This window comes from Cupressus sempervirens, chromosome 10 (assembly GCF_028749045.1).
Source record: "Cupressus sempervirens isolate cs-2001-9-10 chromosome 10, ASM2874904v1, whole genome shotgun sequence".
Lineage (NCBI taxonomy): Eukaryota > Viridiplantae > Streptophyta > Pinopsida > Cupressales > Cupressaceae > Cupressus > Cupressus sempervirens.
The window spans coordinates 871546752-871618840 of NC_143127.1; positions in this window are offsets into that span (position 1 = coordinate 871546752).

A 72089-nucleotide genomic window follows, 5' to 3' on the forward strand; every position below is an offset into this window, starting at 1 on the left:
GGTTTGACCTAGTTGGTTGAACTTATACAAGTGAAGGTTTGATCTGGTTGGTTGATCTTATCAGAGCATAGTTGTTCCTGAGCATGTTAATAGATTGCAAAAGCTAAGGAAATTTTCACTAGGACCTTGGGTTGCAAGAAGTTGATCTAAGAAAAGATCTTGATCTGGTGGCAATTGTGGAGGATTGATTGCTTCAGAGTCCTAGTTTTTAATTCTTGGTGTGGGGTAGTAGATTGTGATCTAATCTACACTTGTAGAGGACTTGCAAATGGATCAATGGATACAAAGATGGAAGATTGATCTTGTTGAGGCATAATGAGAGAGAATTTTTGTGATGTGGATTATAGATCTGTGTTCATAGACTTATGATTTGGTTCCTAGTTGTTCATGCGAGGTGGTAGGTTGTGATCTAACTTGCAAAAAATTCAAGGTTTTCAAAAGGAGCATGGGAAGGATTTTTTGCAGAGGGGTTGTGAAGATCTTAGAAGATGGCTCTAAGAGGATTGGACTCTGACATGATTGTGAATCTTTGTGATATAGTGGAGAGGAGGATTAATGAGATAATAGCTTGGGCGGATGCTATTGTGGATGCTACTTTTTCTAAAAGAGTTGAAGAACCTAAGAAGAAGGAATTTATGTGATACTAGAGTTGAGTCTACCAATCTAAAAGAAAGTTATTTGGCTAGTTAGAAGACTTGTTTGAGAGAGAAGATGGCATAGCAAGGTCATGGAGGAAGAAGTTAGTTTTGTTGATTAATTTGTGGAGTCTAATGTGAACTTTGTAGAACAAATTGAGGCTATTGCTAAGGATATTCCTAACCTTATTGATTTTGGGATGGAGATTTTTTTTCATGATCAATTGGTTGAGTCTAAAATGGAAATTTAAAAGCACTTGGTCATGGTTAATTAGGTTGTTGTTGGTGATGAGTTATATGTTGTAAAACATCTTGTTGTGAGCAATGAGATTTATGAGATTGCTGATTATAAGGATTTACATATGGATAAGGATTTGCATATGGTTATTGATATGAATCTAAATTATTATGTTGTTACTGAGTTGATTGAGGATATGGATGTTCTTGTTGATGTGGAGTTTGATGTTGTTGGTGTTGATTCACTAGTTGCTGATTTGGTTTTGGATCTACATGATACTGTAGATCTATATGTTCCTAATTTGTCTATGGTTGAAATGGCTAAGGATTTACATTTTATTCTTATTGGGGATTTGATATTACATGTTTTTGACTTGGTTTTGGAGTTACATGATGTTTCTAACATGGAGTACATGTTTGAGGATATTAGTGTTGCTAGTTGTGATCAGTTACAAAGATTCTTGGTGAAGCATTATATTCAGTTTGTTCCCAGGAGTGAGCATGCTGATCGAGTTAATCAGATTAATTTAATTCTAATGTTTTAGTGGATGAGGCATAAATGTTTGTTTTTTAGATTTTTTCCATTGACTTTGATGAAGTGGATGAATTTAGTAAAGATGAAGGTTGTTGTAGATCTTTATTTGGGCATCAAAGTATTGGACACACTTTTCTATTTACATGTGGAGTTTGAGACATGATCATCAAGCTTGGATTTTGGTGGAGTTATGATTTTCATGGTTAGGGATGTGTTGGAGAAACATTAGGGAACCTTTCCTCATAATTGCATAGAGATTGGAGTTATCATATTGAAGTTAAAGCAGTTTTACCTTACTATTGGAGTTGTATTTTCTGTATTCTGTGTGCATGTTGCGGGCGATGTAACTTGTTGGAAATATAAGAGGATTAAATAAGAGGGGAGGGTTCAATTAGGTACTACAAAAAAAATCCCAGATCCCTTAGATGTCAGTACAAAATAAACTCTAAAAACTGAACTCTGTTGATGCTTGATAAACACACTGAGAATGTTGTAACTTGGTAAATATTAAGATTGCTTGGGAAATAATTAACATGAAAATCTTAAAATGTTATTTGTGATTAATTATTACTTTAATTTCATTTCAAATACATAAAAGAAATAACATGAACATATTTGACACCAAGATTTAACATGGAAACCCAATTTAAGAAAAACCACCAATTGCAACTAGTTACTGTTTCTCACTTTTTTGAAGTGAGCCTTGTTAGGAGCCAACCTTGTTAAAGGTTAAAAAACAAACTATTAGGTGTGACCTTGTTAGAGGATTTAATCACCCTATTAAAAGTGGCCTTGTTAGAGGTCTTTATACACTTCAATAGAAATACCACCTTGTTAGAGGATTTACAAACAATTGTTAAGCCAACTCCATTAAGAGATTTAGCTCACTACTACAATGGTTAGAGAGGTAACAATGACATGACCTGATTTGGATGCAACTAAATTGATAATTAAAATCTCAATTCTATCTTTTACTTGATCTTTCCTGATTGAATATATATTTTTAGCTTCTCAAAGATATTCTGCTTATCCTTCTTGATTTGCTTCCTCTTAGCATCATTCAATCTTCAATTATCTTCTATGCCTTTAACACTTTATTAACCCTCAACTTGACCTTTTATTTATATCTTTCATATTGTAAAGTTGGCTCAAATACAACTTAGAATAATTATTATTCATCTTGTTAGTTAGCTAGAACCAACAAATAAATCAATTGAACTGAATATGCCAAAACAAGAAAATCCTTCGTTAGCTGACCCTGCTCTATAGACATTAACTTAGAAATGATTTTCCTATGTTAACCAAGTGATCTTGGTTAACATTGCATATTCACATAGTTCCTTTGGTAACTAGTGAGCTTGGTTAACACTTGTTCCATCCAATAATTCCTTCATTAATCAAGTGAGCTTGGTTAACACTCTTTTTCCATTGACTTTCCTTTCACAACCAAGTGAACTCCGTAGACTCTGTCTTTTGAACTAGGCAAACTCTGGAATGCTTGGTAGACACAAAAATCTATCTTCAATTCCAGAGTGAGCTTTACATACACTAAGTGATAATGATATGAAATTTTGTGTAACATCAAAGATAATACACAATTAATCAATTGTTTCAACAATATCCCTCTTTCGAAATGAGGGAAACACATGTCATAACACAATGAAATTTTGGAGCAAGAATAAAGTAAGGAACATATCCTTAGTTTCATTTTGATTCTCATGAATGAGAACTCCATCTATTAGTGTGAACTCTTTTTGTCTTCAGTTCATCCCTTTGTCAGAAAGCTTCTGTCTGCTAAAACTTCTGCCAAGTTCATTCTCCCTCTTTGAAAAATCTTTCTATGACAAAAAACTTCTCCACAAAATTTCTATGAGATATGACAGAAAACTTCTCCCTCTTTGACATCTCATGCCAAAGACAATAATTGGTTAATATCAATGTACCTCAAGTACTGATTCATTTGCAATATACCCTTGTCAATATTGTACCAACTGATTGATCTTCAATAATGCTTTGGTTGATGCATCACTAAACTTAATTTAGTGAGCTTTAGATAGGGGAATGACCCCTTGCTTACCTCTTAGATATAAAAATGCATCCTTAGGTAATGGCTTGGTGAATATGTCTATAATTTGGTCTTTGTATTTACATATTCCAATCTCACTTCTTTATCTTGTACCAATTCTCTGAAGAAATAATATTTTATAGCAATGTGCTTTGTTTTGGTATGCATCAATGGATTCTTTGATATATTTATTGCACTAGTGTTATCACACTATATAACTACCAGATTCTTGATCTCTATCCTCATACCTACCATCAGTTGTTTGAACCAAACAATGTTAGAACAATTGACTGTCGTTGCCACATATTTTGCCTCTACTGTGGACTGAGAGATACAATTTTGTTTCTTGCGTGTCCAAGAAACTAGTCTTTTTCCAAGAAAGAATTTTCCACCACTAGTGCCTTTTCTATCATCAATACTTCCTAATTGATTGGCCTTTGATTTCTTACTCTTTTTGTTGAGTGAGAGTTTGGCTTCAAATGCAGACTCAATACCTTTGGAACTAGGAACATAGTTATCATAGTTATCCAAGTCAAAAGCTATCAATATTCTAACTAGAGCATCTAAAGATATTTTATTATTTGGATCACATATAATTTCTTGAATAGTAGACACTCTAATTGCATAGATAGGAAGAAGGGTTCTGAGTACCTTGCTTACAACTATTTTGTCATCAATGTCTCCTCCCAATGCGTTGATTGCACTTAGACTTGCTTTGATTCATTCCACATATTTTGCAATTTTTTCATCTTCTCTCATTTTCATCTGATCAAATTGACCTCTAAGACTTTCTACTCTAGCTCTTCTTACATTGTCATCTTCTCCATAAATGTCTTTCATTTTGATCCACATTTCATGAGCTATTTTGCAGTCTTTTACTTCCTCAAATTCAACATAACTAAGAGCAGATACAATATCAATCATCATGAGTTTATGATTCTTCTTTTTAACAATGTCTTCAATTGATAATGTTCTAGAATGAGTCTTGTATTCAGAATCAAGATACTTATATCCTGAATCACTGATGGTTGCCATATGTAATCTCATAAATCCTTACCATTTTGCAAAGTTGTCTTGGTTCAACTTGGAAATCTCTCTTTTTTAAGGCATCCTGGTCTTTAGCTTAGGTCCTTGAAACCTTCTTTGCAAGCACCAAGAGCTCTGATACCAATTGCTGGAAATATAAGAGGAGTAACTAAGAGGGGAGGAGTGAAGCAATTCCTACAAAAATAAATCCCAAATCCCTTAGATGTTAGTAAAACAGAAACTCTAAAAAGAAAACACTACTAATGCTTGGTAAATACATTGCAAATGTTGCAACTCGGTAAATACTAAGATTTCTTGGAAAATACTTAATATAAAAATATTAAGATGTTATTTGTGATTACTTAATACTTTAATTTAGTTTCAAACACATAAAATAAATAAAATGAACACATTTGATACCAAGATTTAATGTGGAAATCCAATTTGGAAAAAACCACCAATTGTAACTGGTTACTATTTTTCACTCTTCTGAAGTAAGCATTTGTTAGGAGCCAACCCTATTAAAGGTTAAAAAATATACTATTAGGTATAAACTTGTTAGAGGATTTAATCACCCTATTAGGAGTGGCCTTGTTAGAGGTCTTTAAACACTTCAATAGAAATGCTACCTTGTTAGAGGATTTACAAATAGCTGTTAAGCCAACTCTGTTAATAGATTTAGATCACTACAATGGTTAGAGAGTATCAATGACATCACCTAATTTGGATGCAATTGAATTTTTGATTATAGATCTTGATTCTAGCTTGTACTTGATCTTTCCTAATTGAATATATCTTTTCAACTTCTCAAGGATATTCTTCTTATCCTTCTTGATTCGCTTCCTCTTAGCATCATTAAATATTCAATTATCTTCCATGCCTTTCACACTTTATTAACCCTTAACTTGAATTTTTATTTATATCTTTTATATTGTCAAGTCAACTTAAATATAACTTATAATAATTAATATTCATCTTCTCAGTCGGCTAGAACCAACAAATAAATCAATTGAACTCAATACGCCAAAATAAGAAAATTCTTCATTAACCAACCCTACTTAGTAGATACCAACTTATAAATGATTTTCCTGTGTTAAAAAAGTGAGCTTTGTTAACACTGCATATTCATATAGTTGCTTTGGCAACCAAGTGAAATCGATTAATACTGGTTCCATCCAATATTTCCTTCATTAACCGAGTGAGCTTGGTTAACACTATTTTATCATAGGCTTTCCTTTGGTACCTGAGTGAACTTGGTAGACTTTTTCTTCTAAACTAGGAAAACTTTGGAATGCTCGGTAGACACAAAAAATTGTCTTCAATGCTCAAGTGAGCTTGACATACATTAACTAATAATGATATAACATTTTATGTAACACAAAAATTAATACACAATTAATCAATTGTTTCAACAATAAATAATTACATGTAATGATTCAAAGGCTAAAAATCTCAGAGATCGAAGATGGCATAGAGTACTATCTATGGTCCAAGATGAAAGTATTAACTTATTATGATTTGGGAGATATGCAAATTATCCTAGAGTATCAATTTCTATCAGTTTTCATGATGGGTTTCTATGTGTGACTTTTGGGATGGATGTCATGTTATCCTTAATGAATAAGACTTTTTGAACTTAAGGGGTTGTAAAGGACCTAAGTTACTACCTTCATTTAAGAGCACAAGTCTTGATTCAATTAGAGTGACGAAATATCATAAATTTTCTCGGGTATCAATTTTCAGCCAATTTTCATGGAAACATGTGGAGTTTTCATCTTGCACAATTTTGTATGAGGAAATGAGATCTTGTTAAGATAGGGACATGTTATTGGGTCATGTTTGGACCTACATATAACTTTTTATTTAGTTTTGTTCATGTTTGTTATAGTTTACTCTTCCAAGGTGGACGTATATTGTAATTAAATGCTTGATTAGCTGACCTATGGCTTAGCTAGCTATATAAGGAGCTTGTGTTGATGTAGAAATAATTATGGGATTATTATGGATCATTGGAGGATTCTATATCATCATTAGAGGAATAGTTGAGATAGAAAATTTGGAGAAGAGCTAGTGGTTACAATTTAGGAACAAGGAAGTTGCTTGGTGGCTTGTGAGCATAAGTTGAGATCTTGGAGGTTTCTACTAGAATGTTGTTGTGTTATAGATCTGGGCTAGATAGGATTTGAGTTAGATCTTGGAGAACTATTATAATTTCTTTGTATTTGTCCATAATTGAGAAGTCCTTATAGCTTGACACATTGACTGCAATCAGTTATTTTATGAATAAAGAATTGTGAACTGGTATCAGATCTTGTGTTATTGTTTATATTCCCCTATGCGGCTATTTTATAGGGGTTAGGACATCTCCATTGGGGATTCTCTTGCCTTGAATTGCATCATTATTTAAGTTGTACATATAGACCTTGAGTAACTGATTCACCCCCCCAGTTATTCTAAACATTTCTAACAACATTAGAGCCATCACATTTTTTAATAGCTTCATTGTTTAGTTCAAAATATTGTGAGAGTAATATGAAAAATAACTATAAGAAAAATATGTGTATTACAAAAGATTTCCAAAATCTCACCACAAAAATAGTGTGGTGGAAAGATGATGCATAATGGGTTTGTTAGCATGAATGATGATGATATTTGTATTAGGGAGTATCATAGGACTCCTACAATATTAGAGAGATTGACAACATGTGTAGTGCCTCTCCCATTTGACTTTTGTAAGTCATCCTGATAGATGCAACTTTGTTGATCTCTCCTTGAGATGGGATCATGATTGGGATCATGAGTGGTCTACACCATTGAGGTGATTGGATTTATGTTGTCGTATCAGTTGCTTTGATTATGCTTACGACTTATTTATGAGATTATGATGTGATTTATGATTCACTAAGGTTTGTGCCAGTGGTTACTAGGATCAATGTGGTATCATGATGTTGTTCTATGATTTCCTTGAGATGTATGTAAAGATTACACTATGTACTATTACCGTGCTACATTGGACTAGGTTCCTATAGTAGTGGTTAGTCATGTTTGTGATTGCATTCACTTATGTGTTTTAAGTGACTTTTCATGTTGTCTATACAATCATTATTAAATGTTTAAATAATTAAAAATGGATTGTCCATGCTGGATTCAATGGTTATGTGTTGTAGATATTTACCTTGTTATATTTTGGTCTAAGAGATACTTGATACTCATGTTATGTCTTACATTTGAGATGACCTGAGGGTTAGATGTTATACTTTGATTTTAGTATCATAGATGTTAGACTACTATGTAGTTCAACTGATCATATTGCATGATGATGCCATTTTGACATGATAGTGTGTTCTATGATGATATATAGTTATACGGTATTTGGACATATCCTTGATCATGTTATGTGATGGATTTAATGCTATGGTTATTCACTTCATTCTTGCTTTATTATGCTATATGTGAATGTGAGTGATGTCAATGGACTATTTTTGTATAATTGAATAAATGGTTAAATTAGTCATTTAATACATTTATTGCTTTGGCTATTTTATTATATGTAATTGCACTTGATCGTATTGTTTAGTGTGCATGATTTATATCCCTAGTAGTGGCACATGTTGTTAGTGATTCAACTATTCATATTTTACCAATATCATCCCTGCATGGTTGACATATCTTTATTTTAATTATTTTAAATTAAACCTTTCAGAAATTATTAAATCTAAACTCATTTGTATCATGTGATTAGACTAGTGAGCGTGTCTATGCATTTAGAGGTTTGCATTGTTGCAAATGTTGTTAAGGAAATTCTATGATTTTGGTTTCTTTAGGCTTTATTCTATTTTATTTTAATTTCTAGTAGCTTTGCCATAGATGAATTCCTATTACTAGAAATATCCTATTTTTTTTGGGGTTGATTTGGGGTTTAACTAGGTTGGCTAGTTATTTTTCCTAATCGATTATTCACTCAAAAAGTGAATAAGTATCCAAATAGGAATTTAATTCGTCACCTCTCACTTTTGAATTAGAAAGTTTGAGAGTAAAACCCAAAATTCTCTTCATGAGAAAATACTATTTTGTTCATTGTGGAAGCTACAAGCGTAGGATCATCGTGAGGTTAGTCTCATTGGATCTAGCCTGAGGAGACCTTGGATTGCTATGATTTTTGGAAACTTTTGCAGGGTTTTTATTTTATGGTTGAAATTCCTATTTTTCTCTTTCGGTTGCAAGGTAGGGCTCTCCCATTTTATTATTTTTTCTCTGTTTCAGCTTCTATTTTTTGCAGCCATTTGTTAGGAGGCTGAGAACTAGTGTTCCCCTCTATTTTTATTTGCTGGTTCTACCTAGTTGGTCAGGTATGAACATTTTCCCTATTTGCAAGATGGGGGTTTGGGGTTTCATGCCATTAGTTTGGCCATTTTTGCATATGGTTCCAAACCCAAATTTTATTAGATTTTTGGGGTTTTTGTGCACAAAGGCCAAATGGGTTTTAATTTTAAAGTTTTTCAATTTTTTGGGTTTTTACCTCATTTTATTTGTCACCCTATTTTATTAGGTTTTCTTGGCATGAGTTTGGTCATAGACCTAGATCATCTATTTGGATGATAGTTAGACCATTGTTGTGATTTTATGTTTGCATTGGGATGCATGCCACATTTTGTACTCTCGACATTGGTTTAGTTGAGTGATTTTATATCCAGTATTATTGTTTCTTTTGGACCTTTTCTTTGGTTTTGTGATAGTAGGATTCATGTAGAATTGATAATCCTAGATTGAAGTTGGTTGAGTGAGTTCATGATATTTGGTCTTGTTGCATCATTGGGATTTGTGAAGAAACCATACTCTTGAATTGAAGCCGGTTGAGTGACTTCCTGATGCATGGTTTTATTTTCTTTGGGATTCATGTAAGATCTATCCTCTTGAGTTTGCTTTTAGGTGAGTGATATTTTTCTTGTGTTCTCGTCCAATCCTTGTGTTATGATCTTTGTGATAATGGTGTGCCACACACAAGTACATGTGGGTACACTTGTCAGGTGACTTGCGAGGCCCAATCTTCTATGGTATATCTAGAAGTTACAATCATTTGGGTTGGGTTGGGAATATACATGCCTATGGGCACTCATCATTGGATGAACATGGGTAGGGGAGGGTAGCATATGAAGGGGCTTCTATCTCCGTAGCTTGGTGTCTATTTCCTGAGGGTTGGTGTGTAGAAGATTTGTAATCAAGTGATAACTAAATAAAATGTGTGAGTGATAATAAAACTTAAAGATAATAAAAAAGGATTCAGGATGTGCTCCTTCCATTGGGAAGTGGAGACCTTCCAGTACCAACTTGGGCTTGTTGATGCCAAGCGACTCTCCATGATGTTGTTACTATAAATAATTAATTATTATTTAACCTTTACTTAAGTTTACTTAGATAAATGTATTATTTTATTATTTATTAGGTAGAAACCTAGGAGTATGCATACTCATATGAGTTGTCATGTTGAAAACACAAGAGTTAGAAACTAATTTTAGCACATGGTGTCTACAACACAAGATTTTGCATATTCAACTGAGTTGTCATGTAGAAAACATAGTTGTTCACACTCTAATTAAGCACATGGTGTCTACAACATCTTATTACATGACAAACCTATGTTAGCTTATCCTCTCATCATTGCACTAACTTCTGTGCTCAATGGAGGATAATCCACGCTTGGTGGACATGTGCTTAGTTGTGAGGCTTATCATTTTGCTAGCTCCTAGTCATTCTAGAGGCCTTTATATATAGGAACTTCTAGTGTATATGTACATTAATTCATTCTCATATTGTTATTATGATCATACATAATTTGATCCATATTGTTCTTTTTTCTTGAGCTTCTTGATCTTGTTGTCATTTTTCCCTAAGGCAAATTCTTACAAATGTCAGCCCCTATTTAGTAGCCCATTGAGTGTCTGATCAAGACCTGTAGTTTATGTATTATCTATATTCTTGGTTTTAGTTATCATATTATCTGGCGTGAGTGTTAGCCATGGATTTTTTTTATGTGTGTTTGTGGTTGGTTCATTATCTCCATCAGCATAGTGGGAGTTGACCTATAGATGCCATGTGGTTGGTAGGCATAACTACCTATACCACTGTCAAGGGCTGGTGTATAGAGACAATCTTTTATTCTAGTGCAACCATTGCTAGATGTTTTCACTTGGTACTTTAGGTTCTAGAGTATGCTTTCTTGTGATTTATGCTTTCATTGGAATGCTTGTATATTATGTTTATATGATGCTAGTTTATTTGACACATTCCCTTATTATGATGATTAGCATATGATAGATGATGCTATATGTTTTGTAAGATTATCTTATGCTTTACTTCTAGCATGTTAGATTTCTTTATTCTTATGTTGTAGCACATTTTTGTAGAGATGTCCTCATAAGATCGCACTATAGATCTAGTTAGTAGTTTGGACTATTATGTGTGGAGGATGACTAGGACCCATGATGGTCTTATGACATTATTAACAATTGGGAGGAATCATGTACTTAGTTTGGTTGTTCAATTATTGCGATGTTATTTTGTACATTGCAATGTAGCTTTTGTATATAGTGATGTTGCTTTTAGTATGTCCTTTTTACTACTGTGGTTTAGATGGATAGATGTTCCTCTTTCTTGTTTCATGTCTTCTTGTTGTTTATGCACTCACGTGTTTGTTCCTTGATCTATGTGGATTTGGTACTCCCTAGAGTGGAGGTTCTAAACTTTGTTTTACTCTTTAGTTTGTCCTTGGAGTGTTTTATACATTTCTTGGGTGACCATGTGTTAGCATGGGGTGATACTATAAAGTGTCACATGCCCAAAGGATTTCTATGATGCGATACTGGAAAGTATTGAACCTCTTAGGAAGAAATGTTGTACGATACTGAAAAGTATCACACCCCCTTTGAAGATGTGTCATATGATACTTGTAAAGTATGACATGAGCTCTTGAGATGTGTCACCCAAACCCTAAAAGTGTAACACCCCTTATTGATCTGGGGGATACTTTTGACAAAATTGAAGTATCTCCAAAACTCCAACAATCAGCATCAGATTAAACTCCTTGAAATTTTGGACCCAACACAATTTGAACGGGCGAGAAAGGAGTCCGTACACAAAAGTTACGACCAGTCAAAGGTTGGTCAAATTCAGGTATAGAGGCTATTAAAAAGGCAAAAAAAATCAAACTCTCCAAATTTGGTCAAATTCAACATCAAATCGAAGGTCTCGTCAAGAGCTCTCCAACAACATTCGTTTTGTCAAAAATGGAGATTGTATGTGAAAATGGCGCCCGATTGAAGTCTAAGGTGGTGTGGCATTAAATATATATATTTAAAATTTTTTTAAAAAATGCCATTCAAAAATATAGCTGATGGTCGGGAGGGTCAAACCCGTGACCTCCTGGCACTAAGACTCTGTCGATGATCGTTGGAGCATTCGTTGCTTTTGAAATATATGAGGCGCAGTTTGTATATAACCCCTTCCCGCCAAAAATTGAAGAGAAAGGAAGCCACCGGCGGGGTTGGAACCCCCGACCGATGCCTCTTCTAAAATACTCAACTGCCAATGCGCTATTTTGGTGCTTTAAGATATATTTAGCGCAGTTTTATTTTATCCTTTAAACCAACGGCCTAACCTTAGTAAAATAAGGTTATTATCTATTTTGACCCCAAAATTAACATAAGCCAAATCATTCAAAAATGGCTAAAGGTTAATTCAAAGGGAGGAATTAATTGAAGGGTCTAATATTACATCATTTTGTTATAGCCTTATTTTGGCTAATTTCATGTATAAAAAGGGGGTTTAGGAGACTCTTGGGGCATTCAAAAAAAGGAGAGAACGTCGAAGTGCTGAGAGTAAGGAAGATTTTTGAAGTGTTTATTCCTGTACTTTGAAAAAATGTGATGTTTATGTACCTCAAAGGAATGACTTTGTAAACATTTGTACCTAATTTTTGGAGATAATCGGATCGGTCCCCCTATTGGAGCTAGACTCGAAGATGTAGTCCATACGGATGAACTTCGAGATCAAATTGTTTGTGTCTTCTTTCTCTCATTGTCTCTTTTATCAGCTTAATCTTGTTGTTCTCTTATTTCATTTATGTTAATTTGATTCGTTAAAACTTTTAAATTAATTCTATGTAATAAATTAGCATTCCTCTGTAATAGTCCTAGATCCTAATCAGATCACTTATTGAAAGGTTGTATGATATTGGAAAGTATTGTACTGTGATGATTTAATGTATCACCTAGGTTTTGGAAAAACCTATTTGGGCAGATAGTGGGCACTTTTTAGTTTGTCTGAAAGTTTTTCTAAGGTGTTTTGGATATCCTTTATGGTGATCTTGAATACATTCAAATTGCATTTCAAATTTTTCATGTTATGAGATTTGTATTTGTTTGTGTCCTTCCATGGTTTTGTTGTTATGTTTGGTAGTGGCATTTGGAGATTTGTTGGTTGCTTGGATTGTTGGTGAAGTCTTTTGTTGCAATCTTTGTGATCCCTAAATGATATTTTCATGCACATTCATACTTTAAAAAAAAAAAAATATCTTGGGTTGAATTAAATCCTTGTTCCAAGGATCTCTGGGTGGGGCATTACATCATGACTATGTGTTGCATTTATGACTATGTTTGTCATTGATGTGAACATATAGAGAAGATGGGTATAGTAGTAGATAAAGATAGAGATTGTCCAAATTGAGATTGACTATGAGGTCAAGAGAAGTTTAGGAAATAATCTATAGAGTATTTTGATGATGTGGCTAAGAGTGCATTTAGAAATTCAAAGACTTGTAGTAGTTATTTGTTATTTATAGAAGATCATTTGCACATAGAGTTTTTGAGAAGTGGTTTCTAGTAATTGGATTATATCTCCTAACAAGGATATAATTTGGTTAAGTACAATTAGATAGAGATAGAAGATAAAATGATGTTGATATCAGCAAGTGTATAGAGTTCAAGGTTGCATGTGTGAGAAGTTGTAAAGACTCTAAGCTGACAGTATTTTGTAACAATTAAAAGATATATGTAGTGTGTATTTTAATGAGGTCCTATTACAATTGTAATTGGGAAACCTTCAAGGCCAACTCAATGAATTATTTTGAGGACTTAGTATAAAGGAAAGTTATTTTCCTTTTGATTAAGTGTGTAATAAATGCAAGTGATTTGTGAATGTGATAAGTGAAGTATATTGGTAAATGCAAGTAAAAAAAAAAATGATGGTTATGTAAGTTTGTGGAGCTGGTATTGTGATTTGAGAAGTGTTTGGTGCAAAAGAGGGATGGTAAGAGGACATAGAAAGAGTTTGAGTTTCTAAATACTATTCGTATTTCTATTATTTTGAAACAAATAGTAAAAAGGCTAGTTGGATAGTAAGTTGGGCAGTCTTTCCCCTAAATTTGTCTGGATAGTGGATCCATCTACCTTCTACAAATCCTGACTAGGTTGGTGCAACTCCTAATAGGGTTGGAATATCCTTACAAGGATTCAAAGTCTCCTAACATGAATTGATATGTACTAAATGTATTTCATTGGCTCCTAGTAGAGTCCATCTCATTAAAAGGAACTTATATATTAGTACATCATTTTGTGGGTACTATCCCCATTAGGGTTTTCCCTCTAATTAAGGATTTAACTAGTTAACATTTTTGATGTTATTTTGTATGTTTATCTTCTTATGGTTGTTATTTAAATTTATCACATGTTTAAGAATTACTAAGGTTGATAAAATTTGTATTGATCTTGTTAGAAATGGAAAAAAAAAAATATAAATAAGCAAAACCAGGAAAGAATCTAAGTGAGTAAATGCATGATAAGATATTACCATAAAATAGGAGAGAGAAAGCTTCAAGCTCCAACACCATGAGAGAAGATATTTGGAAAGGGGAAAGCAAAGAAAACCCCTTGTGACATTATGAATGAGGCATGAAAAGCCTAAGAAGGAAGTGAGAGAGAGAGAGAGAGAGAGAGAGCAATGGCTCATACAATAATTGAGAAGAGGAAGAAACCTCATTGTAAATGAGAGAGGAGGGTCATCTCTTAAATAGAGATGAGAGAGAGGAGTTAGAATGTACCTCCCATGTCTATGAATGTCACCATTCATAAGTGTGTGAGGCCAAGTGTGAGATTCCTATTAAGGAGGAATAATCTAAATTACAAATTACAATAAATATTTGTCCTCACATATTCCACTAGAGGACAAAATAAGATGTAGTGGAAAAAGGACAAAAAAGAAATATATTAGGATACCTTGGCTTATATCCTAATATATTATAACAATAAAGAAAGAAGGTCTAACCTTGGTTTATAAACACACCAAGGAAAGATTACAATTGCTAACAGATCTGATAACTGACTCACCCCCCTCTCAGTTATATTGGTAGACTTTACTTTCTAACAATTGGTATTAGAGCCAGGTTCATGAAGGAAACTCTTGAAAGCTTAAGGAGATAAATGGTGGGTCATTTCATAAAATAAAATCTTCAATTTGATGGAGTCAACTATGACAACTAGAAAGAGAAGACGAAGACACATATGTTGGGCATGGGTCTAGGATATTGGTTCACCACAAAGAGTGGGAAGACCATAGTGGAAGAAAGAAAAATTAAAAAATGCACATAAAATGAAAGAGATTTGTTTATGTGTAACATGATTATTAGAGAAGAAATTTTGTCAGCTCTTCTAGAAAATGAGTACAGTCTGGTAATATATTTGGGATTATCTAGTGAAATTTGGAAAACTTTAGAATATACCTATGAAGGTGATAGACATGCTAAAAAGGTTAGATTAAAAAATTGGATATTTTTAATTCAAGAAGCTAGGGTGATAGAAGATTAATTTGTAAGAATCTATATTGGTTGAATATCATAAATTATTGTAGGAATCAAGGCTTGTGAAGGAACTAAAGAAGAAGAAGAGATCATATGGAAGATCTTAAAATCTTTGACACCACCATTTAAATAGACAACATAGATGATAAAGTAAATGATATGGGTATGTGTAGGATCATGGTGGGCCAAAATGTAGTGCCTCTCATGGTTGCAGTCTATACCTTATTTTATTTTGATTCAAGAAATATGTATTACTCATGTTATTATTACTTTTGAGATGTCTTGATGGTCAGATGGTATACTTTGATTTCAAGTATCATTTATGCTGGACTACTATGCTGTTCAATTGATCATATTTGCATGGCATGCCTTTTGAGATGATAGTATGTTTTATGATGATATCTGGTTATCCATTATTTGGACATATATCAAATTATGTTATATATTGGATTTAATGCTATGGTAATTTACTTCATTCTTTCTTTGTCATGCTTTATGTGAAGGTGAGTGATGTAAATGGATAAATTCAATATAATTAAATAAATGGTTAAATTAAGTTATTTAATGCATTTATTACTTTGACTATGTTATTATATGCAATTGCACTTGATCATGTGTTTTAGTGTGCAAGATTTATATCCTTAGCAATGGCACATGGAGTTAGTGATTCAACTATTCATATCTAGCCAATGCAATCCCTGTATGGTTGACATATCTTGTTTTATTATTTAAATTGAATCTTTTGGTGATCTAATAAATTCAGACTTATTTTTATTATGTGATTGGACCTGTGAACGTGTCTATGCATTTGGAGGTTCACATATGTCATGAAAGTTTTATGATATTATGTGATTTTGGTTTAAGGATTTTTGGGCCTTGTTTTAATTTATTTTAATTCCCAACAACTTTGCCATAGATGAATTCCAATTACTTGGAATAGCCTATTTTTTTTTTGGGTTTATTTGGGGTTTAACTAAGTTTTCTTATTATTTAACCTAATCAATTATTCACTTGGAAAGTGGATAAATATCCAAAGAGGAATTTTATTCCTCACTTCTCACTTTTTGGAAATTAGAAAATTGAGAGATTTTTCCAAATCCTCTTCTAGAGGATTGCATTTCTATTTTTTGTATGAGATACAGGCATGGGATCTTTGTGAGATTGGTCTTGTTGGATCCAACTCGGGGAGAACTTTGTTTTTTGCAACTCTTAGTAGCTTCCGAGGGATGTTTATTTTGTCTAACTGATTCTTGTTTTAGTCCTTTTTGCTGTCAGGTATGCCTTTCCCATTTTTATGTTTTAGCTCCATTTCTACTTCCATTTTTTTTAGCTGTATGTTAGGAGGCCAAGAATTAGTGTTCCCCTTCATTTCTAATTGCTAGTTCTGCCCGGTTGGTTGGGTATGAACATTTCCCCAATTTTTGGGATGAGGGTTTGGGGTTTCGCACCATTATGCTAGCCTTTTTTGTATACAATGTCTAAAGACAATTTATATTAGATTTTTGTGACTTTTGTGCCCCAATACCAAATGGGTTTTAATTTTAATATTTTTGAGTTTTGAGGTTTTTACCTTGATTTGCATACCACCCAGTTTTCCTTGGTTTTCTTGAAATGATGTTGGTCATGGAATTGGATTATCTATAAGATGTTATTTAGGCCACTGTTGCACTTTTATGTTGCATTTGGATGAATGTTGCATCTGTTCTCCTGATGTTGTTTTCAGTTGAGTGTTATTTTTCTTGTGTTTTCATCCAACCCTTCTTTTAAGATCTTTGTGATGGTGGCACACTACACATGAGCATTTGCACATTCATTTATTGGGTGACTTGCAAGGCTTGAACTCCTAGTTGTATGTTAGAGGAGTTATGTTTTTTTGGGGTTGGGTTGGGAATATACATGCCTACAGGAACTCATCATTGAATGAGTATGGGTAGGGTAGGGTAGCACCATGGAGGGGCTTCTACTGAAACCTTGGTGACTATTTCCTAGGTTGACATGAAGAAGGCTTAATTAAGTGATAACTAAATAAATTACTAGGTAGTAAATTAATAAAATAAAATGCTATGAGAACCTGATTTATTTTAAGGATATAGTGTGAGGGCCTTCTATTGGGGAGTTGAGTCTGCATGATACTAGCTTGGGCTACCCAATGCCAAGTGATTTACCCTCCAGCAAGTGCCTGCATAGTTGACCCATTAAGTGTCCAACTAGGACCTATTGTACTTGTATTTTCTTAGATCTTGGTTGCAGTCCTCTTTCCTATCTAGTGTGAATTTTAGACATGGTGTTTTCTTTATGAGTGTTTGTGGTTGGGTCATTATCTCCATCAACATGATGGGAGTGGACCTATAGTTTTCATGTGGTTGGGAGGTGTAGCTACCTATACCATTACTGGGGATCAATGTACATAGATGGTCTATCATTCCATTGTGACCGATGCTTGATGTTTCTCTTGGTTCTTTAGTTTCCAGAGTATGTTATCTTGTGATTTATGCTTTTCTTGGGATCCTTGGATATCATGTTTAGATGATGTTAGTTTCTTTACATATTCCTTTATTATGATGTTAGCATATGGTTAGATGATATGATTTACTCATTGAGAATATCAACTACTTTATTGTTGTAGCATGATTAGAAGTTCTTGTTCTTATGATGTTATTTCATTTAGTAGTGGCACCCTCATAAGACAACTCTGACTATCTAGTTGGTAGTTTGGGTTGTTATGCATAGGGGATGGCTAGGGCTTTCGAGGTCTCATGATGCTATTATGGTTGGGAGAAACTACACAAGAGTTTAGTTTCTTTTGTACATTGTGATGTTGCTTTCAGTATGTTTGCTTATACAACTTTGTGTTAGAAGGTTAGTTGTGTTTCCATCTTGCTGCTCTTGTGTTCAAATATCCAAGCCTCGACTTGTGGATCTAAAACTCCCTAGTGTGGAAATTCTAACTCTATTTTCTTTGCCTAGATATTTGTTAGAATATTTATTACATTCCTTGGGTGATAGTGTTCCAGAATTGGATGACACTTATAAAGTGTCGTATGCCCAAGGAAGAAATATTGTGCGATACTAGAAAGTATCTCATGCCCATTGGAAAATTTTTGTATGAAACTGTAAGAGTATCACATGAATTTAGAAATAGAATCACCCAGGCCCTAAAAGTATCATACACCCATTGTAGAAAGGTCATATGATATTGGTAAATTATCACCCTTTGCTATTTGGAAATATTGCCTAGGTCTATGAGAAAACTAGCTCAGGTGATTAGTAAGAACTTTTTGACTTGATTGAAAGGTTTTGAGAGGTGATTGGGAAACCCTTTATGGAGTTCTCATACCCTAATGTTTGAGCTTTCAAATTTAGGATGTTTTAGATTCGAATGCAATTTGTGACTTCCATAGTTTTTCAATTTTGGTCAGTAGTGGCATTTGGAGATCCATTGGTGTTTGGATGTTTTCTTAGTCTTCCATTGCAATCTTTGTGATCCTTGTATGTTGATTGTCATGTACATCCATACTTTTAAATTTTTTTTTTAATCTATGCTTATATTTATCCTTGTTCCAAGGATCTCTAGGCAGGGAATTACACAAAAAATGGTGATGTGAAAAATACCTAGTTCAAAAGTGTCCAAAAGAGATTTAAAATTCTCTCTGATAATTTTTCCCCAATCCTAATACCAATGCTAAAAAAATTACCTTGGTATATTAGATATTTGATATATCGAAATCCTGATACCTGTGCTTAAGTTTTTTTAAAAATTGAACACTTTTTTTTATCATTTTCCTTCAACATAAGCACCTATGATATCAAGTATAGGTTAAAAATTGGGTATATGATAATATCTTTCCATTTTAGCACTCTACCTTGCATCCAACCACAAATAGGTTCAAATTTTATTCTTTTTGAATTGATTTTTATTTATTTTAAATTTACGTTTTTGTAACTAAAATAGAAGTTTTTAGTTTGATTTATAAATTGTTCATTCAAATTATAATTCTATGTTTATTTTCATTATAGACAAGCATGGAAGAATCTAACCAAACTACAAACAATCCCCTGTCAAATGATGATCCTCAAAATAATGTAGAACCACCACTACCCTATCAAAACCTTTCTTGAATTCAAGACCTAATTGAAGAAAATCTAAATCAATTAAGGGTTGTGCAAAAAACATATAACACTATCTTGCACTTATCACCCATTCAATCCACCCTTAATACTATTGTGGGTAAAATTCATACCCTTATTGAGCAATATGATGTAACTCTTTGGTGGTGTGATGAGATGCACTGCTAGTTTGATGATGACTTGAATTATGATGCGTTTGGGGCCCTTAATATTAGTAGAAAGGAACTAACCAACCTAATTTCCAACCCCAAAACTAGTAAAATAGTTGACCCTAAAAAACCAAAATTTTCAATCAAATGGTGCACTAATGAGTCCATTAGAACTCATTTTTAGAATTATTGGTGGATGGTTTTTGAAAAACCACCACAAAAAAAATTCGAGGTGCCCATATATTTCTTGGGAAAATTATATGCTGATTTTATCAAAGGAAATAAAGTTAATTATTGGAGCATGAGACTGAATATGGGCATAGGAGGTGGAGCTCCAAAAGATAGATTTGAGGTGAAGTGGAGGAAGGTCACCACATTTACCACCCTGATATCCCTACCCCTCCTCAAGTGTAGCATCCTGATGTTAATTTTTGAGGCTAGTGCAACATCTATTAGAGCCATTCATCATTTGAGTAGTGTACTAGTTACCTAGACTAGGTCATTGTTGCCTCCTCATGTTGATGCTATTGGCACTAGTACATCTAGAAATTATTCACATGTCTGCATGAAACACACTTGCATTATGTGAAATTGCCTTTGTTTAGGTCCTATTACTAGTTTTGAGTTTTAGTTTGAGGTTGGGGATGATGACACAACAAACATAGCTACAGAGACACACACAACTCCTATGAGAGAGAAGGAGGGGTGGGCATAGACATTGACTCCTTCTATTATGGTAAGTCTATACATTTTATTCCTTTTAAGAATATATGTTTGTAACCATGTTTTAGCAATAACAACTCAACCAGTAGGATATGATAATCCATCATAATCTATAATTAGTTTTTCACAATTTCATTTCCCTCTTACACAACATACTAACCAATATTCATATTTCTCATCATTCCCTTGTAGTGAAACCAATGCAAAGACCTATCTTAGCTGAAGAAGATCTAATAGATGGTTATCGTCAATTGAACTTTCCATTTCATCATTTTTAATAGAGGACATGATAGATAATGGAGTAAGATGACATGGAAACCATTGATACATGAGAATCCTAGGTGTAAGAGCAATCTTGCATCACCCAAAAATATTTCCTTCTAGTTGTTTCAATAAGGGTTGTCTTAATGTAGAGTTGTTTGTGGAGGCTTGTTACTTAGTAAGTTAGTCATATGAGCTCAAAACGTTCTAATTTTAGAGGTGAAGGTTCATTTTAGTTATATCAGTTTGTTAGTGAAGTTTCATGGCCAAATTATATGTATATGTGAAGTAATTATAGATTTTTGTTGTGTAATTTTGGTATAAAAACTTCAGGCTCAATTTTGAAGGCCTTAAAAGCCTTAGATGAGGCATGAAAACTTGACGAATGGGCACTTTCTTGGATTTGAGCCTATAGATTAGCAACCAATGTTATGAAAAGTGGTTACAATAAACAATCTAAGCAATGGTTCAAGAGTTATGGCCTTCCAAAGTTGGGCTACCCAAAATTTCTAAAAAAAATGTCAAAAGTGTATTTGGCCAACTTTATAGGTATTATTAGGGTCTATTGGCCCTAGGTATAAAGTTTGAGTGTCTAAAACTTTCATGGGTGACATAAAATTGCTTATTTAAGAAAGGCCTGAACACTATTTAGGAAGACTCTAGGTGATAGTTCACATCTTTTTCTTGCAGATTATTGTAATGAAGGCACCCATGTGGGTTAGCATATTGTAATTTTGCATTTGCGGTGATAATAAGAATCCCATATTTTGTTCTCACAAATTTTTGTTGTTTCTTTTTTTGTACTATGTGTTTATGGTATTAAGGAGAGCACCCTTCATCAAGTTGTATTAGAGATCGAGCTCTTGAGTGTATGGATAGACTGTCGATTGTGAGGAAGTTCACACCAAGATCATGATTTGGGTTGTGCATGTAAGTAGATCGCTGACTATGAGGTAGTTTGCACTCAGGTTTAGTAGAAGCACAAAAATACCTCCACAAAGAGAGTGTGGTGGAAGAGTCAAAGGTGTTACACCCAATGATTTTAGAACCCTCTAGAGGCAAATTCAAGCATTGGAAGAAAGATGCACGAAGAAATGAATCTTTCTATAGGAGATGATGAAAGTGAGGATGAAAGAGAAGAAGAAAGAAATATGAACCAAGCCATAGTAGAGGAAGTTCTAAACCCAGAGGAGGTGAAGCTTTTTAAGGCCATTTCTAGTATTAGAAAAACATCTAAGTTTGATGTTCTCACATGTTTGAGAAATCTCAACCCAGAGGAATTGATTGTTTGGATCAATAAATTGGAAGAGTACTTTGAATATGAAGATATTGAAGATCCATATAGGGTCATGTTTGTGAAGGCCAAACTGAAGGGTCATACATAGATCTGGTGGTAGGAGATTCAATTGGATTGAAATAAAAAAGGAAAGGACTAAGTCAACAAATGGGATTGGATGGTAGCTAAAATAAAGTGACAGTTCATTCTTGTGGATTATGAACTTGATCTATTGAAGAAAATTCAAGGGTTGAAGCAAGAAGGAAAATCTATTCAAGAGTATACCAAATATTTCTTCTAAATTCTCATTAGAATTGACCATGCAGAAGTTGATAAGGAGAAAGTGGCCCATTATCTTAATGGGTTAAGGTCAAACATTCAAGAGGAGCTGAGTCTTTTTTGAGTGACCAATATTGAGGAGGAGTAGCAATTTTACCTAAGAATTGAGGAGAAGATAAGGAAAAATTTTGATAACAAAAATAGTAGTAGAGGTCGTGGTGGAAGACCCAGTAGATGGTCTTATGCAGTCTAAAATGATGATCGGATGAAAAAGTATGAGGCTAGAAGTAGTAGTTAGAACTAGAGGGGAAATAATTCCACTCATTTCCATGATCAAAACAATACAGATCAGAGAAGAAGAGGAAGAGGAAAAGGATCTAGAAGAGGAGGATTCCATGGGAAATGTTTTCACCATGGAGAAGTACATAGAGCATTTGAATGTTCTTAGCACTAAGGAAGGATAGATTGAAGAGTAGAAGGCAATGCTAGAGTTGTAGATGTTGATGAAGATGCTAGACCATCACATTTAGAAGATTTTGAAAAAGGAGAAGTCGTAGTTAACAAAAGAGTCCTACTGAGTGGTGAGAATGAACCTGATCAAAGAAGGAGCTTGTTTCACACAAGGTGAAAATATGAAGATAAATATTGTGATGTGATCATTGATGGTGGAAGTACTGATAATATGGTGTCAGAAATGATGGTCACAAAGTTGAAGTTGAAGAGACAAAAACACCCATGTCCATACCATATTTCTTGGGTGCAAGATGACCATAAGATCATGGTCAATGAGCAATGCCTAATGAAGTTATAGATTGAGAACTACTAGGATGAGGTTCTTTGTGATATCATACTGATGGACATATGTCATATGTTGCTAGGTAGGCCATTTTAGTTTGATAGACATGTTGTACATGATGGATGAGGAAATACCTACACTCTGACAAAGGATGGAGTGAAACATAAGTTGAAGCCATTGAAGGAGAAAGAAGAAAAGGTATGTAGTGCTGCCATAATATGTTTTGTTGATGGAAAGGAGTTTCTCCAAGGTATGAAGCATGAGCATATTTCTTTTTTTGTAATCCCCAAAAATGGTAAAGAAGAAGTAGAGGAGGTACCTACAAAAGTTGTAGATATTTTAGGAGAGTTTTGTGATATGTGTCAGATAATGTACCTAATGGATTACCCCTAGTGAGGAAGATTGGTCATTGATGGATTTGATTTTAGAAGCCAATTTTACAAACAAGGTAGCATACAAAATGCCACAAATAGAAAGTGAAGAATTGACTAGATAAGTTCATGAGTTGTTGTAGAAGGGGTTAATTTGAGAGAGTCTGAGTACATGTGCTATACCAAAAATATTGGCACCGATGAATAATGGAGAATGGAGGACGTGCATAGATTTTTGCACTATAAACAAGATCAAAATCAAGTATAGATTTCTATTTCCAAGGATGGATGATATTATGGACTATTTGAGTGGAATTGATTATTTCACAAAGATAGATCTAAAGAGTGGATATCATTAGATTCACATCAGAGAAGGTGATGAGTGGAAGACTACCTTCAAGACAAGGGAAAGATTGTATGAGGGGTTAGTCATGCCTTTTGGGCTAACCAATGCACCAAGAAATTTCATGCAGCTCATTAATGAAGTACTAAATGAGTTTCTTGGTAAGTTTCTCATTGTTTACCTAGATGATATTTTGATCTTTAGTATGACATTGGAGGAGCACTTGATGCATATTCAATAGGTGTTTGATAAGTTGAGGAAAGAAAAGTTGCTGATAAACTTGAAGAAGTGCATTTTTGTAAAGAAAGAGTTGGTGTATCTGAGATTCATAGTCTTAGAAGAAGGTCTAAAAATTGACCTAAAGAAATTGAAGTACATCCTTGAATGGCCTACTCGAAAGAGTGCTATAGATGCAAGATCTTTTCATGGACTAGTTAGTTTTTAAAGAGAGTTCATAAGAGGTTTTAGCAGTATTTGTCAACCCTTGACTAAAACAATGAGAGGGGATAGGAAATCATTTAAATGGACTATAGGAGTAGATAAGAGTTTTAATCTATTGAAATAGAAAGTTACAAAGAAACCTATTTTAGCACTTCCAAATTTTAACAAGGTGTTTCAAGTAGACTTTGATGCCAGTGGTACTACAATAAGAGTTTTTTTGAGACAAGAAGATAGACCTATTGCTTATTTTAGTGAGAAGTTGAATAATGCCAAAAGGAAATATTATGTTTATGATCAAGAATTTTATGCTATAGTACAGGAATTGAAGAAGTGGAGACACAAAGATCTTCTTCCTAAGGAGTTTGTTTTGTATACTAATCATCAAACTTTGCTATTTTTGAATAGTTAAGGAAAATCAAACCAAAGGAGTTTGAAGTGGGCTAAGTTTTTGTATAGTTAGACATTTGTTTGGAAACACATGAGTGGGAAGTCTAATAGAGTTGTAAATGCTCTTATTAGAAGACAAATTTTGCTAACTGAGATGCAAATTGAGGTCATTGGGTTCAAGGAACTTAAGAATTTGTATCCAGAGGATCCTAATTTTGGCAAAGCATGGAAGACTTGTACAAAACCTATTACACTTGATGGGATGAAATAATTATATTTCATAATCCAAGATGGTATGTTGTTCAAACTGGGCTAGTTGTGCATTCCTAGAAGGTCAATGAGAGAGAATCTCATCAAGGAGAAGCATAGTAGAGGATTGGCTAGACACTTTGGGGGAGATAAGACCATTTCTTTGGTTGATGAGAATCATTATAGGTCACAACTACAACAAGATGTGTAGAAGTTATTACAAAGTTGTAGAGTATGTCAGATGGTGAAAGGAGTGAAGAAAAATATAGGGTTGTATTAGCCATTACTAGTACTTGAGAGGCCTTGAGAGGATGTCAACATGGATTTTGTTCTTGGATTACTATGGACTCAATAAGGGTATGATTCTATTTTTGCTGTGGTTGAAAAGTTTTCAAAGGTGGCACATTTCATTTCTTGCAAGAAGAGTAGTGATGTTGTTCATGTGGTAGAGTTGTTTTCCAAAGAAGTGGTGAGACTACATGGTTTGCCAAAGAGTGTAGTTTTAGATTGAAACACCAAGTTTGTTGGGTATTTCTAGCATACATTATGGAAGAAATTGAATACAGATTTGAAGTTTAGTTCATCACATCATCCATAGAATGATAAGAAGATAGAAGTTATGAATCACAATTTTGGAAATTTACTAAGATGTTTGATTGGAGACAAGCCAAAAGACTGGGATCTAATTTTACCACGGGTGAAATTTTCATGTAATAATTATATCAATAAAAATATTGGTAAATCACCATTCCAAATTATATATGGAAGCAATCCATAAAATTCTTTTGAGTTGAGGAAGTTGGATAAAGGAGAGACAAGTAATGTTGAAGTAGAAGAATTTGTTGAACATTTGAATAATATCCATGAGGAGGTGAGGAAATACATTATCAAGATGAATACACAGTATAAGGATAAGGTAGACATGAAAAGGAGGTATAAGAAATTTTATATTGGAGATGATGTCATGGTTAATTTATGAAAAGAACATTTAAAAGTGGGTACATATAATAAGTTAAAAATGAAGAAGTTTGGGCTGTGCAAGATAGTGAAAAGGCATGATTTTGGAAATTCCTATAAGGTGGAGATTCCTGCTGAATTGAATATTTTGTCAATATTTAATATTTTATATTTGATAGAGTACCATGGAGGTGATGGGGATGAATTTTTAGAAGTGTAGTGGAGTATTCCAACAACTAGTTTAGCTACAAAAGAGGTTAAGGAGATATTGGATAGTCATGTTGGCAAAAGTATAAGGAACATAACTTATGAAGAATACCTAGTCAAATGGAAAATGAGGCTAGTAGAAGATTCATCATGGCTTGTAAAGGAGGAGTTTAACCATCTTGGTTTTACTCTTAATACTTGAGACATGATGGGGTTATTTCTCAAATTACCCCAGGTGTCTGATGTAAGAGCATCCTAGATGTAAGAGCAATCTTGCATGACCCAAAATTATTTCCTTCTAGTTTTTTTTATAAGGGTTATCTTAATGAAGAGTTATTGTCTATGGAGGCTTTCTACTTAGTAAGTTGGTCATACAAGCTCAACATTTTCTAATTTCAGATGGGGATGAAATTGTAGAAGTGCAGTGGAGTATTCCAACAACTAGTTTAGCTACAAAAGAGGTTGAGGAGATATTGGATAGTCATGTTGGAAAAAGTACAAGGAACATAACTTATGAAGAATACCTAGTCAAATGGAATGTGAACCCAATAGAAGATTCATCATGGCTAGCAAAGGAGGTGGTTAACCATCTTGGTTTCCCTCTTAATACTTGAGACGTGATGGGATCACTTCTCAAATTACCCTAGGTGTCTAATGCAAGAGCATCCTGGATGTAAGAGCAATCTTGCATGACCCAAAATCATTTCCTTCTAGTTGTTTTAATAAGGGTTATCTTAATGAAGAGTTTTTGTTTGTGGAGGCTTGCTATTTAGTGAGTCATATAAGCTTAGAATTTTCTAATTTCAGAGGTGAAGGTTCATTTTAGTTAAATTAATTTATCAGTGTAGTTTCATGGCTAAATTATATGTATTTGTGAAGTTATTACATATTTTCAGTGTGTAATTTTGGTATAAAACTTTAGGCTCAATTTTTAAGGCCTTAGAGGCCTTGGATGAGGCCCAAAAACTTGACATATGGGTGCTCACACAAACTTGTGGATGTAGATCAGGAGCTAAGGTTTTCAAAAAGTGGTTACAATAGCCAATCGAAACAACAATTTGAGAGTTATGGTCTTCTAAAGTTGGGGTACCCAAAATTTCTAAAATAAATGTCAAAAGTGTATTTGGCTAACTCTATATGTATTGCTAGGGTCTAAAGCCCTAGGTATTAAGTTTGAGTGCCTAGAACCTTCTTAGGTGACATAAAATTGCCTATTTAAGAAAGTCCCAAACATTGTCTAGGATAGCTTTGGGTGATACTTCACATCTTTGTTTTGTAGATTACTCTAATGAAGGCACCCATGTATGTTAGCATATTGTAATTCTAAATTCTATAATTTTGTATTTGGGGTGATAATAAGAAGCCCTTGTTTTGTTCTCACAAATTGCTATTGTTTCTTTGTTTATGTTATGTATTTATGGTATTAAGGGGAACACCCTTCATAACTCATGTATCCATCCACTCACTCGACTCACAATGATCCTAATCACATTGAAAACAAATAGGAAAAAATAAAGCTAGCTATCATGTCCAAATGGTCTAGTTACTAAAATTAGAGCTATGTAATGAATACATCTTTGAAGAATCTCTCACTATAACATAATTCAATCTATTACCTAAGAGCCCTCTTGAACAAACCAAAAGAACTTGCACACTAATCAATCAAGAGTCCCCCCTTGTGATAATGTAAATGCACACCATTCAACTATGGTATGAGCAACATGAAATTTTGTCTCTAAAATATTCATTTTCTCCTTGACTAGAGCTCTCTCTTCACATGCCCTTGTTCCATGATGCCCTCATTTCCCATGTCTAGAGTAAAAAATGCTCAAAATATGAGGTACACCCATCTTTATATGCATTCTACACAACCAATGAAACATGCGAGCATTCTTGAATTGATGTGTACAATTATTTGCTGAATTATCTAATAAATTTCATGACTTACCAAGGAAGTTACTATAATTCTATAGGCAATTGTCTTGTCCTTTTCTCTTCTATTTTTTCTGATGCTATTGAGAGCACTAAAAAGATTCTTCACAATAATGAAATTTTTCACAAATTTCTAGTTGAAATGAATTTTCAACTTGGATAGGTTAGTGTTAATATTAGATTGGTTTTGAAAAGGCAATGATAAAACACTTAGTCATTATCTATTAGTATTACAGTGCAAGCCAAGTGATGAGGGAAAGTCGAGCAATCAATGTGAGCCAAGTGATCAAAGCATGCTAAGCATAAGTTGCTAGACAATACATGTTGAGTAATATACCTAGTCAGTACCAAGTCACTTATGATTTGAGTAAACAAAATATGTGGAGTCATTCATAAGATGAATTACAACATTGAAGATATAGTGAATGCCAAGCATTAGAGACTTCAATGTTTGAGTGAACAGCTTTGGACATAGTTGTTTGTAATGATAGAAATTTTTATGTAAACCATTTTTGGGATGACTTAACTAATTTTTTATGATTATAGAAGATGTATACAGATGTATATTATGAATCCCTATGTAGTACATGCAACCAATCAAATTGAAGGATGTTCTAAGTAGTAAAATGGATCAATCTCATCCATTGATTCCTACCTAACTCTTGCCCACTTGTGTTTACTTAAGGAGATAAACCTTGAACATTTTGTATGCATGAAAGAAGAGAAGGAGATACAAGAGAGATGAATGCTAAATACAAAGAGGGTATTCATGATCACTATGGAGGTTGTGATAATTTTATGAATTCTAGAATTAGTTAGAGAGAACAAAGAAAAGGAGAGAGAGGACATAGGAGACATATCTAATCAAAAGGATCAAGTAAACAATAGGAAACATAATCATGGTGTTGAATCATTCTAACAGGTGATGTAGGGAAAATCTCCTAACAAAGTAGTCTTAAGAGGCTTGTGTAAATCTCTTAACCAAGTGGTTTCTTTATTGTAAGTTTGAGTCCTCTAACAAGGCACACTTTTACTAGGGTGTTTAAATCCTTTAATAGGGTGAGACCTAATAGTATTTGTAAGCCTTTAACAAGGAAAACATTTCACAGGTTAGATCATAGTTTAAGGTCAAACTTTGTGTAACCTTAATTGGCTACACTTTACAAATGTAGTAGTGAAGATTTGTGGGTATCATCCCACCCAATTTTACCTTCTCATTGGAGGGTTTCTAAGAATTTTTTTTATTGTGTTATGTGTTATTCATTTCATGCTATGGATGAACATGTGTAGTTAAGTTATTTTAGTTTTCATGATAAATTGTGAGATGGATGTGTGGTGAATGTTTTATGGTTAAAGTTTTGAAGTGCTAATTCACTCCCCCTCTTAGAGTTTACTTTCTCATTGTTATTTCCGACACATAGGTCTTAATTTTTGCATCCTTAATAATTGCACAAAAAGTTGGCATTGCTCTACCAATGTCTTGTTACCAAAAAACTGTTCTTATAGTTTTGAAGTTGTGATCTCTTTGTTGGATACAATTGATTAATTGTGTATTATCTTTGATGTTACACAAATGTCATATCATTATTAGTTAGTATATGTTGAACTCACTTAGGTAGTAAAGATAGTTCTTAGTGTCTACCAAGCATTTTTGTATTTGCCTAGTTTAGAAAACAGTGTCTATCGAGTTCACTCAAGCGTCAAAGGAAAAGTTGCAGAAAGTGAGTCTTAACCAAGCTCACTTGGTTAATGAAGGAATGTTGGATGGAACTAGTGCTAACCAAGCTCACTTGGTTACCAAAGGATTTTTGCAAGTTTGCAGTATTAATCGAGCTTCTATTGGTTAACAAAGAAAATTGTTTCTAAGTTAGTTTCTACCAAGTTGGGTTGGCTAACGAAGAATTTTCTTATTTTGTTGTACTAAGATTAATCGATTTATCTATTGATTCCAACCAACTAAGGTGATGAATATTGAATATTCTAAGTTGTATTTGAACTGACTTGATAAAGTAGAAGATATAAGTATAAGGTCAAGTTGTGATTTCAAAGTGTGAAAAGGAAAAGTGATGATGATGTGATTGAAGATTTAATGATGAGAAGAGGATGTGAATTTGAAGGATAAGTAGAATATCCTTGCGGAGAAGCAAAGATATATTTGATTAGGAAGGATAAAGTACAAGCCAAAATAGAGATATATAATCAGCAATTAAGTTGCATTCAAATCAGGTCATCTCATTGTTACTCTCTAACCATTTTAGTAGTGATCTAAATCTCCTAAGAAAGTTGGCTTAAAACTAGTTGCAAATGCTCTAACAAGGTGGCAATTCCATTGAATTATTCTCAAGACCTCTAACAAGACCACTCCTAATAGGGTGATTAAATCATCTAACAAGGTCACACCTAATAGTTTATTTTGTAAATTTTAATAGGGTTGGCTCCTAATAGGGCTTACTTCAGAAGAGCGAAAAATAGTAACTAGTTGCAATAGGTAGTTTTTCCCAAATTGGGTTTCCACGTTAAATCTTTGTGTCAAATGTGTTCATGCTATTTTATTTTATGTGTTTGCAACTAAGTTAAAATAATGGTAATCATAGATAACATCGAAAGGTTTATTTGTTAATCATTTACTGAGCTAATCTAGTTATTACCGAGTTACAACATTCTGTGTGTTTACTGAGGTTCAATAGTATTTGGTTATCTGTTTGCATTTTGTACTAACATCTAAGAGATCTAGGATTTATTTTTGTAGTAACTAATCCAACCCTCCCCTCTCAGTTACTCCTCTTATATTTCTAATAATTGGTATCAGAGCTTGTGGTTCTTGTAGAGAAGGTTTCAAGGACTAGCTAAAGATCAAGATATCTTACAAAAGAGAGATTCTCAAGTTGAACATAGAAAATTTTGTAGCATGACAAGGACTAATGAGGTTACATATGGCTACCATCAGTGATTTAGGTTGCAAATATCTTAATGCTAAATATAAAACCCCCATTGGAACATTATTAGTTGAAGATAGTGTCTACCAAGCATTCCTGTATTTGCCTTGTTCAGAAGATAGTGTCTACTAAGTTCACTTAGGTGTCAAAGGAAAAGTTGTAGAAAGTAAGTGTTAACTGAGCTCACTTGGTTAATGAAGGAATGTTGGATGGAACCAGTGCTAACCAAGCTCAATCAGTTAAAAAAGGATTTTTGCAAATTTGTAGTGTTAATTGAGATTTTTTTGGTTAAAAAAGGAAATTGTTTCTAAGTTAGTTTCTACTAAGCTAGGTTGGCTAATGAAGAATTTTGTTATTTTGTTGTACTAAGCTTAATTGATTTATCTATTGATTCCAGCTGACTAAGGTGATGAATATTGAATATTTTAAGTTTTATTTAAGGTGACTTGAAAAAGTAAAAGATATAAGTATAAGGTCAAGTTGTGATTTCAAAGTGTGAAAAGAAAAAGTGATGATGATGTGATTGAAGATTTAATGATGAGAAGATGAAGAAGATTTTAAGGATAAATAGAATATTCTTGTGGAATAGCAAAGATATATTCGATCAGGAAGGATAAAGTACAATCTAGAATAGAGATCTATAATTAGAAATTTAGTTGCATTCAAATCAGGTCATCTCATTGTTACTCTCTAACCATTTTAGTAGTGATCTAAATCTCCTAATAGAATTGGCTTAAAATTAGTTGCAAATCCTCTAACAAGTTGGCAATTCCATTGAATTGTTCTCAAGACCTCTAACAAGGCCACTCCTAATAGGGTGATTAAATCCTCTAACAGGGTCACACCTAACAGTGTGTTTTGTAACTTTTAATAGGCCTGGCTTCTAATAGGGCTTACTTCAAAAGAGTGAAAAATAGTAACTAGTTACAATTGGTGGGTTTTCCCAAATTGTATTTCCACCTTAAATCTTTGTGTCAACTGTGTTCATGCTATTTTCTTTTATGTGTTTGCATCTAAGTTAAAGTAATGGTAATTGTAGATAACATCTAAAGGTTTATTTATTAATCATTTATCGAGCTTATCTAGTTATTACCAAGTTATAACATTCTCTATGTTTACTGAGGTTCAATAGTATTTAGTTATCTATTTGTATTTTGTATTGACATCTAAAGGATTTGGGATTTGTTTTTGTAGTAAGTGATTCAACCCTCCCCTCTCGGTTACTCCTCTTATATTTTCAACCATTGGTTCTAGAGCTTGTGGTGCTTGTAGAGAAGGTTTCAAGGACTAGCTAAAGATTAGGATATCTTACAAAAGAGAGATTCCCAAGTTGAATAGAGATAATTTTACAGCATGGCAAGGACTAATGATGTTACATCTGGCTACCATCAATGATTCAAGTTGCAAATATCTTAATGCTGAATAGAAAACCCCCACTGGAACATTATTAGTTGAAGATATTGCTGAAAAGAAGAATCATAATATCATGATGATTGAAATTGCATTTGCTCTTAGTTATGCTGAATTTGATGAGGTAAAAGATTGCGAACCTGCTTTTGAAATGTGAAACAAACTAAAAGATATCTATGGAGGAGATGAAAATGTAAGAAGAGCCAAAGAAGAAAGACTTAGAGGATAATTTTATCAAATTAGGATGAGAGAAGATGAAAACATTGCAAAATATGTGGAAAGAATCAAGGCAAGTGTAAGTGCAATCAAAGCATCCAGAGGAGACATTAAGGAGGAAACTATTGTAAGTAAAGTGCTCATCCCTTTTCTTCCTATTTATGCAATTAGAGTTTCTTCTATTCAAGAAAAGATATGTGATCCAAATAAAAAAATAGGTTTGGATGCTCTAATTGGAAGATTGACAACTTTTGAATTAGATAACTATGATAACTATGTTCTTGCTTCAAAGAATACTGAATCTACATTTAAAGCCAACCTCTCACTCAAAGAAAAGTGTAAAAAGTCAAAGTCCATTCAATCAGTAAGTGAAGAAGATGAAACATCAAAAGAAAGTTTAGACAATGATCTTGAAGTTGTTGAAGCCTTGCTTGCAAGGAAGTATTCCAAAGCCAGAGGAAAGTAAAAAGGTAAAGTTCCTTTGATCTACTTTTCTTCTGAAGAAGTTGGTCACATTGCTGCTAGGTGTCTAAACAAGGAAATCAAGGATGAGAAGAAAAGTAACAAGAATAAAGGTAAGAAGGACTCCAAAAACTACAATAACTTCAAGGAAAAAGGTAAAAAATCTTGTTTTATAGTTAAAGATTCTAATAACAGTGAAGATGAAATGCTATATATTGCTATGAAAGATGAATTGTATGATGAAGGAGATAAGATGACACTTATCTCTCATGATAGCAAAAATGACATATGGATTATTAACAGTGGCTACTCACATCATATGACTGGTGACAAAACAAAATTTGAGCATATGGAATATTATGATGGAGGTAGTGTAAGATTTGGAAACAATGAACCTTGTAACATAAAAGGAAAATGATGTATCTTATTGACTAAAGAACTTGTATATGACAATTCTTATTAAGTTAAATGACTAAAACATAATTTACTGAGTGTGGCATAGTTGAATGACATTGGATTCAAGGTAGAATTCATGAATGGTCAGGCCAAACTGCTAGATGGGAAGGGAAATTTGGTTGGATCTTGTAAGCAAACATAAGGTAATCTATTTTATCTTGATCTTAGCGATTGTTCATGATTTATTGCCAAAGTAGAGGAAAGCTGGTTATGTCATAAAAGGCTATTTCATCTAAACTTTGATAATTTGGTTAAGATAAGAAAACATAGAAGAGTACGAGGTATCCCTATTTTGAAGAAACCTAACATGGATCAAAGAAAGAATTGCCAAATTGGTAAGATGGGAAAAACTAGCTTCAAGAGCAAAGACTATCAGTTAGAAGAAGTCTTGGAAATTGTTCATACAAACTTATGTGGACCTATTGGAATAGAGAGTTATAGTGGAGAAATTTTTTTCATTCTTTTTGTTGATGACTACTCTAGAATGATGATAGTAATGTACATAAAAGAAAAATTAGAAGCCTTTCAAAAATTCAGGTGGTACCTGGCAAGAGTAGGAAAAAAACTAGAAAGAATTTGAAATGCTTAAGATCAGACAAAGGTGGTGAATTCATCTCCCATAAATTCAATAATTTTTGCATTGAAAGAGGAATCAAAGACAAGTATTAGCCCTTAGTACACCATAGTAGAATGGGATTGCTAAAAGAAGAATCACATCTATCATAGATTGTGCAAGAACCATAATGATTGAAAAAAAAAGTTTCTCTCAAATACTAGAAGGAAGCTATCAACACTGTAGTTCATATCTTGAATAGAGTTTAGTTAAAGAAAGATTCAAACGAAACACCTTATCAACTGTGGTATGGCTAAAAACCTAATGTAAGTTACTTGAAAGTATTTGGTAGAAAATGTTATCTATTGAAAGACTCTAGAAAAGGAAAATTTGATGTAAAAGTTGATGAAGGCATATTTCTAGGATAATCCTCTAGAAGTAAAGCATACAAATGTTTGAATTTGTCTACTCACAAAATTATAGAAAGTGCACATGTTAGAATTAATGAATTTGTAGAAAAGAGTGAAGAAGAGAGAAACAAGGAACCTAAAGATTACAAAAGATTTTTTTACTATGAACTTGATACCCTACCAAATCTATCTAAGAGAAAAGAAGCTTAATTTCCTGAGTCCCCAAAAACATCAATAGTTATCGAGCTATAGATAGTGCAACCTAAGCTACAAGGAGCTGAGTTACAATTAGAGGCTACTGAACTATTTTAAATTGAGTCTAATTGACCCGAGCTTGAAACTAAAATTCAAGAAGATGGTGGAACTCATTCAAAGACCAAGGAGCCTATGTTAGCAAGATATTTCAGAAGGTATCATGCACCTGATCATATCATTAGAGACAAATCAGATGGAACAATGACAAGAAGAAAATTAAAAGGTAAATGTTTATTTTCTTAATTTGAACCTAGAAGTATTAAGGATGCTTTGTCAAATGAAATTTGGATTAAAGAAATGAATAAAGAAATAGAACAAATGGAAAAGAACAAAACTTAAACTCTTGTTCCTAGACCCAAGGATAAAAATGTAATTGGTGCAAAGTGGGTATTTAGAAATAAGCTAAATGAAAATGGAAAAGTATCAAGAAACAAAGCAAGATTAGTGTGCAAAGGTTATTCTCAAGAAGAAGGTATTGATTATGGTGAGACTTTTTCTCTTTTAGCAAGAATAGAAAGTGTTAGAACTTTACTAGCATATGCAACACATAGAGGATTTAAAGTATATCAAATGGATGTTAAATTTGTATTGTTGATTGGAATTCTTGATGAGGAAGTCTACATTGAGCAATCAGACGGTTTTGTAGATCCTAGAAAAAGAGACATGGTTTGCAAACTACACAAAGCATTATATGGTCTCAAACAAGCCCCTAGATCTTGGTATGAAAGACTTCATAATTACTTGGTACAGATTACTTTTCAAAGGAAAAATGACAATAGTAGTCTGTATATCAAAGAAGGACCAGATAAGAAGATTGTGTTGGTAGAAATATTTTTTGATGATACTCTATTCATAGGAAATGATGACTTATGCAAGGTATTTTCAAAAGAAATGAGTAAAGAATTTGAGATGTCCATGTTTGATGAAATAAAATTCTTTGTTGGGTTGTAGATACAACAGAATAAAGTAGTATTTATATCACTCAATCCAAATATATCAAGGAGATACTAAAGAAATTTGGAATGGAAGATTCAAAACCTATTGGAACCCCTATGTCTACTGGACATAAGATTTCCAAAAATGATGATTCCAAGGTAGTAAATTAGACCACATAAAGATCAATGATTGGAAAATTACAGTATGTAGTGCATACAAGGCCTAATATTGCATTTGCAGTTGGCATGGTGGCAAGATTTCCAGAAAATCCCAGAGAAAATCACATGATAGCAATCAAGAGAATCATGAGATATCTGAAAGGTACTAAAAAAATGGATTATGGTACAAACTTTGAGGCAATTTGGACTTGAAAGTGTTCAGTAATGCTGATTGGGCATGAAGTATTGATGACAGAAAAAGAACTAGTGATGGAGCCTTCTTTCTTTGTAAAAGACTAGTATCTTGGACAAGCAAGAAGAAATTTTTTACATCTCAATCCAAAGCAGAGAAAAAATATGTAGTAGCAACAGTCAATTGCTCTAACATTGTTTGTTTCAAACAACTGTTGGAAGGAATGAAGATATAAATCAAAGATCCAATAGTCATATATTGTGATAACACCAATGCAATCAACATATCAAATAATCTAGTAATGCATTCCAAAACAAAGCATATTGCCATAAAATATCATTTCTTAAGAGAATTAGTGCATAATAAAGAAGTTAGATTGGAATATGTGAATACAAAGGAATAGATTGTAGATATATTCACCAAGCCATTACCTAAGGATGCATTTCTGTATCTAAGAGGTAAGCTAGGGGTCATTCCCCTATCTAAATTTCACTAAATGAAGTTTAGTGAATGCATCAACTAGAACCTATTGCAGATCAATAAGTTGGTGTAGAATTGGCAAGGGCATATTACAGATGAATTAGTACTTATGGTACACTGGTATTTATAGAATTATTATCTTTGGCATACATTGTTAAAGAGGGAGAAGTTTACTATTATATCTCTGAGAAATTTTTAAACCAGAATAAAGTAAAGAACCAAAGAGGGAGAAGTTTTCAAAGAGGAAGTTTTCTAAAAGAGGGAGAATGCTCTGAATAAACTTGGTAGTAGCTATTGTAGATAGAATCCAATGAAAGGAAAAGCTCATACTGACGGAGGGAGTTTTCAAGTCTAAAATCCAAAATTTCATTATGCTATGACATGTTGTGTTGCCATCAATGCTAAAGAGGGAGATTTTTGGATACAATTGATTAACTGTGTGTTGTCTTTTATGTTACACAAATGTCATATCATTATTAGTTAGTAAATGTTGAGCTCACTTGGGTAGTGAAGATAGTTCTTAGTGTCTACTAAGCATTCCTGTGTTTGCCTAGTTCAGAAGGCAATGTCTACCGAGTTCACTCAAGCGTCAAAGGAAAAGTTGCAGAAAGTGAGTGTTAACTAAACTCACTAGGTTAATGAAGGAAAGTTGAATGGAAGCAGTGCTAACTGAGCTCACTCAATTGCCAAAGGATTTTTTTGAGTTTTCAGTGTTAACCAAGCTTTTGTTGGTTAACAAAGGAAATTATTTCTAAGTTAGTTTCTACTGAGCTAGGTCGACTAACGAAGGATTTTTTTTTTTTTTTTTACTAAGCTTAATTGATTTATTTGTTGATTATTCTAAGTTGTATTTGAGCTAACTTGACAAAGTGGAAGATATAAGTATAAGGTCAAGTTGTGATTTCAAAGTGTGAAAAGAAAAATTGATGATGATATGATTGAAGATTTAATGATGAGAAGAGTAAGTGAATTTGAAGGATAAGCAGAATATCCTTGTGGAGCAACAAAGATATACTCAATTAGGAAGGATAAAGTACAAGCCAAAATAGAGATCTGTAATCAACAATTCAGTTGCATTCAAATAGGGTCATCTAATTGTTACTCTCTAACCATTGTAGCAGTGATCTAATTCTCCTAATAGAGTTGGCTTAACAGCTATTTGCAAATCCTCTAACAAGGTGGCAATTCCATTAAATTGTTCTCAAGACCTCTAACAAGGTCACTCCTAATAGGGTGATTAAATCTTCTAACAGGGTCACACCTAACAATCCACTTTGTAACTTTTAATAGGGTTGGCTCCTAATAGGGCTCACTTTAGAAGAGTGAAAAATAGTAACTAGTTGCAATTGGTGGTTTTTCCCAAATTGGGTTTCCACATTAAATATTTGTGTCAAATGTGTTCATGCTATTTTCTCTTATGTTTTTGCAACTAAGTTAAAGTAATGGTAATCACAGATAAAAGCTAAAGGTTTATTTGTTAATCATTTACTGAGCTAATCCAGTTATTACTAAGTTACAATATTTTGTGTATTTATCAAGGTTCAATAGTATTCAGTTATCTGTTTGCATTTTATATTGACATCTAAGGGATCTAGGATTTATTTTTGTAGTAACTGATTCATCCCTCCCCTCTCAGTTACTCCTCTTATATTTCAAACACTCTTCCCTTCCATTGTGCTCAAAATGGTCTCATCAATTTCTACTAACCACTTCTACATTCTACTAGGTTTAGGGTTAGACATTTTTTTGTCTTCATTACAAGGAACCTTATTTTAGTTATAATGAGGTGAAAACTAAGGATCATTTGTGATAGTATCACGATCATTCTCAATTGTTATATTTTCCCTTTTAGGCTCTACATTTTTCTCTTTGATTAATACATTGCCACTGATGACATTATGTTGATTCATATTATCAAATTCAACATCATCTTCACTCAAGACTATTGTTATGGGCTTGACCTTATTGACATTTAACATAACTTGTCTCTTTTTGCAATGGTTTTCCTTATCTTTTGCCTTTTATTCTTCAATTTGTTCATTAGTCACCTTCCTTGTCCACTTATATTTTTTCCTACTATTTCTCCCCTTAATCTTTGTAATTTTGGGACACCCAATCAATTGATTCCACCACTTTTTGAAAGTTTGTGCCTCAATTTTTTTTCCTACAAAACTCTCAAAATCCATGAAAAAATGTTTGGATATTAACATATCTAGGGTAAGGGGACTACATTCATTTAAAAAAAAACTTCACTACTAAAATATCAGATACCCTATATTGGATATCCAATATATTCCACCCAAACATATCTAATTGGATCACATGAAAAAAGGTGGGTGAAGGGTCATGATTATCCCCTCCATGATCCATGTGATGTCTAAGTCTTGAGTGTATTTTTTATTGTTATGTAAATGAGGTCTTTTCTATTAGAAATGAAGTATTTGTTTGTTTTATAATATATTTTATTATATTAAGATATATATATTATATTATATGCCATTACATTACATTATATTATATGCCATTACATTATATTATATTATATTATATTTGTTGAAAACAAATTGACACAAGTATGATAAATGTGTTTCAACCAATGTTTTCTCACTAATGTCAAACATGGTAGTTGCTGGTAAGACAATTGCTTACATGATTTAAGTACTATCATTTATTTAATCGATGAAAAGGATTTGATCAAATTAGGTAACAATAACACCTAGAGGAAAGGTTGAGTTATGATATGAAATGAAGTACAAGAATCAATTAAGATAGTGATATTATAGTGCATTGATAATCTACTTAAGGTTACAAAGGTTAGTTACACTAATTAAGTTCAGAAGAATAAGTTAAATGAAGTTAGTTTTGCAAGCTTAATATTCTGCATAGGGGGTGTTGAGCAAAGTTAGTGCAAGCCAAGTAGAAAATCACTTGGAGCTGCAAAGTCAATTTTAGTGTAAGCCAAGTAAAGTTTAGTTGATACTGAGAACTAGTAAACTTTAGTACATGCCAAATGTTTTGACAGTGGATGCTGAGAAATGTAGTTTTTGTTGACCATTTGAAGCCAGCTAATGTTGAGTGTCAACATTATGAGAAAGATCAACAATTTGATGAATATGAGCTGACAAGCTTGATTTCTTGAACTGTGTGAACAATGTGGAAGATAAGCTTGATGAGTTGGTGGCATAGAATTCAAGATGAACTATTTTGAGGTGAATTCAAGATGTTTGAAGGAGAAGTTTCTAGAAGGTAGTGAAATGAAATAACTGGTAGATTCATGGGATCCTATGTAATTTGACCTAACCCTAAAATAGATGATGGAGGTTGAATGACAAAATATCTTAAATTCACTATTTATAGAGATGGTTGGTCAGAAGCAAGGGTTGTCATGTGTGAGAACCTAAGGAATACAAGGAGTCTAGGGTATTGCTTCATTCAATGACCTAAGAGAAGAGACTGCATTAGCAAGTAAAGCAAGAAGGCTTAAGGGTATGGATGCTTGAAGGGTGAACAAGCTATCAGAGTTGAAGAGTGTGAATGCCAAGTAGAACGGAGGACTGAAACAAAGATTAGTAATCTAAAAATGGAGTTGTAAGTTGTAATTAGATCAAGCCTTACTGCTACTCTCTAATCATTGTACCAGTCTAGGGTAAATCCTTTCGATTAAGGTTGACCTAATAGTCATTTGTAAATCCTTTAATCAGGTGACATTCCAAGCGAATGATCTAAAGTCCTCTAACAAGGCTCACTCCTAATAGGGTAATTGAAATCCTTTAACTAAGTCACATTTAATAGTGTGCATTTTAACCTTTAACAGGGTTGACCTTTCATAGGACATCACTTTAGAAGAGTGAGAATGAGTAGCACATTATTGGTAGTTTTTCCAAAATTGGGTCTCCATGTTAAATCATTGTGTCAAATTTGTTATTGAATATGTTATGTTTCATGTTTACATTTTTGCAAATTGATTTTATAGTAACCTACAAGTTTAAGTGATTGCATAATCTAATGGATGCATGCATGATGAGAATATGTTATGGATACGGGTTCACTAAGCTATGAAAAGTTTTATTTGTACATCTGGACCTTGGATAATTGATTCACCCCTCTCCTAGTTATTCTAAAGAATTCTAACAATTGGTATTAGAGCCATCTACTTAAGATGACTAGTTTGAAGGTACTAGAAGCAAAAAGATCAAGATGTCAAAAAGAGAAGTACCTAAGCTTAATAGAGATAAATTTCCTGCATGGAAAATTTTGATGAGGCTATAACTAGGATTTTTTGGAGATCATGCACAATTTACCATTGTTGTTGACCATGTTGATCCTACTAGAGCCCTAACTGCTAAAGATCTAAAAAAGAAGAAATAACACAACTAGGAAATGTTGGAGATTGCCTATACCCTAAGCTATACTGAATTTGATGACATCAAAGGTTGTGATAGTGCAAGAAAAATGTGGGATGCTCTACACACTATCTATAGAGGTGACAAGAATGTTCTAAGAGCCAAAGTTGAAAGTCTCAAAGGTAAGTTTGATGATATGTGAATGAAAGAAGGTGAGAATATTGCTCAATATTTCTCTAGGATAAAAGATGTTGTTAATGCAATAAGAGGAGCTACTAGTAAATTAGATAATGATACTATACTAAGTAAGGTTTTGAGAATGCTACTACCTATTTATTCTATTAGAGTTTCTACAATACACGAATTGAGATGTATGGTAGGGAATGATCTAACTCTTGAAGGTCTGGTAGGTAGGCTCACTACTTTTGAGCTATCTAACTTTTATAATTACAGACCTGAAAATATTGAATCTTCTTTCAAAGCTAAGCTATCATTGAAGGAACTTGATGAAAAGAATTAAAAAAAGATAAAATATGTGTCCAGTGATAGTGATATAGATGTAATAAAATAACTTGCACAATAGAAGGAATAATATGAAATATTATATAAATACGTGATAATAACTAAGAGTAATTTGCCACTTCAAGGGGCAACCTCCAAATATATCCAATGAGAACACACTTCACTATATGATGTTGAAATAAGGCTTACAACCTCCTTTATATACCTAATTATGCTTAGGTTGAATATAAACAACTCTACATAACACCTAGGCTGACCTGCCTGACTAAATAATAATATAATAATGATAACATGACTTAATTAAGGATTAAGAAAACTACACGTTGACTATTCATAACCCTATATACACCAATATTAAGGGTATAGCATGACCCCTCTCTTGAAAGAAGCATTGTCCTCAATGCTAACTAAGTGTGGGTTCTTTTGAATGAACTCCTCATACTCCCATGTGGCCTCTTCAACTAGTAAGTTCTTCCATTGGATGAGATACCAAGTCAGAGTTCTATTCCTTAGCTTCTTTGTACATATTTGAAGAATGCACCCTAGTTACAAAATTATTCTTCCTTCTTCATCAAGTTTTGGTAGTACTATTTGAGTAGGAATATTCTTCCCAACTACCTTCTTCAAACAAAAAACATGACAAACTGGATGTATCTTTGTTGTTGGTGGTAAATCAAGCTTGTAGGTAACACTACAAATCTTTTGCATGATTTAGTATGGTCCATAATATATTGGAGACAACTTATTATTATTTTTTTGTTGCTTCATTGAGATTTTTTTATAAGGCTACAATCTCAAGAAGACCCAGTCCCCAACTTCAAAATTTCTTTCACAACAACATTGGTCCACTTGTTGTTTCATTTGATTTTGTGCCATAGCTAAATTCTCCTTGAGTCCTAAAAGTACATGTTGTTGATGAAGCAACTATTCCTCTACTGCCCGAACTCTTGGTGACAACTTTAATGATGATGTGATGAAAGGATGGTGATATTCATAAAGTGCCAAAAATTGAGACATTTTTTATGAGCTCTAAAAAGAAGTACTATACCACCATTCTACAAGAGGTAACCAATCTCCCCATTGAGATTGTTTTTTAAAAGTGAAACAATGTAGATATCCTTCCAATTATTTATTAAAACTGTTAGTTTTTCCATCTGATTGAGGATGGTATGAAGACCTATGAGCCAATTGAGTACCCAAACATGAGAATAAATCTTCCCAAAAGTGATTAGTAAAGATAGGATCATAATCACTAACAATAACCTTAAGTGTACCATGTAGCTTTTGGATATTCTCAAAGAAAACTTTTGCAACTATACTTTTTGCAAAAGGATGTGATAATGCAATGAAATGTGCATATTTAGTGAGGCAATCAACTACTACCATGATGACATTATGACCTTTAGATTTGGGAAGCACTGTAATGAGGTCCATGGATACCTCTTCCCAATGTTGGCTAGGAATAGATAAAAGGTTGCAAGAGACTTGGTGTCTTAATTGTTTTCCCCTTATTTCTTTGACAAACCAAACATTCAGCCACAAATTTTTGAACATCATCTTTTATCCCTTCCCAAAAAAAATCTTGCTTGACCCAATGATATATCTTCAAAAATCCTAAATGACTACCAATTAGGGACTCATGTAGTTCTTTGAGAATCTTGTGTTTAAGAGTTGAATTCTTGCAGAGATACAAGCACTCTTTATACCAAAGAATATCCCCCTTTAAACAAAAGTTATCTAAACTACTAGGGTCACTTTTTATTTGCTAGATGAGATTATTTGTTGCAACATCATTTTTCCATTCTTCTTTGGCTTCTACCACCCAATTTTCTTGTAATATTGAAAGGGCACACAATGAGGCTTCATCTTTTTTATCCTTCTTGGAAAGTGCATCGACCATAATATTTTCCTTTCGTTTCTTGTATAGAATTTCAAAATCATATCCAAACATCTTAGTGACCCATTTTTGTTGCTCTTTTGACAATAGTCTTTGTTCCAATTTTTTTTTTAGGTTATCATGATCTATGTTAACCTTGAAGTGTCAACCCATTAAAATAAGGCCTCCATTTTTTAATTGCATGAAGCATTGCTAGCATTTCCTGATCATAAATAGTTTTGAGTTGATTTTTTACTTTCAAATGATGAATCTAAAAAGAAATTGGTCCACCTTCTTGCATGAGAATTGCTCCTATCCCATTTCTAGGAGTATCACATTCCATAATGAATTTCTTGGTGAAGTCTGGAGTGGCAAGCATTGGAGTTGTACACATAGCCTTCTTCAATTGCTCAAATGATACATTAGCAGATTCATTCCAATGAAAATAATCTTTCTTTAGTATAGTGGTAAGGGGTGCTACTATACAACCATAATTCTTCAAAAATCTTCTATAGTATCCTGTCAATTGCAAGAAACCCCTCAGCTTCTTAATAGTTTTTGGAATAGGCCATTCCATGATAGAATTAATTTTGTTAGGACCACCTTTACTCCTTCATGTGAAACTATGTGTCACAAATACTCCACCTCCTTAAGACCAAAAGTACACTTGGATGGCTTAGCATAGAGTTGATGATCTTTGAGTAATTGTAATGCTTGATCTACATGCTACAAATGTTCTTCCCAAGTCTTGCTATAAATTAATATATCATCAAAAAACACTAACACAATATTTCTCAATAACTTCTTAAAAATGGAATTCATCAAACTTTGGAATGTAGATGGTGCATTGGTAAGACCAAATGGTATCACCAAATATTCATAATGACCCTCATGAGTTTGAAATTCTATCTTACAAATATCTTTCTCCTTTATCCAAATTTGTTGATAACTTGATCTAAGATTTAACTTGGTAAAATACATAGCTCCATTTAATTCATCTAGAAGATCATTGATGACAAGAATAGGAAACTTATCTTTAATGGTGTACTTGTTGAACACTCTATAATCTAGACACATGCACTAATTTTTATCCTTACACACATCACAACAAGTGAGGAGTAAGCACTTTCACGATGCTTGATAATTCTTGCCTCTATCATTTCCTCAAAAATATTTAATTAAATATTTCCTATTTAATTAAAAGAATTTTCTCTCTTTTAATTAAATAAAATAAGTCTCCATTTAATTAAAAGAAAACCTCTCTTTTAATTAAATAATTCATCTACATTTAATTAATTAAGAGAAAAACCCCTCTTTTATTTTGATTAAATATTTCCTATTTAATTGAAAGAACTTGCTCCCTTTTAATTAAATAAAATATCCCACTTAAATCTCTTTTTGATGAAAAATGAGTTAAAACAAATAACAAATTAAATAAATCTTTTATCTACACTTAATATGGGACTTATCTTCATCCTTTCTCCACTTTCTTCTCAATCACTCCACTTTTCTCATTGGTGGATCTTTAGTTCACATGGATCATTATTTCTCACCCTTGATTAAATCTTTTTCCTCTTAATCTAGATCGTCCAATCGTCTTTATAAGGGAGAGTCCTCTCCTCATTTTTGAGACACCCATTATTATGCTATTGTTATGTTGCAGGTTTGGAGAGTGATTTTTGAAGAAGGAGTTTTGAATATTAAAGATTTTGTGGAGAACTTCTATATTCTTATCTCATTCTCTCTTGCATGCATGGCTTCCATCATCATGATCCATACTTTGATTTTCATGTTAGCTTAGATCTTGCATTGATAGATTAGATCTTGCTTTCATAGATTAGATCTGCATTGTTATTTCTTTTCATAGATTAGATTTTATTTCTTGCATTGTTATCATTTAGATTAGTTTTTTTTTTAAATTTCCATTTGCATGCATATTAGATCATTGAATCTCTTGTTTCGTGGTGTACTTGTATTGGCACAAACTAGGTCAGACTGAGGGCCTCCATTACAAACCCCTACACTCCATGAATAGGGAGCTATGAGTCGCCATTCGAGACCTCATTTTTGAGAAATCTTGAACATAATGACTCATAGAAGTGTGCTCACATTTTAAGCATACGTTTTTGGTGCCCACTGTGGGGTAAGCCACCTTTTCTTGTTGGATTTTATGCAGATCTGTTTGTAGACTCAAGAAAAATAAAAATAAAAAAATGTAGATTTGAAAGATTTGATCATATCTTTCAAACGGTTAGGTATTTTAATCTTTTTTTTTTTGCAAGGTTCTAATGTATTAGGAAAGCTTCGGTCCAATTTTTAGATTTTTCTAAAATATTTTCAATTTTTTATGATTTTTCCTTGATTTTTCATAAAAAATCATTTTCGGGAGTGAATTAGCATATTTTTAAGAATAATTTACAGTTTTGGAAAGATCTTTGAATTTCACACAAAGTTGGTTCTTTGTGTTTCAATTTTAGAGGTCATATCAGTGGTCAATAATTTGAGACTCAAAGAAACCCTAGATTTGAAAGATTTGATCTATCTTTCAACCAACTACTTATTTTGATCTGAATTTTTTTTGAAAGGTTTTGATGCATTAGAGAAGCTTCGGTCCAATTTTTAGATTTTTCTTAAATATTTTTGATATTTTATGATTTTTCATTAATTTTTCATGAAAAATTGTTTTCAGGAGTAAATTAACATATTTTTTATAAAAATTTATAGTTTTGGAAAGATCTAAAAATTTTAAATAGAGTTGGTTCTTTGTGTTTCAATTTTAAAGGTCATATTAGGTGTCAATAATTTGATTTGCAAAAACTGGTCTGTTTTGACAAAATGACTCCCTATGGCACAAATTAAAAGATCTTTTCAAAATTCTAACATTTTTGGAAAGCTCTCTAATTTTTGATAGGGATCACTTTTCTGTATTTTGAGTTTTGGATCTGAGTTCATATCATATAAATCCGATCTTTATGACTAGGTCAAAAATCAATTGAAAAAAAATGGTATTTAATGAATAGCTTGCATTTAATTTTTACAATGAATCAATGATGATGTGAGCTTTCATTTGTGCTACTTGCTGATTATTATCACTCTTAAAAATCAGATTTTTATATCTAACTCTAGTTTTGTATGAGTTGACATATATTGCATATCTTATGTTTGCTTGTTTTGTTTGTTGCTTTGTTTGTTGCGAGCGAGCGTTCAAGCGTAAAAAAATGGTACAACAAAGAAAAGATGTGTTGCAAGGATTACCAGGTATTTTGTTTGATCTCTAAAACATTTAGATTTGGGATTAAAATTAAAACTCTCATGTGTTTGGCTTGAGTTTTTTACATGCTTTCATAAAACACATTTCAATTAATGCTCTTAATGGGAAATGAATGAACATAGATTTTCTTTCATACAAGTTTGTGTAAGTGAATGCTTGTGTTTAAACCTTAAGTAATTCTTGGTTCCAATATCAAATATCTCATTAAGTGATTGAGGGCATGGATTCATTCCTTGTTTACATAGGGAGTTGAATGCACCACTTTGTGGACTCACTCTATGTTTACTTGGAAAGTTAAATATTCCATTGTTCAACCCTTTTACATTTGTGAGTAGTATTGATTAGCAGTGTTAGATTACTTGTGATTGATCTAGATTGCTATTTTGGGTTATTGGACTCGCTAATCCGCCGACCCCTCATTTTCACCCCGTGGTTGCAAGATCAGCACCACATTAAGGGGGAGGGGTCTACAAGAAAGAAGCGTTAATTGCTCCACTAGGAAACCCTTTTGTGCTTTTTGGAACTCACTTATTTTCTAAGGTGTGGACTCACTTTGAGTTGATGTGAAGAGTTAAATGTTCCACTTTTAGACTCACTTTGAGTTGGTGCAAAGAGTTAAATGTTCCACTTTTGGACTCACTTTGAGTTTGTGTGAAGAGTTAAATGTTCCACTTTTGGACTCGCTTCACATTCTCTTGAAGGGTTAAATGTTCCACTTTTGGACTCGCTTCACATTATCTTAAAGGGTTAAATGTTCCAGTTTTGGACTCACTTCGCATTTACGTGAAGAGTTAAATTTTCCACCTTTAGTGCTCTAAATACTTTTGATAGTGAATTACTTAGTTTTTATTTCTAGGAGGCCTGCTTGGGGATTTCATCACCCCTTGGGACGACCTCAACTCCTATGTTCTGACGGAGTATAAATATTGAGAGGTGAATCCAAAGAAACCTCTCTTGGGAATTGAGTTTGATATCACTCTTGGCTAAGCCTCAAATAATTTTATACCTTTGAGAAGTGAAGGAGGAGATTTGGGTTACCGTCTCCCCTCGGCTGTGTGATTTTGGATTCTTCTCATCTATGAATTTGGGCCTCACGTACATTGCGTATATCAAGGACTCCTTTTAGAAAGCCATGTATATCCTTGCAGACAACTTGATAAGGTGTTGTTTTGTTCTAAGTGCCTGCTAAAACATTGTCAAGAACATACACAAGTAGAACCTTTAAGGAGTAGAAATACTAAGTTGCTATACTTGTTCATGTGCAAGGTTGCTTTGCCCCTTGCTCATTGTTTGAAGACTATTTGCTTGAAATCCCTGTTTTATATCTTGTGTGCTTGGTTCATGATAAAGAATCAATTGATACATCTAGTTGAATATATAAAATGAACAAAATCTGAGTTCTTGAGTTGAGACTTTATGATCGAATAACTTTGTTATCCCATTATTTCTAGTCTCCCTAGGTCGGTCCTATTTGGATTAGGCTACTTACCCCATTGTTAGAAGCCTTTTTGCACCTTAGGTTATTGTGCTTTGACCTCTTGAATTAGTAGTCATTGATTTCACAAGAGATCTTATTTGGAGTTGGTAAGTTAGAAACCGTCCTTGTTGAGAAAGATATACACTTGGATCCTTTGGTATTACACTTGGAGAGTCTTAGTGATCTCTTGTCCATTCACTTTCATAAAAAAACAATTTTAATTATTTATAATTTGGGTAGATCATTCTCTTGGTCCATATGTGCTAGGGTATTCACCCAAATTTGTGAGCACCTCTGTGGTAGTGTTGGTGTATGCCTATTGCAAAATTCTATCTTATCACATCTCTTTCGGACAAGTTAGTGATTTTACTATCCTAATTTGGTACCAATGTTTCTTAGGGTTATCCTATCAATTAATACCTTTTCTTTCATGCCGGTTACAACAAGATATCAAGTAGATCAAGGAAAGCAACCTCAAGTTGTCTTTAAACAATTACCTTTAGTTCAAACTCATAGAAGACATAAGGGAAAGAAACCTGTGTCTATTCAGTCACCTGAGAGTATTCCAGAAGTTTTGTGTGACCCTAGTGGTGATCTTATTGAGTTGAGTACACCCTTAGCATCACCTCATTCAGCTATGGATATGAGTTTTACAAGAGCTCCATACAAGAAGAATCAAAGTAGTGAGTATAATGTTGACCTTTTGAGTGGTGATCCCACTCATGGAAGTAGACCAACTTCACTCCTTATTGAGGATAGGTATTTGGATGCACATCAAAGGGAAGAGAAAACTAAACATTATGCATATAAGGAAGAGGAAGCCCAACATGATGATCAAATTGGTGAGCCTTCTAGTGCCCATGTGAATGCAACATTTACTAGTAACTGGTTTAGACAATCAAGACCATGTACACCACTCATGACACCTTTAGGTTATGCAAGTGGAAGACTCAAAGCAATTGATCGTGAAAGAAAAGCCCTTCTAGAAGAACGAGCTAAGAAGGAAGAACAATTTCAATGCCTAGAGGAAGAAAGGTAAGTTATTATTGAGATGGAAAGAGTATCTCGTCAAGAAGAACAAGACTTTTTCAAGACTTCACAACTTGACAATCAATTCAACAATGTGCACATTGGTGGTGGAAACAATTCTCCCCCATCTAGCCCTCCCAATACTCCAAAAAGTGGGAGATATTTAAGAACATCTTCACAATCTCCTACTCCTAGAGGAAGGCAAACTTCAAGACATGATTATAATAGGAGACCAACATCTCCTAGAGTTTCAAGAAAACCTTCACAACAAGCTCATCATGGTTCATAATATGGAGGTGGTAGCTCCAAATTTGAATATAATTCTGATGATTTCATGGCTATACCACAAGATTCACATTTTAAGCAACGTATGGAAGCATATATGGACCAAAATAGAGATGCATGCTTTCAACATTTAATCAACAAGGGTGCTAAGGTCCCTTAAAACTTTGATGTGGATAAAAAGATTCAAAAGCATGATCCTTCCATGAAAGAAGAAATTTATGAATTGAAGAAACAAATGAAGCAAATATTGGCACCCAAGAGTTCTTTTTCATTTGATTCAATTTGTCCAAATCCTTTTGATAAGAGTGTTGACATGAAAGATTTTCCTAGAAAAGTTGAGATCCCCTAATATGATAAATATGATGGAAATGGGGATCCAAATGATCATGTGCATTAGTTCTATACTATGAGTTTTGAGTTTTATCATGAGGACTCATATCTTATGAGATTATTTCCAAGGAGTCTTAAGGTTCAAGCCATGGAATGGTTTACCAATATAACTCCTCTTGTTAAGACATTCCCTGAGTTAATTCAAAGATTTGTTCAACACTTTTGATACAATCTTTCATGATCTGTCTCACTATTGGACTTATGTCACACAAAGAAAAATCAAGGAGAACCCTTTGTTACTTTCTTGCAAAGATGGAGACGACAATGCTCTCATTGTTCTAGGACTATTCCTGAGAAAGAAAAGATTGAAATCCTCATTAGTAATATGGTTCTTGAGATGAAGTATGAAGTTAAGAAGATGGTTTTTGAATCCTTTGATACCATGATTGAAGCTGCATTTAGAATTGAGGATGTTTTGAGAGAGCAAGGTATTTTCACAAAAAATGGGAACAATAACAATAATGGTCATAATAACAACAACAACAAGGATAAAGGAAAGAACATAAATTGGAATAAGAATAAACAAGTGGTCAATGATGGAGTTGTGGATTCCTCAAACCCTAAAGACCAAGCTGTTCTCCATTTGGCTAGTGCTAATCAACAGAGTAACAAACCAAGATATCAAGAAAGGTCTAAAGGAGAGAAATATTACTTTACACAATTAGGTGAGACATATGAAGAGATATTCACAAAGATCCTTGCACATGATCTTGTGCACCCTTATGATGCTACAAAGTTATACATACCTGAAGTTAAGCCATGGTGGTGGGATGAGAAGGCTTATTGCAAGCTTCACAATGGCATTAGACACAATATTGAAAAATGTGGGAGATTCAAGCATATTGTTCAAGATCTAATTGAGAATGGAAAACTTAAAATAGATGGACTAAATACCAATGCTGATCATAGATCATTCAAAGAGCCTTTTCCCAAGTATGAGAAAGGGAAAGCTTCCCAACCTAAGAATGGTAGGGCTGCAATCAATTATACTTATACAAATGCAAAAAATGTTGTCAATATGCTTGAGGTTGTAGAAGAAAGTGTCAACATGATGGAAGATAAAGATCTCAATGGTTATAATTTAAATTTTAACTCTCCTACCTTTGGCGAAAAACTTATTTTAGTGCTAAGGGGTGCTCACTCTAGAGAGTCATCTCAAGGTCCCCTTATCATTAGATGAGCCAATTCAAACCAATCAAGTAAACCTAAGCAAGTGTCTTCCCAAAGTCTCAATGTTGTTCCATGAAGTCAAGGTCCCCTTAATATCAAAGGACCTAGTTCAAACCAACCCAGTAAGCCAAAACAAGTGCAATACAAGAATGTTCCTTCAAAACCAGTGGTTAATCCCAAGTCAAATTATAATCTTGTTGATCAATTGCAAAGAAATCCTACTCAAATTTCAATCTTTGAGCTTTTAGAGTTGTCTCCGAGACACAAGCGGGTCCTTGAGGATGCTTTGTGCATGGTGAACATCCCCAATAATTTAGACATTGATCAATTCCAGAACATGGTTAATCATATTGCAAGCCCTCGTTATCTTTCCTTTTTGGAGGAAGATGATAAATCTTTGAGCCATCCACACAATCTTGCCCTTCATATTGAGGTTATGATACATAGGACCCGTGTTAGGCGTGTGTTGATAGATGGGGGTGCTAGAATTAATATTTATTCTTTGACTCTTTTAAAGGCATTGGGTTATTCTGAACATGTTATTGATAGCAAAAGAAAGATTACTATCAAAGCTTATGATGAGGTAGAGAGAAGTTCAAAGGGGTTGGCTATCCTTCCTGTTAGGATTGGCCCTGTGAAAAAAGATGTTTTATTCCAAATAGTTGATGTTGGACCCCTTTCATACAACATTCTACTTGGTAGACCATGGATTCATGATATGCAAGAAATACCATCTACTTATCATCAGTGTGTTAAGTTTCCTTATAATGGAACAGAGATATGTATTCCTGGGGATAACACTTTGTCTATTAACTTGATTTCAGCAAGTGCTCATGTTTCCCTTAATAGACAAGTAGATGATTTTAATACAGTTTTAGCTGATTGCAAGAACAAGTTTAAGTCCATAGACCTTGGCATCGGGGGATATCAACTTAACTCCCTCGCTGCATTACCAATTTCACCTAGGTCTTATGGTAAACCTTCACAAGAGATGAAACCTTCCTCTTCAGCTATGACATTGTTTGACACATTTGTACAATTGTCAATGCCTATTCAAGATGAGAAAGAAAATGTGGCTGTTAGAGATTGGATTTATAGAGAAGAAAAGTATTTACACAATAAAGATTTCACTCCTTCACCTAATGCTTATAGAAGAGGGTATTCTTTTGTCAAGAGAATGGGTTATCCTAGACATGGTCCTCTTAGTAATAGATTGGATGCTAGAGCTGAACCTCTTGATCATCAACATTTTGGATGCAAGTCTAAGAAGTCAGTTGGCCTAGGGTATGTGGATCAAAGTAAGAATGTTGTTTCTATCCTTGATAAGTCAGATAGTGAAGAAGAACAAGAATACATACCTAATTCAGAAAACCAACAAGATATGTGTGAAGATTGGATCCCTTCTACTAATCTCCTTTGGGGAGATTAAGACAATCTGGTATCTCATGAGACAGTTGCCAATTTAGAACAAGAATGTGTGACTCTTAATAATATTGAAGCTTCCACATCCAGGCATCCCAAGCATTCATGGTGTAAGTATCCTAGTTGAGACTTTGAAACAGATTCTAATGAGTATGAATGGGATTCTTTCTTAGAATCTTCCACAGTTGATATAGATGTTGATGTTGTTAACACATATAGTTCTCAACCTGAGTTAGTCAATGAATCATGTGTAGGATTAGAGGATTTGAACTTGCATGTTGCCTTAGTGGACAATTCTTCACTTGTGAGGACGAATCTTGATTTGGGTAGTTTAGGAAGTTGCTTGAAAGACTTCAAATCTTCAAACACTAGAGATATCATCCATATTCACAACCTCGAACCTGTCATTGATTTACCCCTTGTTCATCCTGACCTAATTGATTGGTCCCAATGCAATTAAGAACCTGAGCTCTTAACATTTCAAAATGATTATGAAATAGCTTGTTATTTGAATGTAATTGAACCTGTAGTCTCTTCCACCAGTGAACTAGCTATGGTAGAGCCAGATATCAAGTACCTTAGTTGCAAAATAAAGAGAAAAGAAAGGAAAAAGAAAAGGAGTTTTGATGGCAAAAACCACTATGTGGCAGTGTTAGAACCAAAAAAAGTAAAAAGAAAGGACATATCCAAGGGTTAAAACCTCTTTAAGGCACCTAAGGATGAGGTACTTGATTCTCTTCCTAGTTATTTTCAAGATAGATCTTTAGTACTTATTGAACCAATGCAAGCATTCAATTTGGGTATGGATGAAGCTCCGCAAAGGGTACATTTGGCTCAGTCTTTGTCATCACAAGAAAATGAAGCCTATACTAAGTTCTTATAAGAAAAGAAGATTATTTTTTCATGGACTTATTCAGATATGCTAGGGTTTGACACTAATCTTATTATGCATCACTTATCCATAGCTCTAGGTGTTAAACTAGTTAAGCAAAAATTGAGATAAATGCATCCTCATATAGCTCTCTTAGTCAAGGCAGAATTAGAGAAATTCCTTGGTGCAAAATTCATAAGAGCTATTGACTATGCTGAATGGATATCAAACATTGTACCAGTTTCAAAACATGACAAAACCATTCGAGTTTGCACAGATTTTAGAGACATTAATAAAGCATGCCCAAAGGATGATTTTCCACTTCCTAATATAGACATGATAGTGGATATGACTATAGGTTATGAGATTTATTCCTTAATGGATGGTTTTTTTGGATATAATCAGATTAAGATAGCTCCTGAAGACCAAGAAAAAACTGCATTTACTTGTGCATGGGGTACCTATTGTTGGAATGTTATGCCTTTTGGATTAAAAAATGTAGGAGCTACCTATCAATGAGCTATGACAACTATTTTTCATGATATGATGCATAAAAACATGGAAGATTATGTGGATGACACCTTGGCAAAGTCTAAGAAAAGAGATACACACTTAGATGATTTAGAAGTCATTCTAGATCATATGGAACAATTTCAACTAAGGTTAAATCCTAAAAAGTGTGCATTTGGAGTCACCTTTGGCAAATTACTAGGATTCATTATTTCAGCAAAAGGGATAGAGGTGGACCTTGAAAAAGTTCGGGCAATTGTGGATATGCCACCTCCTAAAAACATTAGTCAAATGAGAAGTCTTCAAGGATGTCTTCAATCTATAAGGAGGTTTATTTCACAATTGGTAGATAGAGCTCAACATTTCAACAAGAACTTACATAAAGGAGTCAAATGTGTATGGAATGATGAATGTCAACAAAGCATGGACCAGATCAATAAATACTTGGCAAATCCTCCTATTTTAATGCCTCCTATCCCAGGAAAACCACTTATCCTATATGTTTCATTAACAGAATCTGCCTTGCGGGCATTATTAGCTCAACTTGATGAACATGGGAAAGAAAGAGAAATATACTAAATTAGCTGTACTCTTGTTTCATATGAGGTTAATTACACTAGTATTGAGAAAGCTTGCCTCACAGTTGTGTTTGCTTCCCAAAAGTTACGACATTATATGCTTGCGCACACTATACACCTCATAGCAAAAATAGATCCACTCAAGTACTTACTATGTAAGGCTGCCCTCACAGGTAGACTTGCTAAATGGAGGATGATTCTTTTAGAGTTTGACATAGAGTACATTGAGCGTAAAGAAATCAAAGGACAAGTTATAGCAGATCAATTGGCTGATTTCCCACTACAAGATGATGCACCTATTCAAGTTGATTTCCCAGATGAGCACCTCATGTATATGACTGAAAGAACATGGAAGATGTTCTTGTCATGCCCAAACTACGAGGGCAAAAAACACACACACCAATTTTTTTTTTTAAAGTTAATAATAATAAATTTACTAAGTTTGATAAGTTGATTCTCAGCTAAAGATATAGGTACACTGAAAGGCGGATACAAAATCTCCTATCCAAACATTTAGATTACGTCTCAGTTTTAAAGACACCATGAAGGAAAAGATTGATAAGCTAAATTGTTCATTGTTAAATTGATTAATTAAATTAACAATTTAATTTGAATTAATTAAGATGCCTAAAACTTGAAGATTTTAATAACTTTTAAAACATTGCATGTTTATTACAATAGTTGATCCTTATGAATAGTAAATTTAAGTTCTATTAACTTTGATCAATAATAAATTTACTAAGCAAGATATCAATTAACATTATAACTAATTGATTTGAATGCTCAAATAAGTAATATCAGATTAATTATTCAAAATGTTAAAAAAAAGGAGCACACTTACTAAAAGAGCGTTTCCCATAAAATTCATCTATAATTCATAGAAAAATATTTCTACGAAAGATAAAATATAACTAAAATAAAACAACTAAATATTTACACTTATTTTAACTAGCTAATTAACCTTAAATTAAAACTAATAAATAACACATTAAAATTGTTTTAATTAAAATATACTAATTTCACATTTAAATTTTTTTAAATTAAAACTTATTTAATATATTAACATCTAAGACACTATTTAATACTAATAAAATAAACTAATTTAAACTAAATTTAAAAAAACATAAAAACAATATATCAACAATTCAATATTTAAAAAGATCATAATGATTAAATTATATATAAAAGATAAAGTTCTCAACTAACTAATATTAACTAATCATAAGTTTAAAACTAAACTAATCTAATTTTAAATTTAAAACAATTAGCTTAAACAAATAACAACTTAAAAACTTATCAAAAAAATTAATACTAAACTAAACTTAAAATGATCTAACTATCATTAAAACTAGAACTAAATTTCTAACTAATCTAAAATCTAAAAACAAACTTTATAACTAAAATAATAATTAACAATAAACAAAACAAAATAATTAACATAAACCTAAACTAACATACTAACTTAAAACTAAAATGCTAAATCTAAAACTAACTTACAAAATAAATTAATTAAATTAACACACACCTAACCTAACTATCCCATCTCCCCCTACACCCCCTACCCTACATCCTTGGGCAGTGCTTCCCAAGTGCTACACTTGGGACAGTGCACTGCCCAAGTGGAGGAAAAAGGACGCAGACCTCTATATAGTGCAGAGCATACTTTAATTAATTAAAACAAAACTTAAAGCTTTCCCTTCCAAGTTTGAGCACCCACTTTGAGAGAAAAATGGGGATGTGACATGGGGACAGGGTGATGTCACCCCCCCACGTACATTGTTGACTTTGCACAAACCTAAAAACATTTTTAAATCCTCCCTCCAAAACTAACGTCCACTAAAGAAGGAAAGGCATTGATGTAATAAAGTTTTATAGGTAGCATAGATATTTAGGATATTAGGTATTAGCATAATATTATTTTAGTTATTTATATTCATTTTATTGATTATAAATTTTGAATTTAAATTCAAAAATAAAGAATCATAGAGAATATTCTCTGTTGCACAAATAGATTTATTTCTTTCTTCCATGCAAAATCCAGAGAGCATTTTGCTCTTGGGGGAAAATTTTTTTGAAGCTTTATTTTTCTAAGTATGGGTTTTAAAGCAATGTATTTTTTTTTTTGAAGGAATTAAAACATAGATTTATTCATTGTGACACATTCATACAAGATTTATTGATATCTCCAAACAACTTAAATTGAATCATCAACCATAATCATTTGTTCTCCTATATAACTTGGATTGAAATAATTCAACCATAGATGTTATTTTCTTTCCTTAACATAATTATCATATTTAACATATAAGGAGCTTGAAAATTTGCTCAATTAAACCATCATTAAATCATCTTATTCCTGATGTGCATCCATCTAATTTGAAATTATGATTAAATCACAAGATAAACAATTTTACTCAAACACCAATTTTATTGGCAAACCTAATTCAAAGGCTCAGCCGGGAAAGAATTAGGAAGAAAACCCAGCTTCATTGCCAATCCAACAAAGTTTGAAGTACAACTTACATAGGATTTCAATCTTGAATTACAAAAATTTTAATTGGATTCTCTTCATGACCCTCATCAAGGGATTCATAAAAATTTCTGCATCATATTTCTAGTACCTTGGAGGGAACAGAATCTGATCGGGTGGCAACCAAGCATAACCAAGAGACAATCAAACATACATATTCATACATGGTTTACACAATAGGATTCACAATGAATCAAAACTAGGGAAAGGTGGATTCTTCCAACCAAGAGAAGTCAAGCACAACAGCAAACAAATGCCCAATCGGGGCTATAAAACAAGAACTTCCGTTCTTCCATTTCAACATACCATAATCATACAAGGTATGTGCTGACAGGTAGGGGCCCATAACACCCTACCCTTTCTCCCTCTTCTCATCCTGAGAAGAGACTCTACACTGGTTGGAGTCCAACTAAACAGACCTTTCCCAAAATTGGTCACTTCTACCCTATCCAAGGGTGAGTAATACCAAAACACCCATGCAAGAAAATCTCAAAATTTCAAACATAAACATGAAAAGAAATCATCCAAAATAACATGGTTTTCAAAGCATCCCAACCTACCCACAACCATACAAGAATTCAAACAACAACAAGATAGCATAAGCATAAAACAAACATGAAATCTGAACAAGGGAGATGAGAATTCCTACCTGCACAAAGAGGTAATGGAAAATGACAAGTTTGAGTAGAGTTTCCCCTTCCTTCCTTCAATTTTCAAGAACTCCTCTCTAAATGTAGAGATTGGGTAACAACCTCCACTAGTCCAAAAAGGCCTCTAAATAAGCCTCAAACTCAACCACCCAAAAGGATCAATAACTTCTCCCACCCACTTACAATTCTAGAAACTCCTAACTCAACCCACACCATGGTTAAACACTAAGTGGAGATGGGGTGATGAAACTCATGGTAGCCATAGTCAATTTTCGCACAAAAGCAAAAATAAACTTTTTGCGTGGCCTCAAAAGTCAAAAAAAAAAAGGGGCTTAGGGGTTGGAAAAGACCCCTAACCCATACCCATACCCCTTGGGTATAAATATTCCATGTTTTAAAGCATTAGGAATAGGTTTAGAGCCAAACAAAAGCTAGGAAATAATTAGGACCAACTAACAACTCTAACAATGCAGATTAAGCACTAATCTAGATTAGGGTGACTAAACTTGATTAAGAATCAAATTAGCAAAATGACACTAACTTAATCCAACTTAGGTCCAAAGGGGTACACAACTAACCCTAAATAGCATGCTAAAGGGCACAAACAATTCATGAGTGTCAAGCGACACTAAAAGAACATAGTAAGAACATTAAAATTTATTGATCATAGGAAAATACATACACACATCTCATAATTAAAAAAAAATACTTGAATTATGAACAACAAGGTTTCCAGAATTAACACTTAGAGATCAGTTCTGTTCCTTCGTCGATTTTCTCGGCTAAAAATATCTGCACACTCATTGCACACATCAATAGTCCCAAAAATCACATGTACATATGTATATATATGTATCAGGAATCACATAAATTAAAACATCCATTAATAAGAAAATTAGGGTTCCTCTCATCCTATTCAATTCTTAACCATAAAGATTCCAAAATCAATGTGTTAATCCTACATTTTACTAAATTCATCAACATACATATACCTTAAACCTTAAATGATGAACATTAAATATCTGAAAATAACATCACACAACATGAAATAATATAATATGTTCTAAGCATTAGATAATATCTCGACATCTCGAATTGTGAGTATCAAAAAGATAAAGTAACAACTAAGGCTACGAAGGGTCGGGGTGAGGCCTCACAATTCTTTGATGGGTCCTTTATGCAAAATGGTTCAGGAGCTAGTGTGTTGTTTGTTTCTGCTCATGGGTACACAATTCCTAAATCTTACAAGTTATTATTTCCATGTACAAACAATATTGCTGAATATGAAGCTTTAACAAATGGACTTAAGATGGCCATAGAATGGAGAATTATAGTTACACATCTATGTAGATTCACAGTTGATAATCAACCAAGTCAATGATGATTGTCTAACAAAAAATGATAAATTGGTACCTTACAAGAAAATAGTGGATTGCTTGAGACTCTACTTCACATTTGTCTCATTTCAACAACTTCCTCGAATAGAAAATAAGGCAGCTGATGCTATGGCTACACTTGCTTCACTTCTTTAATTAGAGAAACATGAATCAAGATTTGAATTCCTAGTGGAAGAGCTACATCACCCTATCTATGATTCTCAAGAAAGTCATGTTAGATGTACCCTTGTTGGTCATGAGTCATCTTGTTATGGTGCCATTTACTCATACATTCATGATGGAATTATACCTGAAAGCTTTAACCGATCTAAATGCAGAAACCTTATTCAAAATGCCTCTCACCATTCCCTTATCTCTAGTGATTTGTATAGTAAGGGTCTGGATGGAACACTTATTAGATGCTTAGAAAAGGATGAATCTAATCAAGCGTTAGTTGACATCCATGAGGGTATCTGTGGGGGACATTCTAATGGTCTTGCCATGGTTCGAAGATTGCTTAGGGTAGGATATTATTGGCCCACAATGCAAATTGATGTAGTAGCTTTTGTAAAGTCATGTGAAAAATGTCAAAAACATGGTAACCTAATACATACTCCAAGTAGGGAGCTCATTCCTTCTATTTCTCATTGGCCATTTCAGCATTGGGCATTTGATCTTGTTGGGCAAATTCATCCCAACTCATCATTTGGACACAAGTTTATTATCACTGCCATTGATTATTTCACTAAATGGGTAGAAGCTGTCCCACTTTCTATTGCCTTGGGTAAGACAATTTCTCTATTTATTTTGAATCATATTATCTATAGATATGGAGTGCTTCTAAGATTATCACTGACAATGGAGGTCAGTTTAAAAATAAGGACCTTAATCAACTTTGTAAGAAGTTCAAGATAAAACAACATTGGTCCTCTATTTATTTCCCACAAGGGAATGGTCAAGCAGAAGCATCAAACAAAACCATTCTTAAAATATTGCACAGAACAGTTCATAAGAATGGTAGAGATTGGCATTTACAAATAAATCCATCTTTGTGGGCCTATAGAACGAGTATTCACACTCCTACTGGGGCTACTCCTTTTGCACTTACATATGGTGTTGAAGCAGTGTTACCTTTAGATGTTGAGATTCCTTCACTTAGAGTTTCTCTCAAAGGTCTAGTTACAGATGAAGACTATCGTGCCATGAGAGTTCAAGAGTTAGAACTTCTAGATGAGAAATGACAAGCATCATTTGACCATATGAGGGTCTATCAAAAGCATATGTCAAAAGCATTTAACAAAAAGGTTCACCCTAGAGAGTTCCAAGTGGGAGATCTTGTCCTATGTGTGAATCATAAGAATCAACAGAATAGAGATCAAAAGGGTAAGTTTGAACCTAATTGGCTTGGACCTTACATTATCACAACAACTTTTGGTTTTGGTGCTTATTTACTATCTACAGCAGAGGGAGAGTAGCTTCCTGATCCTATAAATGTCTTGCACTTGAAGAAGTTCTATCCATAATGCCCATTCTGTCTAGGGGCATCTTTGTATATATTTATTGATCCTAAAAATAAATAAAAAAATTGATATATTTAAAAAATTCAAAAAAATGATATATTGTAAAAAAGTCTAAAAATTGAAAAATGTCCTGAAAAAATTGATCTTCTTAGTGACAACCTAGCAATAGGCACTTTGATGTATCACCAAAAAAAATCATATATTCCAAAAATATAAAAAAAATAGAAAAAGTGCCTTGGTGAAAACCTGGAAACAAGCACCTTGGTAGCAAAAATACAAAAAAACTATAAAATTCCTGAAAAAAAAAATGAAAAAAAAGAAGAAACAAAAAAAAAAGAACCCAAGTGGTGAAAACTTGGAAACGGGCGCTACTTGAGGCCTTTGCACCCCTATTTCGTAGCGCATGTCCTTTACACTTAGCCTTTCTTCATCACACCTTGTCCTTGTTGCCTCGGTTTGGAATTGATCTTTGTCTAGGGGGCATAACTATGTTAGATTTGGTCTCTTGGATGTGTTAGGCTTTAGGACACCTTGCAAACAATGTTTTTTTTTTCAACACTTATTGGTTTGGTCTTACCCAGTATCATCATGTGATCTTCCCTTCTTGGAAGCATTTGATCCTTATCCTCAGAACTCAGTATCAGTTAATAGACTTAAATTTTTAAACAAAAAACTCAATGCTTGAGTTATGTCATGATATTTTCTTTGTGTGCTGACTATTATTGATTTTTGTTGAGTGTCCTTGTCTGATAAGTCTCTCCATGATGCATCGCTAGAGGACTTGGGGCATGGGAAATGTTTTTATTTGTTTTTGGCTTGTGGGTGTGGTCTTGAAACTCTAGAGTGTCTCTTGTTGTCCCCTTGAAACTCTTAGGAGATTTGAGGCATCATCCTTGATTGTTTTTGCACAACCTTTCTTATGGTCATCTTGGCATCTATGTGTTGATGTGAGCATGGTTTTGCTACATTAAATTGGTAAGCTAACATCGAAGTCATCTTGACCTTTATGTCTTTGATTCTTATGTTAGAATCTTTCCACATTACAATCCGATATAAATTACATTCATATCTTCATAGTTGCTCTTGTGACTAGTGATGATTGTGTAATTTTTTGATGTTCGTTAATAATGGTCCAATGATGAAAATAAGTTCTTTTACATTCTCTAATGAATGATGAACACAAAAATCCTATGTTACAATTTCTCTTTTGCAAGTACACCATTGCATTTTCATGTAGCTTGCATTATTAGACTTCATATTAGTTTGCATTTTTAGGCTGCATTATGAGTTTGAGAGGGTTCTCGCTTCATCTTTATTGTGGACTTTTAATCAACTATGGTCACATTTTGATCTTCATTTCCTTATCTTCTTTTGTGATCTCAATCAAAATTTCTATCTTAAATGGTTGATTGATTTTGGGGCATTTTCTTTTCTTCTTTCTGTTTCTTTCTATATCTTCCAAACTTCTATCTTCCATTTTCTTTTTCCCCACTTCTTTTCTTCTAAATCACCTTTGGGGCATTATATTTCATGCTTGATGATCTACCTTGGTTCTATAATTCTAATCTCTTTCATCTTACATCAAGAACCTTATCTTTTGTTTGATTTGATCAAATTTAGCAATTTGCTGTTTCTCCTCTATCTCATTTCGATTTCGATCACGAAGGGGCAGTAATTATCAAATTCAATCTTTGATTCAGTTTTATCAATTTTATCCTTGACTTTTTCAAGTCAAAATTTATTTTTATTCTTTTTCCTATTGTGTTCCCAATTCGACCACACATATAGGTTGTTTTGTGATCCCAAATCGACCTCACACTTCAATTTCTTTCTTTGACTACATGTGTTCCCAAATCGATCCACATTTAATTAATTAAGAGAAAAACCTCTCTTTTAATTTAATTAAATATTTCCTATTTAATTAAAAGAACTTGCTCTCTTTTAATTAAATAATTCATCTGCATTTAATTAATTAAGATTAAAACCCCTCTTTTAATTTGATTAAATATTTCCTATTTAATTAAAAGAACTTGCTCCCTTTTAATTAAATAAAATATCCCACTTAAATCTCTTTTTGATGAAAAAGGAGTTAAAACAAATAAAAAATTAAATAAATCTTTTATCTACACTTAATATGGTACTTATCTTCATCTTTTCTCCACTTTCTTCTCAATCACTCCACTTTTCTCATTGGTGGATCTTTAGTTCACATGGATCATTATTTCTCCACCCTTGATTAAATTTTTTTCCTCTCAATCTAGATTGTCCAATCTTCTTTATAAGGGAGAGTCCTCTCCTCATTTTTGAGACACCCATTATTATGCTATTGTTATGTTGTAGGTTTGGAGAGTAATTTTTAAAGAAGGAGTTTTGAATATTAAAGCTTTTGTGGAGAACTTCTATCTTCTTGTCTCATTCTCTCTTGCATGCATGGCTTCCATCATCATGATCCATACTTTGATTTTCATGTTAGCTTAGATCTTGCTTTCATAGATTAGATCTGCATTGTTATTTCTTTTCATAGATTAAATTTTATTTCTTGCATTGTTTTGCATTGTTATCATTTAGATTAGTTTTTCTTTTTAAATTTCCATTTGCATGCAGATTGGATCATTGAATCTCTTGTTTCGTGGTGTACTTGTATGGGCACAAACTAGGTCAGACTGAGGGCCTCCATTACAAACACCTACACTCCATGAATAGGGAGCTATGAGTCACGATTCAAGACCTCATTTTTGAGAAATTTTGAATATAATGACTCATAGAAGTGTGCTCACATTTTAGGCATACAGATGGAACCATTGTTAACTAAGCTCACTCAGTTACCAAAAGAAGTTTTCTAGTATGCATTGTTGACTAAGTTCACTTGGTTAACATAGGAAAATCATTTCTAAGTTTGTGTCTACCAAGAAGGGTCAGCTAATGAAGGATTTTCTTGTTTTGGGATTTATTTGTTGGTTCTAACTGACTGAGAAGATGAATATTAATTATTCTAAGTTGTATTCTAGCCAACTTGACAATATGAAAGAGATAAATATAAGTTCAAGTTGAGAACTTAGAATAAGTGAGTGCATGTAAGATAATTGAAGATTTAATGATGCTAAGAGGAAGTGAATCAAGAAGGATAAGTAGAATATCCTTGAGAAGCTCGAAAGACATATTCAATCAAGAAGGATCAAGTATTCAAGCCAACATTGATATCTATAATTAGCAATTTTATTGCAACCAAATTAGGTCATGTCATTGTTACTCTCTAGCCATTGTAGTAGTGATCTAAATCTCTTAACAAAGTTGTCTTAAAAACTTTTTGTAAATCCTCTAACGAGGTGGCATTTCTATTGAATTGTCCAAAGACCTCTAACAAGGCCAATCCTAATAGGGTGATTAAATCCTCCAATAGGGTAAAAAATAATAGTGTTTTTTGTAACCTTTAATAGGGCTGGCTCCTAATAAGATTTACTTCAAAAGAGTAAAAATAAGTAACTAGTTGCAATTGGTGATTTTTCTCAAATTAGATTTCCACATTAAATCTTAGTATCAAATGTGTTCATGCTATTTTCTTGTATTTTTGAAACTAAGTAAAAGTAATAGTAATCATAGATAACATTTTAAAATTTTCATGTTAAGTATTTGCCAAGCATTTTTAGTATCTACCGAGTTACAACATTTTTTATGTGTTTGTCGAGCCTCAACAAAGTTCAGTTTTCAAAAGTTATTTTGTACTGACATCTCAGGGATCTGGAATTTATTTTAATGGTAACTAATTTAACCCTCCTCTCTCAGTTACTCCTCTTATATTTTCAATAATTGGTATTAGAGCATTTGATGCTTGTAGAGAAGGTTTCAAGGACCTAAGCTAAAAATTAGGATGTCTTACAGAAGATAGATTCCCAGGTTGAACTGAGACAACTTTGTAGCATGGAAAGGACTCATGAGATTGCATCTGGACACTATCAATTATTTAGGTTGTAAGTATCTTGATATTGAATACAAGACTCCTACTTGAAAATTATTAGTTGAAGACATTGCTAAAAATAAAAATCATAAAATCATGATGATTGATATTGGATCTGATCTTAGTTATGCTAAATTTGATGAAGTACAAGACTGTACTACAACTCATGCAATGTGTATCAAATTGGAAGACATTTATGGAGGAGATGATAATGTAAGAAGAGCTAAAGCAGAAAGTCTTAGAGGTCAATTTGGTCAGATGAAAATGAGAGAAGATGAAAATATTGCAAAATATGTGGAAAGAATCAAAGCAAGAGCGAGTGCAATCAAAGCATCTAGAGGAGACATTGATGACACAAAAATCTTAAGAAAGGTACCTAGAACCCTTCTTCCTATCTATGCAATTAGTGTTTCTGCTATTCAAGAGATGAGATGTGATCTAAATAGTAATATAGCTTTGGATGCTCTAGTTGGAAGATTGATAGCTTTTGAGTTAGATAACTATGATAACTATGTTCCTAGCTTCGAAAGTATTGAGTTTGCATTTGAATCCAAAATCTCACTCAAGAAAAAAAGTAAGAACTCAAAGGAAAATCAATCAAAAAGTGAAGAAGAATTAGAATTAAGTTTTGATAGTGACTTGAAGTTGTTGAAGCCCTACTTGCAAGGGAATATTCTAAAGGTAGAGGAAAGTACAAAGGTAAGGTTCCTCTAATCTATTTTTCTTGTGAAGAAGTTGGTCACATTGCTGTAAGATGCCCAAATAGAGAAAAAATGATGAAAAGAAAACTAATAAGTACAAAGGCAAGAAGGATTTCAAGAACTACAAAGACAAATGTAAGAAATCTTGTTTTACAACTAAAGATTATGATAATAGTGAAGATGAAATGGTATATATTGCTGTAAAGATGAATATGATGATGAAGGATATAAGATGGCACTTGTCTCTCATATTAGAGAAAATGATACATGGATTATTGACAGTGGCTACTCACATCATATGACAATAGACAAAATAAAATTTGAGCACATGGAATATTATGATGGTGGTAGTGTAAGATTTAGAAATAATGAACCTTGTTGCATAAAAGGAAAATGATGTATCTCATTAACTAATAAACTCATATGTGATAATGCTTATTGGGTTGAAGGAATAAAGCATAATTTACTGAGTGTGGAACAATTGAATAACATTGGATTTAAGGTAGAATTTATGGAAGGTAAGACCAAACCACTGGATGGAAAAGAAAATCTAGTTGGATCTGGCAACCAAACAAAAGGTAACCTATTCTATCTTGATCTCATTGAAAGTTAATGTTTTATTGCTCAAGTAGAAGAAAGCTAGTTATGACACACAAGATTATTTCATGTAAACTTTGATAACCTAGTTAAGATAAGGAAACATTGTAAGATTTGGAAACTTGAAATGGGTCTCTACAAAAATTGTCAAATTGGTAAGATGAGAAAGACTAGTTTCAAAAGAAAGAATTATCATCTTGAAGAAGTCTTAGAGCTTGAGAATATAAGGTTATGTGGAATTGCTGGAATAAAGAGTTATAGTGGAGAAAATTTTTTCATTCTTTTTGTTGATGAGTGTAATGTATCTAAAAGAAAAATCAGAAACTTTTCAAAAATTCAAGTGGTATTTGGCAAGAGTAGAAAAAGAAACTGGCAAGAAGTTAAAATGTTTAAGATTAGATAGAGGTGATGAATTCATCTCCAATGTATTCAATGAATTTTGAATTGAAAAAGGAATAAAAAGAAAAGTATCAGCCCCTAGTACACCTCAATAGAATGGTATAGCTGAAAGAAGGAATAGATCCATCATGGATTATGCAAGAACATTGATCATAGAAAAGAATATTGCAATCAAATACTAGAAGGAAGCTATCGATATTGTTGTTCATACTTTGAAAAAAGTATAGCTGAAAAAAGAATCAAATCAAACTCCTTATGAAGTATGGTATGACTACAAACCTAATGTAAGTTACCTAAAAGTATTTGGCAGAAAATATTGTATTTTGAAAGAATCTAGGAAAGGTAAATTTGATGTCAAAGGTGATGAAGGTATATTCATAGGATACTCCTATATAATTAAATCATACAAGTGTTTAAATTTTTCTACTCATAAATTCATAGAAAGTGCACATGTGAGAATTGATGAATTTGCAAAAAAGAGTGAAGAACAAAGAAACAAAGAGCCTAAGGATCAAAGAAGATTCATTTACTATGAACCTAATATGCTACCAAATTTATTTGGTAGATAGGAGGCCTCACCTCCCAAATCTCTAAAATCTCCAATAGCTATTGAGTTCTAGATGGTGCAACCCGAGTCACATTCTGAAGGACCTAAGTCACAGTCAGAGGCTACCAAGCTAGACCAAACCAAGTTTGATGGACCCAAGTCATAGATGGGGGGACCCAAGCTTGATATTGAAGTTTATGATGAAATTAATGAAACTCATTCCAAATCCAAAGAACGTATGTTAACAAGATATGTCAAAAGGCATCACGAAATGATTAGATCATTGGAGACAAATCATATGGAACAATGACAAGAAACAAGTTGAAAGGTACATGTTTACTTGCTAAATTTGAACCTAGAAATGTCAAAGATGTATTGGATAATGAGAGTTGTATTGAAGCAATGAATGAAGAAATAGAACTAATAGAGAAGAACAATATTTTGACTCTTGTTCCTAGACCCAAGGATAAAAATATAATTAGCACAAAGTGGGTATTCAGAAGCAAGCTAGATGAAAATGGAAAAGTTTATATAAACAAAGCAAGGTTGGTATGTAAAAGCTATTCTCAAGAAGAAGGTATTGATTATGGAAAAAATTTTAATCTATTGCAAGATCAGAAGGTGTTAGAACTTTATTAGCATATGAAGCTCACAAAGGATTTAAAGTTTATCAAATGGATGTAAAATGTGCATTCTTGAATGAAATTCTTGATGAGGAAATCTACATTAAACAACCTAAAGGTTTTGTAGATCCTAGCAAAAAGGACATGGTATGCAAAATAAACAAGGCATTCTATGGTCTTAAGCAAGCTCCCAGAGCTTGGTATGAAAGACTTCATAACTACTTGATACAAATTGGTTTTCAAAGAATAAATGATAACAATAGTCTATATATCAAAGAAGGACTAGACAAAAAGATTGTGTTGGAAAAAATATTTGTTGATGATACTTTATTCATAGGAAATGATGACTTGTGTAAGGCATTTTTAGAAGAAACGAGTAAAGAATTTGAGATGTCTATGTTTGGAGAGATAAAATTCTTTGTTGGATTGCAGATTAAATAGAAGAAAGATGGTATTTACATTACACAATCTAAATATATCAAGGAGATACTAAAGAAATTTGGAATGGAAGATTCAAGACTACTTGGAATCCCTATGTCTATTGGACATAAGCTTTCCAAAAATGATGATACTAAAGAGGTAGATTAGACAACATACAGATCAATGATTGGAAATTTGTAGTATATAGTTCATGCAAGTCCTAATATTGCATTAGAAGTTGGTATGGTGACAAGATTCTTAGGAAATCCCAAAGAAAATCACATGATGACAATCAAAAGAATCATGAGATACTTGAAAGGTATTGAAGAATATTGTTTATGGTACAAAAAAGAGCCAATTCGGATTTAAAAGTATTCATAGATGTTGATTGCATAGGAATTATTGATGACAAAAAAAAAAGCACTAGTGGTAGAGCATTATTTCTTGGTAAAAGACTAGTATCTTCGACAAACAAGAAGAAAAATTGTATCTTTCAGTCTACAGGAGAGGCAAAATATGTAGTAGTAGTAGTCAATTGTTCTAATATTGTTTGGTTCAAACAACTATTGGTGGGTATGAAGACAAAGAACAAGGATCTAGTAGTCATATACTATGATAACTCCAGTGCAATCACTATATCAAAGAATCCAATGATACATACCAAAACAAAACACATTGCTTAAAATATCATTTCTTGAGAGAATTGATACAACATAAAAAAGTTAAATTGGAATATGTAAATACAAAAGAACAAATTGTAGACATATTCACCAAGCCATTACCTAAGGATGTATTTCTATATCTAAGAGATAAGCTAGGGCTCATTCCCCTAGTTGAAGCTTACTAAATGAAATTTAGTGATTCATCAACCAAAGCTTGGTGAAGATCAATCAGTTGGTGTAATATTGACAAGGGCATATAGAAAATGAATTTGTACTTGAGGTATATTGATATTCATTGAACATTGTCTTTGGTATGAGATGTCAAAGAGGGAGAAGTTTTCTATCATATAGAAATGTTGTAAAGATAAAGAGACGTCAAAGAGGGAGAATGAACTTGGTCTGATATCAAATGTTGAGTTTTCTATTAGAAGAAGTTGTAGTAGATAGAAGTTTTTTGACAAAGGGAGAAACTAAAGGCATAAAGAGTTCACATTGATAGAGGGAGTTCTCATGAATAAGAATCAGAATGAAACTAAGGATATATTCCTTACTTTTCTGCTTAAAAAATTTCATTATGCTATGACATGTTGTGTTGCCATCAATGCCAACAAAGGAGATTGTTTGATTTATGTGTATTGTCTTTGATGTTAAAAAAAATGTCATATCATCACTAGTCAGTATATGCCAAGCTCACTCAGGCATTGAAGACATTTTTTTGTGTCTGCTAAGCATTCTAGAGTTTGCCTAGTTCAAAAGTTAGTATCTGTCGAGTTCACTTAGGTGCTAAAGGAAAGTCTGTGGACTTGAGTGTTAACCAAGTTCACTCAGTTAATGAAGAAAATTTTGGATGGAACTAGTGTTAACTAAGCTCACTTGGTTACTAAAGAAACTTTGCTAGTATGTAATGTTGAATGAGTTCACTTGGTTAACATAAGAAAATAATTTCTGAGTTAGTGTCTACTGAGAAGGGTCAACTAATGAAGGATTTTCTTTTTTTGGCATATTGAGTTCAATTGATTTATCTATTGCTTCTAGCCAACTGAGAAGATGACTATTAATTATTCTAAGTTGTATTCTAACTGACTTAACAATATGAAAGATATAAATATAAGGTCAAGTTGAGAACTTAGAATAAGTGAGTGCATGGAAGATAATTGAAGATCTAATGATGTTAAGAGGAAGTGAATTAAGAAGGATAAATAGAATATCCTTGAGAAGCTAAAAAGACATATTCAATCAAGAAGGATCAAGTATTCAAGCTAGAATTGAGATCTGTAATTAGAAATTCAGTTGCATCCAAATCAAGTCATGTCATTATTAATCTCTAGTCATTGTAATAGTTATCTAAATCTCTAAATATAGTTGGCTTAACAACTATTAATAAATCCTCTAACAAGGTGGCATTTCTATTGAATTGTCCAAAAACCTCTAACAAGGCCACTCTTAACAAGATGATTAAATCCTCTAATAGGGTCACACCTAATAGTGTGTTTTATAACCTTTAACAAGGTTGGCTCCTAATAGGGCTCAATTCAAAAGAGTCAAAATCAGTAACTAGTTACAATTGGTAGTTTTTTCCACATTGGGTTTCCACATTAAATCTTAGTGTCAAATGTATTCATGCTATTTTTCTTATATGTTTGCAACTAAGTTAAATAATAGTAATCACATATAACATCTTAAGATTTTTATGTTAAGTAATTATCAAGCATTTTTAGTATTTACCGAGTTACAACATTTTCTATGTGTATGTCAAGTCTTAGTAGAGTTTAGTTTTTAGAGGTAATTTTTTATTGACATCTAAGGGATTTGGGATTTATTTTTGTGGTAACTGATTCACCCCTCCCCTCTCAGTTACTCTTATATTTCTAACACAATCAAAACCTAAAACTTGGGGCTAGATATATAAAACAATTTAGAAGAGTTGCCAACTTTTTATTGATGAAATTATGAGTACTACTTGAGTTGATCAACACTATTATTTTCTACTTCTTTAAGAAACCTAATACCTTGGGAGTTTGTGGTGCACTAAAACTTGAAAGTGCGTGACAAGAAATGATTGGTTGAGAATCATATGATTCCTCACTTGACTCCCTATCCTCTTTTGATATGGGCTCATTCTCTTCTTCCTCACCTGGACCTTCAAATATAAAATAATTTATTTTCAATACAATCATTAATTTGACTATATTTGTTATCACAATTGAAACACAACCCTTTTTCCCCTTTCTCCTTAATTTGTTCTGGAGTCAACCTAGAAGGTTGAGGAAGATAATTTGTTGAATATCCTTTTTCTCTTGTCACATTAGCCTATTGCTTTCTAGGAGTCAAGAACTTGCTCTCTACCCTGTGTGCCAATATAAAAAACTCATTTACTAAGCTAGGACAAAACATGCATACCTCATGTTGAATGTGATCCTTTAGACCACCCAAGAATAAATCATTCAAGTTCTCCTCTGTAATTGTATCCACTCTTAAGGATAGATTTTGGAATTTTTGAATATAGTCCTTATCTGATCCTATTTTTTGAAGCTTAGAAAGTTGGTTAAAGAAGTTATCTATCACACTATTGCTATATTATGCTTGGAGTTCTTTTATAAAAATTGACCATGATACAGTGAGACCCTTTTTCCTCCTATGAGTACAAAGACAATGATACTAAATGAATTGATCTAGTACTAGATATTAGGAAACCATCGTGACCTTTTGTCCATATGGGATTTGATGTACTTCAAAAAAATTCTCCATTTGACTTATCCATGTTAGAGGATCCTTGCCATCAAATTTTCACATATCTAGCTTTGGAAAAAAATTCCTATATCTTATAGAATTAATAAAATTTGTGCCATTATTAGTTGACTTGAAAGTTTCACCTTGATTTCTTGAGAGCTCCTTCCTTGTTTAATTCATATAGGTGCTTAACATGCTTCATATATGTTGGTGTTTTAAAATGAACTAAAACTACTAAGTGACAAAATGCTTAATACCAAGATGACAGTACTCATACAATCTAAAGACTAGCCAATTCTTGTTAAAAATTGCATGGGCAAAGCATTTGGGCCCCACTTCAACAAAACCAAGGGTGGTTTTCTACTCTTCTGGCTCTACAAAACCAGGGTGGGTATAACCAGGGATGATTCAAGATTGGAAAAATTGTATGAGGATTATTTTAAGTTTCATTCTAATTCTCATCTTAAATCTTCAAATACATACACAATTCTTGATAACTAGATAAACACATCCCATATAATAGATATGGCCAAAAATTCTTCTATAGATTTGCATGTGCTCTTAGCAAAAGTGGCTAACTGAAGCTAAAATATTTCATGCAGACAAGTACTAGACAACTTTTAAAATCTATAGAAAACAAAAGTAAAATTGATTTAATTTTGCATTTTTGACAACCATTTGTGACATACTCCGCATAGAGTCTACTACAAATTTCTAGATCTAATTTGTTTCCTTACAAGAAATTTTATCAGAAATTCTTATCAGAATTTATCATTCAAAACCCTTTCCACTACTATAGCAACCTTATCACATTCACCAAAGCTTTTACTTAATCCATTGAATTAACAATAGTGATAAAAAGATATACAACCTAACTAGATTGCATTCAATTGCATAAGCCTTTACCTAGACAACATGAAGATAACCAAGTAATCAAAAAGAGACAAAGTTCAAAAAGAACTGATATGGGGACAGTTCAAAATTTGTATTCATTTTCCTTGAAAATTGTATACAATTTACAATAGACTCAGAATGACCTTAAGAAAGAAACACATATCATTCTATATTCATGTATTCTCAAGATTTGATAGAGAAAATACACCACTAATTCATTTAAAACAATGGACTAAAAATAGACTAAGTATATCACTTAGAAAGAATAGAATTCAGACCATCACATTGCCTTGAAAACTCACTGATATAGGTGTGAGTTGCAACAAGAAAAGGGAAAATGTGATTGATAGATGTCCTTACAAGAGGAAATGCATACATCTGTCAAAAAAGAAAATCACTAACAGGAAGTTATGCCAATTGCACATTCTCT